The 56,636-nt window shown below is 32.6% G+C and overlaps 3 protein-coding genes across 3 annotated transcripts; 2 read left to right on the top strand and 1 right to left on the bottom strand.

Annotated features, from left to right (window-relative positions):
* The first annotated feature begins 8,054 nt into the window (after positions 1-8,054).
* LOC132723905 (mucin-5AC-like) lies at positions 8,055-30,576 on the top strand. The gene is made up of 12 exons (XM_060708718.1): positions 8,055-8,060; positions 8,753-9,515; positions 10,139-10,293; positions 10,914-10,955; positions 14,674-14,770; positions 15,140-16,102; positions 16,433-16,570; positions 16,750-16,821; positions 17,258-17,352; positions 21,722-21,751; positions 23,982-24,038; positions 28,195-30,576. The coding sequence occupies exons 1-12, from the start codon at positions 8,055-8,057 to the stop codon at positions 28,315-28,317; spliced, it is 2,541 nt and encodes an 846-aa protein (XP_060564701.1). The 3' UTR covers positions 28,318-30,576.
* A 2,794-nt stretch (positions 30,577-33,370) lies between these two features.
* LOC132723916 (large ribosomal subunit protein eL24-like) lies at positions 33,371-36,703 on the bottom strand. The gene is made up of 5 exons (XM_060708727.1): positions 36,650-36,703; positions 36,443-36,518; positions 34,890-35,137; positions 34,080-34,131; positions 33,371-33,499 (listed from the first exon to the last, which is right to left on the bottom strand). Exons 1-5 carry the CDS (start codon positions 36,652-36,654, stop codon positions 33,416-33,418), a joined length of 465 nt encoding a protein of 154 aa, XP_060564710.1. The 5' UTR covers positions 36,655-36,703; the 3' UTR covers positions 33,371-33,415.
* A 3,416-nt stretch (positions 36,704-40,119) lies between these two features.
* Positions 40,120-56,059, top strand: LOC132723895 (centrosomal protein of 97 kDa-like; the record flags this gene model as incomplete). Its single annotated transcript, XM_060708708.1, is given in 4 exon segments — positions 40,120-40,168; positions 47,557-47,702; positions 51,843-51,945; positions 56,004-56,059. Coding segments are annotated over 4 exon segments (318 nt in total), but the record flags the coding sequence as incomplete, so codon positions are not given.
* Between the last annotated feature and the right edge of the window lie 577 nt (positions 56,060-56,636).

Genomic DNA, 56,636 nt, shown 5'->3' with positions numbered 1-56,636 from the left:
AAAATCGGGACAGAAAAATTGGGCCCCAAACTAGCTTTTTTAAAAACAGAAAAAATTTAAATTGTTTTAGCTTTTACAGATATCGTTTTTGCTCGTTGAAAAGGGAAACAATCAGTTTTTTTTTAAAAAATATCCCTTTCGGTTTTTTACATTTTTCATATAGGATGTAAAAATTTGGGTTTTTTTAGAAACCAAAAACGCCCCTCCCCAAAAACTTATCCTACAATTCACCCCCAAAAAGGGTGAAAAATTTGCCCCACCAACATTAACATTTTTTAATTTTTATTTGGAATAAAAAAATATTTTTTTAATTTTGATATATTTTTTCCCAATTTATTTGGTATATTTTTTTAGATAACATTTGTTTTAGAGGTAGAAAAAAATTAAAATTTTGATTTTAGCAAAAATTTCCCAATTTCAAAATATGGGGTTTTTTTTTTAATTTTTTTTTGTTAAAACTTTTTAAACAATTGAAATATTTAGTTCTATGAAATGTTAACATATATTTTTTGTTTTTTTTTTAAAACTAGAAATTTATAGTTAAAAAGTAACTAATTTTTTACTAAAGGGCCTAAAACTAAAAAAAAAGATACAATATTTAAATGGGGCCCCAAACCAACTTAAAGAACCTATTTTTTTTAAAGCAAATAAAATAACTTTTTATTTTTGGGTATAACTTAAACTTTTTTAAAGGGGGGCCCAATTTGATTTATCATTAAGAACATGAGGGCCATGATGATAATTTGGAATTGGGGGGGAATTGTCACAAAACTAGGGCGAATATTATAAGTAATAAAATTGATTTTAACAGTTAAAATGAAAAATTTTTCTTTTAAAGTCAAAAACAGAGAACATTTTTTCACAAATCTATATACTAAAAACAAACATTTAATTTAAATTTCTTCTTTTTGATAAAAATAAAAAAACCCTTTTTAAATGATTTTTTTTAAAGTAAAGACAAATCATCATTAATCGGGGAGGAATCATCACTAAATTGTGGTAATATCGTGGGGCAAATCGTTATTTAATTCCCCCCGGGTAACATTTTAGGAAAGGAGGAAAAGCAGGGGGAAGGGTGAACAAACTTTCCCACCCTTTTGCCTTTCACCCGTCTGCACTGAAAAATACCCTAAACTGAGTTCTCACTCTCAGGACAGGGGGCCTTTTTTGCTGGGCTTTTAAAAACCTAGTTCCCAAAAAAAACCCACCTTTTTTCCCTTTGGGGGTTTTTGGGCTGTGGTTTTGAATTTAAAAAGTGCCCAAAAAAGTGAAACCCGTAAATTTAAGTTTAGAATAAGTAAAAAAAATTTTTTTAAATTGCCAAAAATACAAATGTTACTTTTGTCTGTCTTTCCCTTTTTAAAAAACCCGGGTTTTTAAAAAAATTTTTGTATCTCAAATTTTTTGCTTATCATTGTTATAAATAGAATTTGTTTAAATTTCCCTTTAACCCCGATGTAGGGTTTTCAGTTTAAAAAATTGAACGACAAAATGTAGACACAATTAAAAAAAACCCCTGGCATCCCAAAGAAAAGTCAGATTTCCCTTTCAAAAAAGCCCAAAAAAACTTTCTGTAGAAACCAATAGACCCCTAGAAAGGGTTTTTTAGTTTTACCCGGTTTCATTGATTTCAATTTAAAATGTTTTTAAATTTTATAAAAAATCTGGAAGTTCATTAAAATTTTTTTGTTGAACCCTTTATGAAATAGGTATTTTGAATAAAATTTACTGGGAATTTTAAAAAATTTTTTGGGGGTTTTCCAGCAATTTTCCGGGGGGACAAAAAAACTTTTTAAACATTTAAGTTTTCCCAAAAAATAAGGGGAAATTTGGGAAAACAAAATCTATTGGGGAACCCTTTGTAATTTGCCCCCGGAAGTTTAAAAAGGGTTTAAAAATTTTGTTTGAAGGGAAAAATTTTGGCCTAAAAAAAACCCAGGGTTTTGTTAAATTTCCCGGGATAGTTTATTGGATTTAGTTTTCAAAAATGGGAGTTTTTTTTGAAAAAAAAAATTTTACACTTGTTTTTGTCCTAAGTAATAATTTAAAATTTCGCCTTCCCTAGTGGGAATTTTTACAATAATTTTATTCTCCAAATTTTCCAAGTAAATAATATATGCATCAATGTTATAAAGTAAGAACCCAAAAAAACCTTGTTTGTTACACTTGTTCCCAAATTTTTGCAAATTTATGTCTCTGTAAGAGAAAACAATTGGGAGTTAAAACCCTTTCCTAATATAAGGCCCCAGTTTTGAAAGGCCTTTTCCCAACTCCCCCCCCCCTTTTTTTTTGAAAGGCCTCAAAACATGAAAAAAATGTCCTATTTTGGCCCTAAACACTGTTTTTTTGCTTTCCCTGTTTTGGGGTTTGAAGGGGGGAGGCCGGGCCCCTCTTAATCGCCAAGAAATTTTTGGGACCACCATTTACATTTAAAAAATGGCCCTCATATAGTTATTCTTAAGGGGTTAACGTGTTAACCAACGCTGAAAAACCCCCTTTTTACCCTATCTTCCCCAAATCCATTGAAAAAAATTTGAAAGCACTTTAAAATTTCAGTTTTTAAAGGGGGGAAAAAACCCAAAAATAGTAAAATTTTTTGGGCCAATTTTCGGGGACTCCCCCCCCATTTCCAATTTTAATTTTAAAATTTTAAAAGATTGGGGCCATTTGTTTTTAAACAGGGGCCTTTTTCCCCATTTTCCAACATTTTTTCCCAATTTTTCCATCATTTAAAATTAAAAGTTTTTTTCCCCATTTTTCAAAGAATTTTTGAATTTTGTTAAAAAAAGGGGTTTTCCCAAATTGAAAAGGGCCCCCCATTTTTTTCCCAAAATTTAGGGCCCTTTTTTTCCCTTCATGAAAAGGGTTTTTTAATTTTCAAAAATTAAAATTTACCAGTCTAAATCCCTTTAAAGATGTGAAAATTTTTCCAGGAAAAATTATGGTATGGCATAACCCCCGTTTTGGAACTGTTCCCAAATGAGTTGTCCCATCCCAAGTTTTTGCCCCAAAAAAGTAGGGAGAAGGGCCAGGGAAACTGTTAACAGAAACAAAAGAAACATTATTCCGAACTTCCCAATTCTTTAAAGAAACCCTTTGGGGCCCTTTCTTACACAAAAGAGTTACAACAAATAATTGGCTTTTCCTTGTTTCCATTTCTTTGGCATTTCAGTCCCAAAAAAAAAATTCTGTTTGTTAACTTTAAGTAATCAACCCATTGTTGTTTTTTTGACATGTTCCTTAAATGAAAGTTTAATGAGCCCGGGCTAACCCAAAAGCATAAAAAAATACGATTTTTAAAAATTTATTTCCCTTTAACTATTTTTTGCAATATATTTCTGTTTAAATTGCCCCAGCTCAATTTTATTTAAGAAATTCAAATGTTAATGTGTTTTGGCCCTTTAAAACCTCAGTGGCGTCCCTTAAACCCCTTATTTTGAATTGAAAGGGCATTGCCATTGCTTTACAGTTTTGAAGTCAAATTTTGCAAAAAAAAATTTTTCCAATTTAAAGGAAAAAAACTGGGAGAGGGAATGATCTTGACAAAACTGGCCTCTTATTGTCCCTACATTAACCAGGTGCAGTTGCATTGGGATTGACCCTAAAAAAATGTTTTGACTTGTAAATTTATTTCCAAATAAAATAAATATATTTAAAAAAAAAAAAAAAAATTTAAAAAAAAAAATTTCAACTTTGTTATATTATTATTGTCCAAAATTAATAATATAACAGTGAAAAAAATTTTTTTTTTTTAATTTTTTTTTTTTTAAAAATTTTATTGATATTTTTTATTGAATAAATACCCAAAGTCCCAAAACATTTTTAGGTCAAAATCCCCAAATGCCAACTAGCCACCTGTTTGACATTAACCCTGGTAAAAAAAATCCCAGAAAGATATGTCCAGTTCTTTTCATGTCAAAAAATCCTCAAGTGGGAGTCCCTTAAAACCCAGATGGAGCCCATTAGCCCTGGTTGTTATATTGTAATGGATCCCAATTATCTTTCTATATCATATACATGTACATTAAATTTTGTTTAACTCGTTCAAAATTTTTTCACATTAAAACAGAAATTGTTAAAATCATTCTGTGTCTGATTAATTTACACGAGAAATTTTTTGCTACTGATTCTTTAAAATATATTTTATTTCCCCTTTGATATCCTCACATATATTTTCCATTTTTGGACAATATAATTTATGCCCCAATCTCAGCTGAAAAGCTATGATGGTCCAATTTTGGAACAAATTATTAAATATATCATGTTTTATTCCCTTGGCATGGAAAGGCTTGGCCATAAAAAAAAATTTATCTCCAAAAAAATTTTTGTGGAAAGTTTAGTTTTATAACATAATTCTTAAATTAAATAAATTATACACTACTACTAACTTTACTAATTAATTACATATAAATTTATTTTTCCCAAGGGAAAAATACAAAAAAAGGAATCCCCCATATAGAAAAAGGAATTTTTGGGTTAATTTATTTGGGGGTTTTATTTTTAAAATGTAGATTTTTACCCCTGTATTCATCCGGTTTTCCAAACCCCGTACAAAAATTTAAATATTTGGGGGGTTAAATTTTTAATTGAAACGGAATTTGGGCCCACGTTTATTTTTTTTAAAAAATTTGAATTTAAATTTTGATATAAAAATTAAGCTTTTTAAAAAGGGTTTTTAAATCAAACCAAAAAATTTCTCTATAAAAAAGGGGGTTTTAAATTTCGGGGTTATCTTTGATGCCCCTTTAAAAAATCTGAATTTTGTTTTTCATAAACCCCATTTAAAAAGTTTGTTTACAGTTTGTTTTTAAAAATACTAAAAATTTTAAAAATTGTTGAAATTTGTTTTTTTTTTCTACATTTTAATTGAAAATTGCCCTGATAAAATTTTTTACTTTTTTACGGGTTAAAATTTTACAATAAACCCTTTTCTTTGGGTTTAAATTCCCCCAATTTTTTTTAACTTTAGTTTAATGTTTTTTAAAAACCCTTTTAAAAAAATAAAAAACCCCATTTTTTAAATTTTCCCCTGAAAAGCAGAAACAAAGCAGAGCCCAAAATGGGGGCCCAAAAGGTGCCCTTTTGTACTTAAAAACATAAACATTTCCCCTAAAAGGCCCCAAAAAAAAAATTAGACATGTATTTTTTTAAAAAATTCCCTTTTTACAGTTTACCCCAAATTTGATACAATTATTTGTTTTTTAAAATTTCCCCAAAGAAGTTTAAAAATTTAAAAATTTATAGATTAAAAACATGAAATTTAAAACAGTTGAGTAATGTTTTTTTTTTTCAATAGAAATGCCCAAATTTATAAAAAATTTTCTTGACAAAAAAAAGTAAACAGGGTACTTTTTCCCCATGGCAACGGGCCCATTAAAAAAACATTAAAATTCAATTTTTTAAAACCCAAAAAAATGATATATTAAATTATTTTTTGCCCCAAATTTAAATTTTTGATTATTGCCCCAATTTTAGAAAATTTCAAAAAATTTAAATAAACCCAAACCCCTTTTAGAAATATTTTAAAAAATTTCCTTTTAAAAAAATTTTAAAACCAGTAAAAACCCCTGCATGTTTTATTTTTTTTATTTTTTAATTAGTTTCCCACCCCCTTTTTCTTTAATTTGTTACCCAATCAATTTTTTCCTTTTTTCAACCCCTTTTTTTCATTTCAAATGGGCCCAAGCAAATACCCTTTTTAAAAATTTAAAAATTTTCAAACCCCCAATAATCTTTTTGAATACCCTTCCCAAAATTAAAACTTGATAATAAATAGATTTTTCAAAAGTTAAAAATTCAAGTTTAAATGTTTCCCAACAGTTTAAAGCATGAAAATTTACCCATCCTATTAAAAAATTATCAAAGGTACATAATGATTAATTTAATCTCTTTGACATTAAAAGGGATTTTTATATTTTGCCCATGGAAAGATATGCAATTGCTGTTGTTTTTTTGTGTCCCACATTTTTTCATTAAAATATTTTTGCCAATGATAAGTTGGTCATTAAGCTTTAAAGGCTTGCCCAGTTGAAAGGACTAAGGGGTTATGGATTTGTAACAAATTGCTGAAGTTTTTAAATAAGGTTATATTAATTTTAATCCACCAACAGACACAAATCTTTGATTAACCTAACACAAAATGAAAGGTAAAAAACTATGACTTATAACGATGAAAACATAAAAAAGTGATTTGATTTCTTTTGCAAAAAAAGAATGTTTAAGTCAAGAGATGATAGCATACCATTTTATTTTTAAAAACATGGATTTTAATACTATACATTGCAAATTGTAACCAAGTTGTTCTATATGGGACTCATTAGGTCTTAAGTCCTGGATGTGGCATGTGTGTAAAGAATTAATTTTATGTGGCCAATTTGGTGAAATTCATCTTAAATACTTTGAAAATTAGATGTTAGTTATAATATATTGTTGTTTTTTTTATGTCATCTATGAAAACCTTGAAATATGAAAATGAAGTTATAAAAACTGGGATAAGTATTGAAAGCTGTAATTCTTACTTATCAGGTTCATGTAAGTTTCTGAACAGAATAATCTTTCCTTGGTGGTTGGTCCTTTACACTGTAAGCTGGTTGCAACTTTGGAATATTTATTTTTACAAGGATTATTTCCCCTTTAAATACTGAACCCACTAAACCCCAAATTTAATACTGGAAATTTTTTTAAACAAAATATTTTCCCGGGGGGAAAAACAAATTTCAAATCCCCAATGTACTTTTCCCAAATGTATTAATTTAGTTTTAATTTAAACCCGACAAATGAAAATTTAAGGGAAAATTCAATTACTAAAAAATCTTTTTAAATTGTTTACCTAATTATATACATTTTACATTTTTTTTCAGAGCCCCTTTGCTGTAAAGAAAAAAACCCGGAGGCTGAACGGGGAGGAGAAAAGACACAAAAATATTTTTGGGCCAAAAACCCCGAAAAGAAAAAAAAAAAGAGCTACAAAAAAATTTTCCAGAAAAGGTCACAAAAAACCAAAGTAAAAACCTTTCCCAAAGGGGAAAACAATTTAGTACAAGAAATGTATTTTTTTATACGGAAATTTTTTTTTAAAAACTAAAAATTTTAAGTATTTAAATTTTTAAAGTTGAGATTTTTGCTTTTTTTTGTCTTTTTGATAGTTTTACTTTATATTTTTCCTTTCATATATTAATAAAAACTTAATTTGAAGAGTTTTTTAAAAATACATAAAAATTTGGCAGTTACTTTTTTAAAGATTTTTTGCAGAATTCAAGATATTAAATTTTAAAAAGGAAACCCTTTTGGTTTGGGAAACCCAAAAAGGAAATTTAAATTAAAGGGTTTTAAAAAATTAAAAGGGTAAACTTAAAAATTTTCCCAAAATTAAATCAAAAAAATTTTTACACATATTTTAACCATTTTTTGAAAAAATTAAACAAAAAACCTTTTTGAAAAATTTCAATTAAAAAACCAGAAAAAAATAACATTAAAAATTCCCCAGTTTCCCTTTTTTAAACCAAATTATTTTAAGGTTTTTTTCCCTTTAATTAAGTAAACTTTTTTTAAGTTTTTTGGGAAATTTTTTTGGAATGAGAAAACTTTTTTTTTGTCATTTTATGTTTTTTTATATATTTTCCCAGGTGGAAGATGGTCCCCCAAAGGACGAACCAATATCACACAAAACTTGCCCATCCCCAAAAATTGTTCGATTTACCCCCGGGCCCATTTAAAAAGGCCCAAGGCTCGGCTGGGAACCCTCGAAACCCAATTTCCCACCCCTCCCTTCCCCCTTTTCCTACAGACCAGAACTAAAAGACCCCCTGAGAAAAACCAAAAATTTCAAAAATATCCCCATCCTAGTATCAATAATGGAAATGGTTACCAACAAACAGAAAACTGCATAAAAAGTTTTACGTAACTTAAACAAACAGTCGTAACTTATTCGAGGCAACAGTTAGAATCGTACCAACAGTCATTGCTTGAACAACAACAAAAAACATTACGAGAATTCAATAAACAGATAATGAAAGAAATAGAAGTGGATAAAAATGTAATAAATTACGAACAAAATGAAGGTAATGGATTAGATAGGAGTGAAAAGTCTTTCAACAGTTGACAGCCTAGAGGACGGAGACACAAGTGACACTCTTCGTCAAAGTTGTGATCTTAATGCATTTATGACGCAAAAAAAATGAAAGTAGTAATGTTGTAAATGGTGCCAAAAATGTGACGTTTGCTGATAAAAGTAAAGATGAGATAAAAATATATGGAAACAACTCACATATTTTTAAATGGTGAAAAGAAAGTTTTGGGACCCCAAAAAAACCCATTGACCCCCCTTATAAATCCCTTCAAATGCCAAGCCCCCCACAAAAAAACCCCAACCCAAAAGATCAAAAAAATTTAAAGAACAAAAAAGTTTTTATCCGGGAGCCCAGAAAGAAATAAAATTTACAGTTTTCCAAGAACAACAAAAATTAAACAAATTTTGCCAGCAACAAAAAAAACAAAAACCCGGGAAAAAGATCAAGGGGCTTTAGAACAGAACCCAAAGGCAACAAAAACTTTTTAAAAGCAACAAATTATAAAACCGCCAAAAAAAGGACAAAATTTAAGAGACAACAAAAAAGGGGAAAACCGTTTAACGGGGCAGAAACCCAACCCTCCCCTTTTTTTATTTTGGGCCCAACAAAAAACGGGTTGGCCCCGGGGTATTTTAGATAGTGAAAAAAAAAAGAAAAAACCTAAAAGGAAAAAACCCCTTCAGTTGAAAGCCTGGGGAACACCTTCACCCCACCCACCTACTCCTGCTAGCACTGTAACCACTACAACATCAACCTTTGTTACACATACAAGTCCATATACTGGTAAAAATACACAAACAAACACAACTGTTCCAATGATGAACTCTAATGTTCAAAGTTCAAAGTCAACTACATCAGTAAGTGATAATCGCCAGTCTAGTGTACCTCAGACAAACATTGTTAGTGCAACACAATTAATTGACACAAATTCTACAATAAACAGAACAGAATACACAAATCCACCTAGAAATATGCAAGAGAAAAGTCTGTCTTTCTTAGAAACAGTAACATCAGGATTATCTGTAACACCACAATCCAACAGTAAAACTTCCTCGCCAGTTTCCAGGAACCCGACTGATACCAGTGTGTCAGATGTTAAGTCCACACAAGTTTCGAAAACAAATTCTGCTGGTTCAAGGCCATCTTCAACGTCCGTTACCAATTCTAAACCTCCAATACATGCTGCTTATTATAATTCATACGGTGCAGCATATAGTGCCAGACAACAACTGACCAACGGCACAAATACCAAACAAGATACACCTAGTACTGTAACAACTAATGGTGATACTGGTAAAACAAATGGAAATGTGACATGGGGTTTACCGGAGGAGCTAGCGACCCATTTAAAGATGGCGACAACAGAACCGATGGTGAATGGAGATGATCCGGGAGATACAGATTCTGTCAGTACGATCTGCGAGGAACGGGAACCAGAACCTAAAGGTACCAGTAACTACTTTAATATTACATATGAGCTGCGTCACAACAAAACCAACGAAATGCATTTGTGACCAGCATGGATCCAGACCAGCCTGCGCAGTAGCGCAGTCTGATCAGGATCCATGCTGTTCGCTTACAAACCCTATTACAAGTAGAGAAACTGATAGCGAACAGCATGGATCCTGATCAGACTACGCGGATGCGCAGGCTGGTCTGGATCCATGCTGGTCGCAAACGCATAACGTTGGTTTTGTCGTGACGCGGCTCATATAGACTGTACAATCAATAGTTTCATGCAGTGTCTGTTGAAATAAGTGGTTAAAGAATTTGAGAAAATATGATTCTTTGAACTTAGTCTTTATACTTGTTGAATATCTTCAGTATGGTCAATATGAAAAAAGCATTTTTGATTCAGATAATGTTTTATACTCTTATATATTTTATACTCTAATATATACTTTATATTTTTGAACATTGATGAAATTTCTCATGCCCTTGCATTAATTGTATTTTCTTTAATATGTAATAAATGTTTAATATAATATTTTCCGCATATCAAAAAAAAAAAGTTATTGAGATTTTATTGAAAATTTAACTATTCTAATGTTTGTTTTATAATATTATAGAAGTAAGGAGTATCTTAAAGCGTACAGGAAGTGGCAAGAAGACTGGTGGTATATTAAAGAAGTCTTGTTCTGCGGGCAATATGAAGGAAATACGTGACAGCTTGGAGATTACTCGTGTTCATCTGCAGACCAGTGCTGAAGAGAAGGAACAAAGGGTAGGTTGTCCATGTCATTGTTGTATAATACATTTGATTTTATCAGTCAGCACTGTGTAGAGTGAGATATGGAAATATTTGAGCATAGAGTACTGTAAATACATGTTTACAGATTTTGCACTGTTGTCTTGATTTAAAGGAAAGGTTTGGCACTATGACTTTATTTTGTCACATAGATGTGAAGGATGAGTCACTTTTTTATCGATGTTTGTTTGATTAGCATGATGTTGTAGTGTTGTATTTTCATATCAGGACATGATGAATATACCAAATTATAATAATTGTTTTCCTTTAAATGTTTGTGAATTATTTATGGTATCAACAAAATGTAAGTTTTTCATTTTGGAAATTTACAGTTATTGAAAATTTATAATGAAAATTATGTTTATTTTTCTCTCAATATTTCAATTTATTCATAGGAGTGAAATGAAAAAAAGATTAAAGGGATGTGTGAAAATATGTAGATTCTGTTGACAAAACTACTTCTAGAAGAATGTATGTTGTTGTATTTGATTGTATATTAATCAAGCTTTACTATCATTGTTCTGGTATATTATATATCTGTAGATGTGTGTGGTAGTTTATGTATATATAAATATTGTAAATGTTACTATAAATAGATGCTAAGAGAGAGGGAGAGACTTAAGAATCCTGCAGGGACGGTATGTGACACCATGCATGCTTCAATATACAATCATTGTTTACTAGATGTGGATTCATTATTATGCTTTAATTATTAACAGACATTATATAATGTGGAGAATCATGTGATCTGAAATGGATATTCACAGAAATAAATGTAGCTGCAGATCAAAGCTTACAGATTATTTAATTGAGGTTTAATTTGACACCTCTACAGTTTTTAATGCAATATTCACAGCATTATTTTCTGCTTCAGCAGTTATATTTTCTATCTCTTCTCCGTATGTAGATATTACTTATTGTATGCTTTCAGTAACATGTAGTTCTGGCCGTCCAGAATTTGATGTTCTTCAGTTGTTGTTTTAAAACAAGTTACAACTCATTTTCGACTGCTTGATAAATGAAAATGTCTCTCTGGGCTGCTTTCATGCAGGCAGATCTCAAATCTTAACTGGTTGTTTTAAAATGTATGTAGAGCAATGTAAAGATAATGCAGCATCAAAGTAAACTGTTTAGTGTAAAATAATGCTGGATAGACTGAGCTAAATATAAAATATTTACAACATGAATATGATAGGTTGTATGTTTTTTTTTCTACAAAAAGTATTTAGTTGTCTGGAATCAGCTGTTTCTGTTTAACTCATCATTTTAGATTATATGATTCTCAACAATAGTTACATTGTGTGGAAATATATTGATATTCCCGTTTTTATTCCTCGATTTTGCTTTAAGATTTTCTTTGCAGCTTCATTTCAAATAGACAATAATGAATCCATTGTTAATATATTACAGTTATAAACTATAGTTATATCCCATTGTTGTGTTTGTGAGTGAACTATATAAGTATCAATGACACTATATATATGTCTGTGAAATATACACTAGTATCCCATAATTATCATCATAAAATGATTGTCAATAATGATAAATTAATAAAATCATATATACATTTAGAAATATTGACATGTGTGTATTAACTGCATGTTTTACAATATAAACATGAAGACAGGTGCTAATTTTAACAATGCCAAGTGTCTCATTGATATACTACATTTATTTCATATGTCATGATTATCAACTTGAATAATAATACATGGGTAAAGGTTTTCAGGTATTTTCCTAAATTTCAAGGTTTTCATACATAAAGCTTATGAACTTATGAAAATGTATGAAAGTAATGCTCCTTTGAAGGTTTTTTTTGTTGAACAGTTATTTTCTTTACATATAAACAGATTTTATTAGCTCACCTGTCACAAAGTGACAGGTTGAGCTTTTGTGATCGCTTTTCGTCCGGCGTCCGTCCGTAAACTTTTACTTTAAATGACATCTCCTCATAAACCACTGAGCCAATTTCATCCAAACTTCACAGGAATGTTCCTTTGGTGGTCACCTTTAAAAATTGTTCAAAGAATTTAACTCCATGCAGAGCTCTGGTTGCCATGGCAACCGAAAGAAAAAACTTTAAATATCTTCTTTTAAAAAACCCTAAGAGCTAGAGCTTAGATATTTGGCATGAAACATCTTCTAGTGAGTGTCTACCAAGTTTGTTCAAATAAAACCCTGGGGTCAAATTTGGCCCCGCCCCAGGGGGTCATTGAATTTCCCTATATGCAAATAGTAAAAACTTAAAAAATCTTCTTTTAAAGAACTCAAAGAGCTACAGCTAAGATATATAGCATGAAACATGTTCTAAAGGGTGTCTACCAAGTTTGTTCAAATAAAAGCCCTGGGGTCAAAATTGGCCCCGCCCCGGGGGTCATTGATTTTCCCAATATGCTTGTAGTAAAAACTTAAAAAATCTTCTTTTACAGAACCCAAAGAGCTAGAGCTAAGATATTTAGCATGAAACATCTTCTAGTGAGTGTCTACCAAGTTGTTCAAATAAAAGCCCTGGGGTCAAATTTGGCCCCGCCCCAGGGGGTCATTGAATTTCCCTATATGCAAATAGTAAAAACTTAAAAAATCTTCTTTTAAAGAACTCAAAGAGCTAGAGCTAAGATATTTAGCATGAAACATGTTCTAATGGGTGTCTACCAAGTTTGTTCAAATAAAAGCCCTGGGGTCAAAATTGGCCCCGCCCGGGGGGTCATTGATTTTCCTTATATGTGTATAGCAAAAACTTAAAAATCTTCTTTGAAAAAACCAAAATAGCTAGTTTAGATATTAAGCATGAAACATCTTCTAGTAAGTGTCTACAAAGTTTGTTCAAATAAAAGCCCTGGGGTCAATACTGGCCCCACCCCAGGCTGTCATTGTTTTTAACTATATGTGTATAGTAAACACTTAAAAAATCTTCTTTTAAAAAACCCGATGAGCTAGATCTTAGATGTTTAGCATGAAACATCTTCTTATGGGTGTCCACCAAGTTTGTTCAAATAAAAGCCCTTGGGTTAAAATTGGTCCTGCCGGGGGGGGGGGGAGTGAAGGGAAGGGGGAGGGAAGGGGGGGGGCGGAGAGATCATTGTTTTTCATTTTATGTGTGTAGTAAAAACTAAACATCATGAAACATCTTCTAAATGGGTGTTCTTCCAAGTTTGTTCAAATAAAAGCCCTGGGTTTAAACTGGCCCCACTCCAGGGGCCTATATACAGCTGAGCGACCTCAGGGCCATCATGGCCCTCTTGTTATAATATACATATTAGTATAATGGTGTTATGTTTATCCAAGAATGACTATAGAAACCAATCTTCTATCATTACATGTTTTAGATACATTAATTTATTCTCATTCAAAACATTGTTACAATTTTTTGATGGGTAGATACTAATATAGTATTGGTAGAGTATATTTTTCTTTGTATTGTTTTGCAAACTTGATTTGTTCAGATGGAAGGATATAAATTTGACTCTTTAGTGTTATATAAATACTTGCGGCAGAAATAATTGCATTTAGTTACTGTGAACAGACAAGAACAAATATATTCCTGAAACATTAGTAAACTTAAAGGTATTATTGAAATAGCGTGAAACAGTTTCTGGCCTGTAACCCAAACAGACCTATTTTATTTTGTTTCATTTGTTTCATACTGGTACATGCATATATCATTGTTAAGTTATAAAAAGTAGAGACTTATTGAAAATTTGTAGTATATTAAATGTTTTCTGATTTTTCCAACATTTTGCTTATCTTTGGTTGGATCAGAAAATCAGAATTTCACCTTTCTTTGCTTTGTTATACACTTCACTGCTTTGTTGAACAATAGGAGCATTTCTTATCATAGTTTTACCTTTTATACAGACAGAAGGGTTAAAATGTGTTTGTCTTGGGAAGAGTACAGCCTTAAATGATATATTTCTTGTGGGGAGAGTACAGCCTAGTGGGGAAAATACCGAGTAAAGCTATATCACATGGGATGATTAACAATATATTTCTTGTGAGGAGAGTAAAGATATACTTTATATCAGGGGAGCATTTATATGGGGAGCATGTGATTTCAACAAATTTTCTACTGAAATAAATGTTTGTTTTGTTTGTTCTTTAAAAAAGTATATTTTACAGAAAAAATATCCTTTGATATGCACATGTTATAAATGTTAACATGCATTTGTAATTATGCAATGTTTATATAAACATACAAATAGTAAAACTTATTATTGGTCTTTGTTCCAATCTACTAGGCTAGTTTAATAACTTATGTTTCTTTTTCAGGGTGATAATTATTTTATTTAATCAGTCACTATGTATTGAACATATTGAGTTATATATGATCTGTAATTAAGAGTTTATATGTAATTTCAGCCTACAAAGAAGAATGTAAGATTTGCTGATTTAACATATGATGAACCCGAGCCTAGTGGATACAGTGACAGTAAACTGTTCCACAAGAGAAATGATGGTATGTTATTACAACAATAAAGTATGTTCAAACTGTTCTAATATTTTAAAATAACTGTTGTCACAATCTTGTAAAGTCCATCTAGTAAATATATTTTGTTTGTTTGTTACTGACTGTTAATTAATGTTGCATAATTTTCCCGCAGAGATCACTTGGTAAATGTTTTGGGCAATTTAATACCAACATTTGCAAGAACATTCAAAGTAGATCTAAAGATTAAATCTAAAATAAGTTAATAACAATAACTACAGTTTTAAATGACAAATTAATTCTTAGAGAAAAAAAGTCACAGTAATTTTAAAACATGAATCAATATTTTATCACATGAAAATTTACTATAATGTTTGACATAAGGAATTCTATGTTTAGATTCAGTTCATCACAAGCCACCTCGCCCAGTATCTGCTGTTACAACAAAGAATTTATCACCTAAGATAGACAGTAAACCTCCTCGTGCTACAAGTGCCACAAATGTACGTACAAGCACGATTCCTCGAGCTAAAACACAGGTTGTTAGACCCCAGGCTGCTGCACATATCATTACACAAAGTACACAGCTTCTAGATAATCCAAACGAGAAAGTTACAGTTGTCAATAGTAACTTTATGGAGAAAGTTCCTGCGATGGCAAGAGCCAATCAGACTGCTTTAACTGTAGCCCCAGCGTCGGTGTATGCCGTCAATTCTGTCAGTTATACCCAGCCACAACAAAAAGGAAACTACGCTGTATCAAGTATAGTAATGCCCAAGAATGAAAGTGTTCCTTTCATTTATCCTGGTTATAATAAGACTGGTCCTGTCCCAGCAGGCAGTGTGAGTGGTCCGTCACAAGGTGGAAATAATTCTAAATATGAAGGTGCTGTATATGATGAGAATGGTGTACGAATAGATAGAACGCCAACTGATGAAGAAATTAACTTTCTGTGGGATAAATTACGCACTTGTTTAAGTAGAAACTCCCAGGCCACACCTGACGCCCCTCAGGCAGAGAGTCAAAGTGCAAGTGCACGTCAGGCTGCTCCAGTCGCCCATACATATATAGACGGCAATGCATTAGGTCAGTTTAACAGTTTAAACAGAGTTGCCCAGCAACCAGGATACAATAACAACAATAACCCTGCAATACGCAGACAAAATTCACTTGAAAATACACCTAATACATACACAAGACGTTACGGTCTGCTACAACAAAGAAAACAACAACCTAACCCAAACAGTTTGAAGTCAAGACAACAACAACAACAACAGCAGCAAGGATATACAGTTTATCAGGCTCCTATTCAGAGTAATTCAGAACCTCAGCCAACAGGGCCTCTTATAAATGGTGCTGATGGTAGGTTATCAATTTCTCATATATTTACATATATAAGTCTTATTACATTAACAAGCTTTTCATGGTTTAACCCATCAGTCAATATATTTAACAACTTTTATGGCATCAATTCGCTGAGCAGACATCTCATGGAAGCTTGAATACATACAGCTTCTGTTCTTCATTTTGTCGGTTTTCATACACTAACCTAAACCCTAACTGTACCATGTTTTAATGACGAGAAAAACAATTCAGAGCTATAGGATATTCTTTTCATTTTTTAAGAAAGAGACTTTAAAAAAAAAACAAACGTCAGGTGATTACGTCAAAGTATAATATGCTTATTTTCAGTATCAGAGAGTATGGCAGGATTTCTGGCAGCGGAACAGTTAGCGGAACAGTCTGTATCAGAGAGTAGAATACACGAGGCGATGGAGGAGGCTCAAGCTAGACAACTTGCCTATAACTCTGCTAGACCTCAACCTAAAGGTAATCCTTTCACATACATGTATATCAGCTTAATATTCTTGTAGTAAAAACGCATGTTGAATATTACAAGTTACATGTACATTATTACAGGAAACATAACAGAATGCTGAAATTAGTGTAGGTAATAACATGTCCATATAGGTATGTGACATATAAGTATATAACATTGTTTATTGCAGTGAGGTCTGCATTGTCAGTAGAAGAACAGAGATTGATGGAATCCCTGGACAGACTAAATGATAAACTGAAAAGTAAGTTACTGTTGTTCAACATCAGAAAATCTTACTTCCAAAAAGTGTATGAAATCAAAAAATACACATATATATATTGTAGCTGGATAGATAAATAAATAATTTTAATAATAAAATTAAAAGTAGTTTTTAAGGCATTACATAATTTGAATTGTCCTGATATGTTTTCCATTTAGTGAAATTCTGAACTCTGACCCTGCTAGAATTGAAGGTGATCAGCCTTTGTCACCAGTATAGAGCCACACCAACCTGAATACACATGCAGTCTTATCAGGCTCTACTTCAAATTTTCAATTTGACGTCCCAAAAATTGATGCTGGTCAGTCCAAAAAAAAAAGAAACTGGACAAGTCCATTTAAGAAATTCAGCAGTTTAAGGGTTAATCTATTCTCTTGCTGTGTTTATACATATGGAACTCGAACTTTAAATGTTTCAGCTGCAGATGGTATTGTGCCAAATACTACCCCACCCAGTCAACCTGTACAACAACAACAACCAGCAGCAGCACCAAGACAACAGTTGTCTGTACATGTAAGTTAACTCACAGTGTTTCTGTTTTACATCAACAAGAGATTGTCACATGTCAATTATAGTATCACTTACCTGTCTGCAATATTTTATGATAGTTTGTTGATCTTCATAACTCGGAAATTTGGATGAAATTCTGATTGGAAAAAAAAAGCTATAAAGCCTTTCATCTGATTAATTTTGATGCCCCCACTCTGGAGGGAGGGGGAGTTTTTAGATTTGCCCTTGTTAGCTCACCTGAGCATATGCTCAGGGTGAGCTGTTAGGATCACTCTTCGTCTGTGGTCCATCATACGTCGTCCGTTGTCCGTTCACACTTTTAAAACGACATCTCCTCTGAAACCATAAGGCAGATCATAATGAAACTTCACAGGGTTGTTCCTTGTGTGAAGCCTTAACAAAGTTGTTCAAAGAATTCCATTCTATGCAGAACTCTGGTTGCCATGGCAACGAAAAGAAAAAACTTTAAATATCTTCTTCCAAAAAACCCAAAGAGCTAGAGCTTAGATATTTGGCATGAAACATCTTATAGTGAGTGTCTACCAAGTTTGTTCAAATAAAATCCCTGGGGTCAAAATTGGCCCCGCCCCAGGGGTTCATTGATTTTCCCTATATGTATATAGTAAAAACTTAAAAAATCTTCTTTTAAAGAACCCAAAGAGCTAGAGCTAAGATATTTAGCATAAAACATCTTCTAATGGGTGTCTACAAAGTTTGTTTAAACAAGAATTTGTAACAGAATTACCAACGTCCCCTGCCTCGGGGAAGTTTTATATGAAGCATAAAATTGCGCTATTTCAAAAGATTGAGGTATGGCTGTCAGGACTTTCATTCCAAAATTATGATCAATGCTAGATCTACAAATGCAACAATGAATTTATTAAAGAAATACTAGTAAAATGAAACATGGAATGTAAAATTCTATCATGTTAACCTTTGACCTCTAAGTGTGACCTTGACCTTAAAGGTAGGGGTGAAGAACTGGTGTTGTGTATGACATATCATCTAATTAATATTACTATTTGTGCTAAGTAATTTCAAAATCCCTTGAACTATGTAGAAGTTATAGATCGGACACAAAATATACCCTATAACAGACTATGTCAATCTTTGATCTCTAAGTGTGACCTTGGAGGTAGGGGGCCCATGTTTTGCACCTGACATATCATCTTATTATTGTGATTATTTGTGCAAGGTATTTTTAAAATCCCAGGTTATGGACTGGACACAAAATATACCCTATTACAGAGTATGTAAATGTTTGACCTCTATGTGTGACCTTGACCTTGGAGGTAAGGACACATGTGTTATGCATGACATATTATCTTATCATTGTGACTATTTTAGCCAAGTATTTTCAAAATCCCTTGATCTATGAAGAAGTTATAGACGGGACACAAAATAAACCATATAACAGACTCTGTTAATCTTTGACCTCTAAGTGTGACCTTGACCTAGGAGGTAGGGGTGCAGGTATTGTATCTGACATATTGTCTTATTATTGTGACTATTTGTGCCTAGTTATTTCAAAATCCTGAAGAAGTACAAAATATACCCTAAAACAGAATACGTAAACTTTTGACCTCTAAGTGTGACCTTGAACTTGGGAGGTAGGGATGCAGATGTTGCGCATGACACATTGTCTTACTATAGTGACTATTTGTGGCAAGTATTTACAAAATCCTTTGATCTATAAAAAAGTTATGGAAGGACACAAAATATACCCTGTAATAGACTATGTTAATCTTTGACCTCCAAGTGTGACCTTGACCTTGGAGGTAGGTGACCAGTTGTTGCACATGACACATTGTCTCATTATTGTGAACAATTGTGGCAAGTATTTACAAAATCCCTTCAAAGATAAGAAAGTTATGGACCGGACACAACATATATCCTCAAATAGACAATGTTGACCTTGAATGAGCAAGTGCGACCTTGAACTTGGAGGTAGGGGTCTGGTTGTTGGGCATGACACATCGACTTATTATAACAAACATTTGTGCCAAGTTATTTCAGATTCCTTTGATAAATGACAAAGTTATGGACCGGACACAAAATATACCCTGTAATAGACTATGTTAATCTTTGACCTCCAAGTGTGACCTTGACCTTGGAGGTAGGTGACCGGTTGTTGCGCATGACACATCGTCTCATTATTGTGAACAATTGTGGCAAGTATTTACAAAATCCCTTCAAAGATAAGAAAGTTATGGACCGGACACAACATATATCCTCAAATAGACAATATTGACCTTGAATGAGCAAGTGCGACCTTGACCCTGGAGGTAGGGGTCTGGTTGTTGGGCATGACACATCGACTTATTATAACAAACATTTGTGCCAAGTTATTTCAGATTCCTTTGATAAATGACAATGTTATGGACCGGACACAAAAGTGTGACGGACGGACAGACGGACGGAGCCTATTACTATATCCCCCTTTTTTCTTCGAAAAGGCGGGGGACAATAAAAGCCCTGAGGTCAAAATTGGCCCCGCCCCAGGGGGTCATTGATTTTTCCTATATGCATATAGTAAAAACTTAAAAATCTTCATTTAAAGAACCCAAAGAGCTAGAGCTAAGATATTTAGCATGAAACATGTTCTAATGGATGTCTACCAAGTTTGTTAAAATAAGAGCCCTGGGGTCAAAATTGGCCCCGCCCCAGGGGTGTCATTGTTTTTAAATATATGTGTAAAGAAAAAACTTAAAAAACATCTTTTTAAAAAATTCCAACGAGCTAGACGTTTGATGTCTAACATGAAACATCTTCTAATGGGTGTCTTCCAAGTTTGTTCAAATGAAAGCAATGGGGTTTAAACTGGCCCCGCTGCGGGGGGCCTATATACAGGTGAGCGACTTCAGGGCCATCATGGCCCTCTTGTTTGTCTGTTCCTAAATGTTGTGTCACATGTAGCACTAAAAGTGCTTGAGCTAGTACAGGAATGTTGATCAGTTTTCAGTTTTGTCAGAGTATTATTGCCCTGGATTTGTGTGCATAGTTCAAAAAGTATTTGTCCTAAAAAGGTGAAATTTTACATGAATGTTGGTCAGCATGTGCAGTTGTGCATCTGGGGTTTTGCTTGTATATATGTGAAAATTGGTAAATTTCAACTATTATAGATTATAGAATTTGCTTGGGCAAACTTATGCTTAAATCATCATCTGATCTGAGAACAGGTTTGTCAGTCTTATAAATGATTCAATGTGTTAGTACTTTTAAAGTATATGACTGTTGTGGCCATATAGCCATAGATGAGTGGGGGCATCTGTGTCCAAAGGACACATTTCTAATAACATTTAATTTTTACATTAAAAATTCTCAATTTATATTTCTTTTACAAATTAATACCTTGACGTTGTCTAATGCTGCTTAAATATAAATAGATTTTCATTGACAATTTCAACTTCAAGGACTAATTGTTTCTTAAATCTTAAATAAAACTTATTTCTTGACATAATGAGAGTTTTACAAAATCACATTCGGATTAGTTTGGCTGAACTTAAACTACTGATGTATGAAGTTAAACTTGAGGCAAAACTGAATGATTATTTTATTTTGAAAGCTTTTTAGATAATAAATAGTTGAAATAGTCTAGCACTCAAATGATGTGCACATATCCAAATGATGTGCACATAGCACTCAAATGATGTGCACATTTGAGGAAACATTATCAAACTGTAGGAAACGTCATTTATTATATACCTATACATTTTCCCCCTAAAATACACGCAAATATTGAAGCGCAAATACGCTTCAACGGATAGAAATTTCCGTATTATGTTAGTGACAAATACGGTACCATATATGGAAATGTCGGACTATTTTTGACGTTGGTTCCGATCTTAGCTTTGTATAACGTTGCATTTGGAAACGGGAACCAAAATTATTTAAGGCGTGGCCAGTTTGCAAGAATTACGTATTCATCTGTCAGTCATGATTTTATTTCTTGACAACTACATTTCATTTTCTAAATAAAACAAAAAGGTATATAATAAAAGGAATATTATGTTGTAGTAGTTTTCTGAGACTATGTATTTTTCTACTCGCAACGTTGGAAAATTGATATCTCGCTCTACCTCCGGTCTCGCGAGATATCAATTTTCCACCGCTGCTCGTAGCAAAATACAGAGCCTCAGAAAGCTACTACAACATAATATTTCATATATATAACAAAGGATGTATATACTTGCATACTTTATTTTAAGATGGTCATAATGAATGTAATACTTTTAAAATTTCTAAAAATGAAAGTTTTCTTAAATTAGATAGTATTTTCTCTAAGTAAAAGAAAGTGTTTCAAAATAAATAGAAAGAAACACTTGTAAGAAATGCTGTAAGTTAAAGGAACATATATGCTAACTCATTCTAGAGATCCTCATTTCTTACTGAAGACGGAAAGGTAAATCTCTCATCTGTTATACCTTAACTTTTATTTTTAACCAGGTTTTCAACGAAAACCGGGTTATTGTAATGCCGAAGTCGGCGGGCGGGCGGGCGGGCGGGCAGGCGGGCGGGCGGGCAGGCGTCAACTTTTGGTTTCCGCTCAATAACTTGAGTTTGCTTTTGACCTATTGACACCAAACTTGGTGTGTAGGTAGCTTATATCAAGAGGCAGCTTGGGATTGCTATCCAGGTGTCTGTGATCAAGGTCAAGGTCACTGTTACTAAAAATAGAAATTCAGTTTCCGCTCAATAACTTGAGTTTGCTTTGGCCTATTGACACCAAACTTGGTGTATGGATAGCTTATATCAAGAGGCAGCTTGGGATTGCTACCCAGGTGTCTGTGATCAAGGTCAAGGTCACTGTTACTAAAAATAGAAATTCAGTTTCCGCTCAATAACTTGAGTTTGCTTTGACCTATTGACACCAAACTTGGTGTGTAGGTAGCTTATATCAAGAGGCAGCTTGGGATCGCTATCCAGGTGTCTGTGATCAAGGTCAAGGTCACTGTTACTAAAAATAGAAATTCAGTTTCCGCTCAATAACTTGAGTTTGCTTTGGCCTATTGACACCAAACTTGGTGTATGGATAGCTTATATCAAGAGGCAGCTTGGGATTGCTACCCAGGTGTCTGTGATCAAGGTCAAGGTCACTGTTACTAAAAATAGAAATTCAGTTTCCGCTCAATAACTTGAGTTTGCTTTGACCTATTGACACCAAACTTGGTGTATGGATAGCCTATATCAAGACGCAGCTTGGGATTGCTACCCAGATGTCTGTGATCAAGGTCAAGGTCACTGTTACTAAAAATAGAAATTCAGTTTCCGCTCCATAACTTGAGTTTGCTTTGGCCTATTGACACCAAACTTGATGTATGGATAGCTTATATCAAGAGGCAGCTTAGGATTGCTACCCAGGTGTCTGTGACCAAGGTCAAGGTCACTGTTACTAAAAATAGAAATTCAGTTTCCGCTCAATAACTTGAGTTTGCTTTGACCTATTGACACCAAACTTGGTGTATAGATAGCTTATATCAAGAGGCAGCTTGGGATTGCTACCCAGGTGTCTGTGATCAAGGTCAAGGTCACTGTTACTAAAAATAGAAATTCAGTTTCCGCTCAATAACTTGAGTTTGCTTTGGCCTATTGACACCAAACTTGATGAATGGGTAGCTTATATCAAGAGGCAGCTTGGGATTGCTACCCAGGTGTCTGTGATCAAGGTCAAGGTCACTGTTACTAAAAATAGAAATTCAGTTTCCGCTCAATAACTTGAGTTTGCTTTGGCCTATTGACACCAAACTTGATGAATGGGTAGCTTATATCAAGAGGCAGCTTGGGATTGCTACCCAGGTGTCTGTGATCAAGGTTAATGTATTTAGTTTTCATGTTATAACTTGAGTTTGCTTTGACCTTTTGACACCAAACTTGCTGAGTGGCAGCTTTGGATTGCCACTTAGATATCTGGGAGCAAGTTCAAGGTCATTTGCTTACAATAGAATTTTCAGCTTCTACTCAATAACTTCAGTGCACTTTGACCTATTGATTTCTGTCACATCAAAACTTGGTCGTTGAAAACCTGGTTTTCGTCGCATTGCGGCGCTTCTTGTTTTTTGTTCATTTCCATAAAGTTTATGTTAACTAAACATCTATGTTCCTTTACAATATCTAACAATGTTTCTATATGTCCTAACTTTACACACACCTGTCTGTTCAGTACACCAAAACTTACCACATAACTTGTTACTGCTACCTCGAATAATGCACCTGTCTCTAAAGCTACCTGAAGTTCTTGCTAAATAATTGTGCAATTATCTTTTCTCAACTCTTTAATTCAAATATGTTAAAGATTTATTCTTGTATATGTTTAAGCTACATTGTTATCTTCATCAAAGTTCAATTTCTGTCCGGATGATTGGAATAATCTTGCCATTTCACTGCTTATCTATCTTAAATATTAATTGGTTTTAGCAGCTAATTTTGACAGAAAATTCAATATCCTGAATAAATTGAAATATTGAGTGAACAAATAAACTTTTGGATATAAAAGTCTTAATGTGGATTGTCAATACAATACAATACAGCTACAATATTTCTTCTCATGTTTGAAAAAGAAAAAGAAAAAACTATAACATTTTTAAGAATTGTCTAAATTCACATTTTCTTTTATTCAAAATTGATGCTAACAGGAAGATATTGAATGTGAGGAAATTATACAACAAGAAAATAAACCTTCACAAGATTGTGTAAGATTTCTGATATTTGTTGTTAATATAAAGCTAGTAGATGTTGTCTTTGGGGGCGGGTCTAGGATATGTCTGGGTGGTATTTGAAGGCATGTTTACGCCTATTTAATGTCAGGGGTAAAGTTATGAAATGTCAGGGGCAGACCTTTAGTATGTCGGGGCAGACCTATAACATGTCAGGGGCAAACGTATGACAAACGTATAAGCACCGCCTAGTTAACTTGATATGAAGAGCATTGAACTGTGACCAGGGTTCCATTCACGGACGGTGCAAGTCACTTTCATTGTGATTGATTATGAAATCCTTTCTATGGTCATTTGCACTGTACTACTGCTGTGCTGGCATGTACAGAAGAACTAGCAGTTCCTTGTAAAGGCATCTAGTACTGGTAAACTGCTTGACAGCTTGCCCAGGAAAAGTGTGGTGGCTCTGTTAAATTTAAAATGGCTTAGTGCCGTGATCCAAAGGGTAAGCTACAAAAACCACCACTAGAGCGTATCCAAAACATTTCTAGGGCAGATCCAGATCCTGTAGATAATGTGGGAACTTTTTTTTATCAAGTAGAGATGGCATTGTCTGGTTGATAATTTATATCATTAATAACCTCTTGTTTTGATATTGGTGAGAAGGTTCATCAAAGGGACATAATACATGTAACATAATATTGCCTGTAACTGTCTTCTTTATTCTAGTTACTTTTAACTTATCTGGATCTGTCTTGGACTGCTTTCTATATTTTATGCGTTACACAAGCTGTTTATATTTGCTCATTGTTTGGTCTCTGCTTTTCTATATGTGTATACTTCGTGGTTTATCTAGACTAAGACATATATTTGTATAAACTATTGTGCAGCTTAACATTTATTGTTTATTTGTAATTTTTTTTTTTTTTGTGAAAATGTCGGAACAATAAGTAAACTTTATTTATACAGTGGTTAAAAGTTTTTACTCCTTTGTTTATATTTTCTCTAAAACTAGTAAAAAGGGTAATGTTTTTTTCTCCCCCTATTCCTAGGTCCTACAGGTTAATTTTTTACCCTCCCTGTAACTGTTATATAACCAAATGTCCTGTCATTTCTCAGTATGTAACCATTGTGTAAGTATAACACATTGTTATTTTTGTTAGTAATATTGCATGTTTTACAGATTTAATGTTAACATTGTTTGAATGTTATCAATTCTAACCAGCTGTTTTAGAAACATAGTTATTGAAATAAGATGTTGCATGTTTTCAGAGATATTGAGTGGCAAAATCTCATCTTTAACAAGGGTAAAATAATTTGATATCTTGACATTTCCTGCACAATATTCTTTTGCTTTCAACAAAAACTTTCTGTGCATTCATATAGCAATTCTGCTTTGCTGCCCTAGGAAATATATTTCCTTGTAATTGAAGACTTGAACATAAATTGCTATCACTTTAAAGACATTTCTGTATGACTTTGTGTTAAGCAAAAAAAAGTTGTACTGTTCTAATTTTAGTTTAAAGAAGCACATCTCCAGATTTGTGTTAAGTTTTTATTAAAGAAGCATGCTTCCAGATTCATGCTAATTTTCATGAAAATTTTGAAAAATGTATTTTAAAGTGAAAAATTGTGAAGTGAACAAAGAAAGTAATTTAAACATTGCAAACAGCACCTGCAATCCACGTAAACAACCAAAAACAGGTCAAAATAAGAAAAAATAGCCCTTAGTGCAGTACTCATGCAGTACAAATATGGTGAGTTGAATCTTGAATCTTTTTACTTTTCTTAAAAAATTAAGTACATTTTACTTAAGTTTGATCTTCTTGAACAAATTTGGCTCATCTGGAGACAACTTAAAAATTGTTTTAATGGTAAAGATGTTGTCAAAGTGATGTAACCTAGCATAATACACATTACAAAGTAATGACCTGTAACTTTTCAAAATATGCTAACACGTATTTTCTCAGTCCATTAATAATGAGGAGTAAATTATTCCATATTTTGCATAAAACATTAAACAATTTACTTGGATTGTGGTCATTTAAACTGTAGATATATTTTCCATAAGTTTAAAGTCTTTAAAATTGTATTAACTCTTCTGGAGGTGTGCTGCTTTAAGTGCAAAAGGTAACATGATAGTTGGGGTATAAATATAATTAACATGTACAATATTCAGAAGATGGTATATATTTGTAAGTGCAATATCCATTAGGTCATATAAGTCTTGAAAGTGGTAATGGGGTATCATGCACCTGTGATGAGGGGGAAATGGTAAAGGGTAGTGTGTATAAAATATATGTTAATTATGGAGGATATTTGTACACATTATGAATGTCAAGAGATGCAAGTCAGTGGGTTATATACCTGCTTTTGTTGTAAAATAATTCTAAAAATAGGTTGTATGTATATTTCAGTTGCCAAGGGTAACATATATTACATGAGTTGGTAAGCTGTGAATGATACTCCGCCTTCAAACAAATAAACCAGATCAATTTACTAATGTCACACTGTATTCATTGTGAGCTATCATATTTGGTTTTTATTCCACATTATCACAATAATCATAATTATAATCTTGTTGTAACAGAGCCATGACTAGATAACTGTCTTACCATTAATTACCAAGATTTTAAATGTCTAGATAATGTTTGAAACAGTATCATATACAGGTAGTTAACAAACACTGATATTAGGGATTAGCCAAAATGTTGTCATACATGTCCCTGTAGGTGTGAAATACCATTAAGGCTTGCTTTTGAGTACTTTCTTTTTCCTTCTCTGGAATAACCCTTTGTAACTCCTTGAAATAAAACTAAAGTTTTGTTTGACATCCATCCATTTAATTATCTGCTTCAGCAACTTGTTCATATATGATTTAATACTTTTTTGCCAGCATGTAATCAGTTTTGTTACTGTTGGAAGCCATTATGTTTCATACAAATTAAAGGCAAACCCCAACAGCTATCCCTCTATGAAGTTTCCCTGTTCCTCTATAAGTAACTTGTTTCACATCTTTCTCTGACAAGCTTATCTCTCCTTGTTTGAAGTGTGCAAATTTAGGGATATCTGAAGTGTGTACTTTATCTATCTATACTCTGGGACATTTTGAAGTGTGAATCTGTACTCCGGGACAATGTGAAGTGTGTATTCTGTAGTCCGGGACGATGTGAAATGTGTATTCTGTAGTCCGGGACGATGTGAAGTGTGTATTCTGTAATCCAGGACAATGTGAAGTGTGAATTCTGTAGTCGGGGGCAATGTGAAGCGTGTATTCTGTAGTCGGGGGCAATGTGAAGTGTGTATTCTGTAGTCCGGGACGATGTGAAGCGTGTATTATGTAGTCCGGGACAATGTGTAGTGTGTATTCTGTAGTCTGGTACAATTTGAAGCGTGTATTCTGTAGTCCGGGACAATCTGAAGTGTGTATCTGTACTCTGGGACAATATGAAGTGTGTATTCTGTAGAACGGGACAATCTGAAGTGTGTATCTATACTCTTCGACAGCTGTCATATGATCAGTGTGTTAGATGTACCGGGGGGGGGGGGGTATAGAGTAGAAGCATTGCAAAATTGTTTAAGCGAAATAATTGTCTCTTATTTATACTGATTTTCACTCCTAATTAACATGTACATGGAGCCACTCATGATAAATTCTTTTCTGTAAATAGATTTTAAATATTGTTTAGATATAAATGAAACATTACTGTAGCTAAATGCACTGCATATTATATGCAAAGTAAGGGTGCTTATTAAAGTAATATAATTATAGTTTATGCGAATGGAATACATGTGCTGTAATTGATTATGAATAATATAGAGTTACATGGACCAGAACATATTTACTGGTTTATATCTTCAAACAACTTTCAAGCTTCTTCTAAAATGTAATTTAACCTCTAAAAATTTAATTTGCAAAATATTGAAAGAACTTTTTGTATTTAATTGATAAAATAATAATTGCTAGTGTTTGAATATCGTTGATCAATAATACCTTTAAATGATGGACATCACTCCTCTTTGATCTAATGTGAATAGTACATTTTAATTCTTTATGCATATTATATTGAAAATGTACCATGCATGACTATATCAAGGTATAAAGAATTTAACTACATGTACTGTTTTTTAGTCAAACTATTATTTTATGTCAATTTGTTGAATATTGACCTGATTGTATCATGTATTTCAGGTGAGTGGGTTCAAAGGTCATGCACCAATTACACAGAGGAGGGTTATAGAGGCCGGGAACCACAGGGCCCGTTTGAGAATCACGTCTGCTCATCTGAAACGTAATATACACAGACACCAATAGAAACGCATTAAATGTCACATATCTACTGTAACATAAATCAGAATGTCACATCTCTCTTATTACACAAGTCAGAATGTCACAAATTGATTCTGTGACATTGATATTCACCGGAATGTAAAAAATTTCAACAACTAGAATGTTGAATTCCGCAGACATTATCATCAATTGTATTAAATAGTGTAAATTACAGTAACAGTAATAGATCTGGGATTGCATGAATTCATACCAGTACAGTCTTTATAAATGTACTGAAAAACTATTAATGAACATCATTTGCTTTGATTGGTAAGGAAGGCCGTACATTACTATTGTTTTCCATCAACTCTACCAGAGGAGACATATCATTGTACATGTATATGTTCTTACAGTTTTCGATTTTCAGTAAGAACATTTCCATGTGATATAATGTCTCTACATATGTAAGATAGGGTCAAACGTTATAGTTTGATGACCTTGTTAATGCAGAGTCTGCTAGCAGCAACACAATCTTCTCGTGCGACCAGTGTAGACCAAGATCTGCCAGTACTACTGTACCACCTTGTCATGGCCTACATTGTTGGCTATTTAAGAAGTACATACATGTATTTTGATATTCCCTAAGAATGATGACTGGCCTTGTCCAGATTGAATTATGGACAAGTCCATTTAAGTTATTTAGGGTGGTAAGTGTTAACTTGATTAGAAATAAATCAAAACATTGTAGCGTCTTTCATATAAGTTGTAACGTTTCTTTCAGTGTATAAAAACGACTTTGTTACCTTTCATGTTGTTGTTACTGTAAATTTACCTTTTATTTAACAAACTCAATTAGTTATAAATCAAAGGGTCATTCTTTCCATGAACAGACCTATGTATACTGTACGTATCTAAATTAGGAACGAAATTACTGCAACGCTTGCTGAATTACTGGTAATTAATATATCAATGTTTGTTACATGTAAACATGTAAGAGTGCAATCTTCTGTCACTTGTAACCATGGTAACATTTACTTCTACCTCAACGTTCTTCTTCTTACACCTATCTTGTCTTATTGTGTTAGGACATTATTCGTCTTCTTTCAAAGGAGTATATTCTTTTTGATAGGACCATATTGTTGGAAAAGATAACTTATATATTGAGATAGCGATTACGATTTTTTTCTTTATTGTGCAGTAAAGTTGTTTGTATTAGTGTTTATTTTAATATCTATAACTAGCAAAAACTTCAATGTCTCATTATTAAAATGTTATAAGATGTTAATATAGTGTAACAGCAATTAATATTTTTTCTTTACTCTGTATTTACATGAATGGAATACTGTAAGTATTTCAAAAACTGCTTACCATATATTATAGATCTTAGATAGGTAAATTTATTTTAATGTGTGTAATATGCTTGGATTATTATGATGGTCATATGTTGATATGGAAGCTTGATGTAACTTCAAACTTAACTTAGAACATTGTAATGGTTGCAATGATGAACTTTTTGTCAGTCATTTTTCTAGGTATAAATTTACAGTTATTATTATTACATTCCGTCCCAACAAACTGTTGTGATAATGTTTGGTTTACATGAAAGATTTCGTTTTTGTTCTAATTTATGAGAGATCATGTTTATCATTTCTAATTTTATCATTGTATTAAAGTTATATTAGAATACATTCCGTCCAATATTATATGTGTTCACAAAAAAATATATCTTAGATTTTTATTCAATATTTCACAAATATCCATATACATTTTAAACATTTGCTATTACATTTATCCAGTTTTTGCTGTACATGAATGAACTGAGAACCAACATTTTTCACCTTAGTCAAATTAATGCAAGATTTTTTATAAGAATGACATCATAAATTATAGCCAATATTGTCAATAGAAATAGTTCATAACGAAGGTAGCTGTAAATATGCACTATCTATGCATCATACAAAATAATCTTTTATCAACAGTTTTAAGATTTTCTTACAAATATATTTCCAAGACAATTAAGTATGCAGAAACGACTTTCTATTTTTATTTCGGATTTTATTTCCATTCTGATCTTAAAGAACTTGAATATTTCATTATTTTAAATGAACAATAATTAAAGATTTTATTGCAGCTGATTATGTTTATTGTATATTTTTGTTATATGTTAATTTATTGCCACTGCATTATTGTTATACAATGTAGTTTTGGAATGACTTGTGATCCATTCCAGGAGTTATTTTCTCAAAATCTGTGATAAAATGTTTGTGTTTACATGCCGAGAAACAATATAAATTTAGGAATCAATTTATTTTGTGTTGTTTTAATATCATTTACTATCAACAATGAGTTGTATAGATTCATTGAACAATGTTGTTTTTAGCTCGACTATTGTTAGATTTTTTTTTGGGCGAGACCGAGGTTACATCGCACAAACACTTTAGAGGTCATACGACTTTCCAGCTTAACTTGTGGAGGAAGACCTCTGATGCCCTACTGTGCATTATTTCAAACAAGAGCAAGGCCTAAGTAGAACCACTGAGTAAGTCGGGCTACCCTACGCACCTGGACATTTTCATCTATGTAAGCCTTTAGGTAGGTGTTAGCTGCAACATCTTGAACGGGAATGAAATGAAGCCTTCCTCTGCCAATTCTTACCTCATCTGGGCTCTTGTTTTGCTATCAAGAACTGGTTAGTTTTACTGTATAATGCATATAGATAGAGCTTTTCTACTTGCCTTTAAATAAGCTATTTTTTTTAAACTTCAGAGTAATATTTAACTTGAAATATTTGTTTTCAATTGCACCACAAGTACACGGCATCATGACTAGGGTCACAACTTTCAAGATTTATATTGTACAAGTTATAGCTCGACAATTGAGCTGTAGCATGCAAGCCCAGGGCCCGTAAAAAATACACTAAGCAAGTAGCACAGACTGGCATTATTAGCAGGCATTCACATTATTTTCCGAAAATTCAAACTGAATGGAACAAGCAAATTCGTTGCATTTATTTCCCCCGCCGAGTACTGGTTATTATTAACACAACAACTGAAGACATAAGGCTTTATTTATATATTAATCATGGCATAAACAGTAATATTCTTTGAACTTGATAATTATTCAGGGCAATAACAGAGCCATAACTTTGTGTTAAATAGTAAAATCTGGAAATGCCAATGAGATGTATGCATACTACATAACTAATCAAGGGCCATAAATCTGAGTTATAAGTATCTGACCGGAACAAGGCAACTATATGCAAATCTCCTCTTAGTATCCCATAAAGTTTCATTGAATTCCAGCCAGTAGTAGCAGAGAAGTAGCGAGGAAACAAATATTTTTCTATATGGATACTGCATAACTAATCAAGGGCCATAATTCTGAGTTCAAAGTGTCTGACCGGAACAAGCCAACGATATGCCCATCTCCTCTTGGTATTGAAGGTTCCCATAAAGTTTCGTTGAATTCCAGCCAGTAGTTGCAGAAAAGTAGCGCGGAAACGATTTTTACTCCATATGCATACTGCATAACTAATCAAGGGCCATAACTCTGAATTTAAGTGTCTGACCGGAACAAGCCGACGATATGCCCATCTCCTCTTGGTATTGAAGGTTCCCATAAAGTTTTGTTGAATTCCAGCCAGTAGTTGCAGAGAAGTAGTGCAGAAACGATTTTTACTCTTATATGCATACTACATAACTAATCAAGGGCCATAACTCTGAGTTAAAGGGTCGGATCGGAACAAGCCGACGATATGCGCATCTCCTCTTGGTATTGAAGGTTCCCATAAAGTTTTGTTGAATTCCAGCCAGAAGTTGCAGAGAAGTATTGCGGAAACAATTTTTACTCCATATGCATATCGCATAACTAATCAAGGGCCATAACTCTAAGTTAAAGTGTCTGACCGGAACAAGCCGACGATATGCACATCTCCTCTTGGTATTGAAGGTTCCCATAAAGTTTTGTTGAATTCCAGCCAGTAGTTGCAGAGAAGTAGCGCGGAAACGATTTTTACTCCATATGCATACTGCATAACTAATCAAGGGCCATAACTCTCGAGTTAAAGAGTCTGACCGGAACAAGCCGATGATATGCGTATCTCCTCTTAATATTGATGATTCCCATAAAGTTTCATTGAATTCCAGCCAGTAGTTGCAGAGAACTACTCCGGAAACGATTTTTACTCTATATGCATACCACATAACTAATCAAGGGCCATAACTCTGAGTTAAAGGGTCGGACCGGAACAAGCAGATGATATGCACATCTCCTCTTGATATTGATGATTCCCATAGTTTCGTTGGAAGTCCAGAGAACTACTCCGGAAATGAAATTCGGACGGACGGACAGACAACGCCAAAACTATATCCCCCTCCCGATTCCATCGGTGGGGGATAATGAGTAAATTTACAAAACTCATTAAATTTTCTTCACAACTTTTAGGTATTTGCCAAGTGTTAACAGAACTATTTTCAACTTGCCAAGCAACAAAGTTTTGGACATGTTAAATTTAAAATGATAAATTTCAATAAGTTGTTAACTTTTACAATGCAGATCTATTATGACTAACTAGATGTATATTAAGAGTAGCTTTTGAATGAGTTTTTTTTACTCTTTGTTCATTTTCAAGAGCCTTTTTAGTTTTAGGCACTGAACTTTAAATTTATCCATTTGTAGTTTCAATTTGATACCTTTAATACATTTGAGTTCCCCTCGTCACAAAAATATGTATGAACAGTAATGAAGGGGAAAAAAACCCAAATTATACAAGTTCTGGTTGTCTGACATGGCACTTCTCATTAGAATTCATTTATGAAGTATTTAATTGATACTCCTAATACTTTTTGAAGTTGTGCTCCAAAGTATGAACAGTTTCAAAGGGCAATAACTTGAAAATTATGTACAAGAGTAATTGGTCACATCATTTCATTTCTATGAAGCTTTAAGTTGATTATAATAGTTTTAAAGTTATTCCTTTAGAAGCACATTCCTGCAATACTGAAAAATTATATCACTGTTGTGAACAAGAACCTTTCCAATGTAACACCACACCCAAAGTTTTTCCAAGAATTACAATAAGGCTATTTTAACAAAACACTTTTTGGGTTTTCCAGATTTATTTTCCTTATTAATGTACAATAAATTATCGTTTTCCGCCAACTCTTGGAGCCTTGGGTTGTACCTGTTTAGCAGCTTTCTGTTTAGGCTGGCTCTTTGCTGCGGTGGCCTGAAATAGACACAAGATTGTGATTAAACAATGAATGCAAATAGTTATTGTCATATCTTAAAATGTGCTTTAACTTTAGTATTATTCTTACCCTTTAATAAATATCAGTAACTGATATGATTCCAAATAATAAAAGCATCAAAGCTCATCATTTGTTAGACACTGCAGCATTTTCATATTTTCACAAAGTGTAACTCCTTTTCATATTATACTCAAATATTTGTTATTAAATGTATCCAAAAATGATAAAACTGACAAACCAACATTACTACAATGTCAAAAACATTGAGCATAACTTAAACATATCATTTCCGGCCAGAGAGGGCACCTCATTATAACAGTAAGCTTCCTCACACAAAATGATAGGATTGAAATTTAAAGAACAATTTTTGGTCTTGATTTGAAGCAAGTGGCGCCTTCTAAGTTGAACTGTTAATGCCATACGAAAACTTTCAAGCATAAACGATAAAGACTGCAAAAAAAATCTCTGTTTTGTTCACATAATGTTTTAGCATGATTTTTTTGCCATCAGTATAAAATAAGTGCAGTATTAAGTTGTGACACAGTAGAAAGATCTTACCCTCTGTGATTTCTTCTGGGCGTCCTTGGCTTTCTGTTTCTCTTTAGCAGCTCTGTAAATAGTAGTAACAATATTTCAGTATTACTACCTAATTACTTTAAAGCATTTAAATCTTTCCAAAACATAACATATATTACACCTAATAAAGACATTTAATTATATAATTGTTTAGTGATAATAATAATCATAATTTTAAAACATTTTCAAGAAAATACTTTTACAGCAGACAACAGGTTACTCTGCTAAAAATTTATTTAAATAGCTTCATTTTTACATTACTGAGAACTGAAAATTAAAACAATTTTGTGATCAAGAGACAAATTCAAATTTCGAGAATGGTTGGGGAAAATAATACAGCCTAGAAAAATGTTATCTAAATACACTTGATTGGTTATTTTGGTGTAAGAATAAAACTGATCTCTTTATGGTATAAAATTTTCTCTCTTGGGTATATTTGCATGCCATTTGAAGCATTCAATTTCTTATAATTTTGTTTTGCAGTTTCAAAGGTCCAGAACAAAAGCTTATTTAGACTTTTACATGTAAGTGTAGTGAATTCAGCTGGCTATTTTAAGCTGGTCAAGATTAGAGTTAATAAGGTAAACAAAAACAGTTAAAAATTGACTCTTGTAAATTAACTATACAACATGAAAAAATTTAGGCTGATCTTGTCTTCTTTAAATAAACAAGGTTTTGTTTTGGTCTCATGTATTTATTTCTACAGATAACATGTTTCAGGCAGGTTCTACTAGACAATCTGGCGGAATATCATTACTACATCTATAGATGTAGATATATTTTGAATGGTACCTGATAGCCTGTTCTCTCTGAGCTTTCCTCACTTCTGGCTTCTGGTTGCGCTTTGCGAGGATATCATTAAGAGTGGCACCAGTAATTGCTCTCTGGAACTTTGTTGTTCTACGTGTCCTCTTCTTTGAGATCTCCTCTGACTGACCTTTCTTGTACTTCCTTCTGTACAACACTGTCCAGTTAATTTTACGAGGATTCCTCTTCATCAAATGAGAACTCTCAGATTTTGAGTTGATAAACTGGAAAACCTGGAATAACCAATATAACTAGACTGTTTATATCTGGTATATGCAGAAGTTTTATATTTAATTAGTAACATTAAGATCTGATTTAAGAAGATGTCACAGGATCAGAAAATGTGCAGCCTGACAGGGACTCAAACCTTGAACCCCCGGCAAAATGTTTCGCGGCACTACTAACTGACAACTTTGACCAATGTAAACATTGCACCGTGTGGAATGTGTTCAAGGTTACCTGGTGTATGACTGTAATTTTACAAACTATATAAACAGGTCTAGTATATTATCAGATTAGTGTATGATACAACAATGTGTGTATGATGCATCAACTGGTGTATTTGATGACAGGGTCAAAACACCAATTTTGGGGAAGGGGTCTTGGCCTTTTTCTTCGGGAAAATAGGCATACTTTGGGAAAAGGGATCTCAAATTCAACACAAAAATTTAACAAGTTCTTCAAAATAGAAAAGCAAAAAGCACTGGGAAATACTAATAAGGCAGTAAAAGACCTTAATTCAACACCATCATTTAATTTTGTTCATATCATATTATCATTATTATAGATTTACTATACCGATTTAAAATTATTTCAAATACACTATGCTCATCTTTTGGTAAAATACTTTTAGTGAACTTTATTGAAATTTTTTTTTTGTTTGTTTGATTGGGTTTATATCTTTCTTATTTACTGATCAACCAATTTAATGTATTTAAGTTTTGTTTGTTTTGGGTTTTACATCACATCGACACAGTATAGGTCATATGGCCATGTTCCAGCTTTACATGTGGAGGAAGACCTCAGGTGCCCTTCTGTGCATTATTTCAGGCACAAACAGGCACCTGAGTAGAACCACCGACGCTCAGTAAGCTTGCTGGATAGCTTCTCCACATGAAAGAATCTAAATTCCCTGTTGGGATTCGACCCAACAGGATTAAAGGACAAGTGGCTTGATCATTAGCGAATATTGCGATATGATGTTTCTTCGCCATCAACTTAACAAGACTTAAGCAATTTATGTCATATGTTCCTTGTTTGGAATTAAAAACGTAGACAATAATAGACAATGATTTATTTGACAAATGCACAATTTGCATGAAAACCACAATTAGTTGTGTATCGTATAATATATAAATATTGATAAATGAATTGGTCTTGTCTATATAAAATAATGTGTAAATTTGCTCGAGACAGTTGTCTTCGGCCGTTTATAATTAAATGCAGGTTACATGGAAAACATTTTAGGTTTCTTGTAATACTTAAAGCTTTATATTTATTCCAATATGTAACGAGGGGTAAGAATGTAAAATATTTACCCTTCCATCGGTCTTGACAACTTTTTTGCCGTGACCAGGGTAGATTTTGAACCCACTGAACGAACACAGTTCGATCCTGAAAAGAAATAAGGTATAGAATATAAAGGGTGTATAATAAACTATCACTATTCATTGTTTCTGCTAAATTCATTTAAAACTAAATCAGATGAGAGGAGATTTTATTGAAATTTCACAACAATAACATACTTCATCTTGAAACCGGAAATGGAAAAGAACTGGATAAGTTAATATAAGATGGAAATGAAAATTACATCGTTATCGGATAATTCATCCATCCATAATTTTCAGAAAGTCCTGAATATTTTTACCTATTTTGTATATCTATTGAAATAATTTTCATAAACAATACTACCAAATACCATTTTGTTCGTTGAAGGAAAATTTCAATACAGCTGAGTTCCTAATAGGACTAAAAATAGCGTAGACTAGTTGATGAGTTTTTTTTTCAAGAAGACTTTTATCGCCTAGACAATGGACTAGAAGCGGACGTCATAATGGTGGACATTAATTACAAAGACCCTTGGCAAAGTAGACCATCACAAGTTAACAAACTAAAAAATGTGGGCGTCACAATCAAGTTTTACTCTGGGCCAGATCTGGCCCATTAAAAGTACGAAACATAAACTGTCAATCAGCCATTGGAAAGAAAACCTCGTTGGGAGTTATTTGCGAAAATATTGGAGCAAACATCGTCATCGGAACTGAATCATGGTTTACAGGTAATCACCAAAGTAGTGAGTTTTTCCCCGACAGGTATAACGTTTTCAGACACGACAGACATAAAGGGAAGGGAGGCGGGGTCTTTATATTCGTTGACAAGATGCTCCAGTGTTTGGTTCCGGAAGAAATCAACACCGGTGACTGTGAGATGTTGTGGGTACAAATATCTGTTACCGGCGTGAACAACCTCTATGTGGGAGCATTCTACCGACCACCTAACATGGACCAACCAGAATATCTCTCTCACCTTGATACAAGTCTGTCTAGAAGCCCAGATGGGCCCACATCTGGATGGGAGGTGAATTTAACCTCGGAGATATTGACTGGGAGAACAACATTGTGATTCCACCTGCTACAAGGTGTTCTCTCTGCCGACAATAACTTGACATTGCTAATGACAGATTCATAGAACAACAAGTGTGTGATCAAACTCATATCACAGAGCACTCCAGTAGCATCCTTGACTTATTCTTTACCAACAATAGTTCGCTAATAAACACAACAGAAGTTATGCCAGGAATTTCCGACCACGAAGCAGTTTATGTAAAAGCCAGCTTACGTCCACATAGATCACAACCACTGAAGCGCAGGTTTTCACCTACCAGAAGGCAAATTATGATGACCTTAACAAAGGGCTGCGTGATCTCTACGCAGAAATGAAAACGCTCCATAAAACACCCTTTGGTCGTTATTTAAAAACTCTCTCTTATCTCTAGCGGAAAACATATTTCCACAAAACTCATTAAAGAAGATCATAAGAAGAAACCATGGACAACTAGTAAAAAGGCTATGAGAAAAAGGTTAAAACTGTACACCTGGATGAAGGAGACCGGGAAAGCATCAGATATAAATAAATATAAAAAATTGAAATCACAATTCCAAAAATTAGAAAGACAATCCTACAATTCATATGTCAACAATATTATGGAAGTTGAGGACACAGAGAAAGACAAACAACCGAAGCAGAAAAAGTTTTGGAGCTTCATCAAGTCACTTCGGAAAGACTGCATAAGGAAAAATATCTAACTCACCAACTCTGGCATTTCATCACTTAAAGATAATGGTCGACTCTTCAACGCTGCGCACGACAAGGCCAACATGTTATACAAGCAATACGTGTCGGTATTTACTCATGAAGCAGATAGTAATATCCCAACACCAGTAGGTACACCTTTCCGGATATGGACACCATAAAGATCAATGAAGAGGGCATCTTGAAGTTGTTACTCAACATCAACCCAAGGAAGGCTTCAGGTCCTGATAACACCCCGGCACGCATACTAAGAGACTGTGCTTCTGATCTGGCCCCAATCCTCACTATGATCTTCAAACCGTAATGGAGGAAAGTAAGGTACCGGACGACTGGAGCCAAGCCATCTACAAGAAAGGCTCAAGGCAGGATCCCGCAATCTTCCGGCCGGTCTCCCTCACAAGCCTATTCTGCAAGCTGCTCGAGCATGTCATTGTCAGCCAGACCATGAAACATCTGGAATGACATAACATCCTACACAATTGCCAACATGGTTTCAGAACAAGGAGGAGCTGCAAAACTGAACTCCTCACCCTTGCGCATGAGTTGGCAGAATCACTTGACAAGAGGATCCAGATAGACATGATTGTATATGCTTCGCTACAAACAGGTACCATAACACAAGCAGCGTCTCAGATATGCTACATCACCTTATTTGGGAAACACTCGAAATACGCCGTCAAAAGCTCCAACTCATTATGCTTTACAAAATAATCCACCAACTTGTGGAGATAGATCCAGGCCACTTCTTAACACCAACTTAACCCAGACCAAAGTCGCCACACAGTACCCGATTCCTGCAGTATACAACATCCACTGACGTTATGAAGTTCAGCTTCTTTCCTCGTTGTATTTTTCTGTGGAAAACCCTGCCCACATCTAGTGCTGAGGCTCATTCTTTGGCATCCTTCAAGAACGAGCTGTCTAAACTAACCTTCTATAGGGGACTTACATGCACAGTTACGGAGTACCGCCAATTGAAGGGCTTGAGCTATGCCAGCAGGGTCTCGGACCTGGGCATCGCCACGGAAGCTGGATTGGTCTTGCCTAGATGGCTGAAAAGTAACTGTGTACAACTATTTTCTGCTACTTCATTTCTTTTTTACAACCCAGCCACACGAGAAGGGCACACAGAAGGAACCAAACCGTTAGTTCGACGTGGAAGGGGCTACTACAAACAACACTATATAGAAAACCATAAAAAGACCTAAAAGAAATAAGGGTGTATTGGAAGAAACTAAACAACCTTCGTCGCAGATACTGGTGTGATTTTGTAGAGCGAACGCCAGAAGAAGAAGAAGATGAATTACTATTATTTAGCTTCTGTGTATGATTTTGCATTAAATGTGATTTTTGCTTTCCTTCTCTTGCTTATTCAATATTATCATTTAGTTTTTAGGTAGGAACTTAATTGCATTATTTGTGATTTTGTTTCGCTTCTCTTCCCAGCATGATTCAAGTTATTTTTTAGGATTTTTTACTGTTGACTTCTGAACCCCTCTGTATTACTTCATGTAGTCTTTTTATTATTTTTTTTTCTGAAAATGTAAGAATGAAAATTGATATAAATTTTTCTTGTGTTGTTTTATAAAAATGCATGATTTATCGTCCAAATGCTTTGTAATTGATCACTCAGGCCTACCGTTTTTTTGATTGACCAACTTTGGGTCGTGTTGACTGTTTCAAGGATCAGGATAGGATAGGCTGGTACAGTATAAGCTTTTTTGTTTGAAATATTGATAATGTAGACAGGGATGTGTCTTAGAAGAAATTCTTGATAATTATTTCCGGTAATTTTTGCTATAGTTTATCATTCTGGTAATATTTTGATTATTTACGGACTTTGGCTATGTACAATTCTGTTCTTCGTCAACCTTTTAGTCAGTGTTGATCACAGCCAATCAAATTTGTCGTTACATATTGTCAATTCCCAAGCGGGAACATGGCGGACAGAGGTTTGTTTTGAACAAGCTTGAACATGTTTTTCTTTGTTTACAAGCAGTTTGTGTACAAATGACCTCATTAAATCGCAAAAAGTATTTAATCCATAAACCTTCTTTAGTATAGACTTGCATGATGTGTTGTTACATTTTATCAAAACCTTTAAAACATAGATAATTTCCAGGTTGCTAATGTAAACTTGTTCACAAAAAAAATATAGTAAACTTTACTTGATGAACAACTTATTGATGCTGACAACATTGAGTAAAGTGTGCAATTGTTTATTTTACAGACACTTTCTTGTAATGTATACACAACTGTCAAACTTAGTTATGAAGCTGTGCAAAATTTCATCCACTAATGTAGCAAATATGAAATTTATTTGGTGAGTTGGATATTTTTCCCTGTCCATTAATCAGTTGTAACTTAATAATTGCAGAAATTTGATATCTAGTAAATCAAACAGGATGATGATGATACATTAGCCTTGTGCAAGACTATTTAAAAACTTTGTTTTTTACCGTAAAAATAATCTTAATTCCATGAGTATTACCATACATGTGACATCCCGGCGGGATTTAAAAAAATCCTGATATTTCAACACTGATCCCGATTCCCGATATTACAGCTTGAATTCCCGATATTTAAAAAAAATCAACATAAAAAAAATCAAACACAGCACCTGTATCTAAAATGTAAACCGTGCCTCCGGGCATTGATTGTTATCTGTCCATATCCTAAATTATAGCGGATTAAATGTTGAGTCGCTAATTGACAGCAAGGTGACGTAATAAACAGTTCCAATACCCAAAGTTATTCTCACATGTTTAACTTATCACGTGTCGTGTGTCAGTCAATTGACCTCTTTTGTAATTTGGCAGTAGGTATTACACGCTACGTCATCAAAACTACCCTGTAAATTTACATGTATGAATTCGGCTCAACCTTTGATTTTCTTTGATTAGTGCCGCACTGATAAAGATAAAAGGGGAGCAGAATCATTTAAAGTGGATCATTCAAAACCTGTTTGAGATGTCTAATTAACCTATTTTTAGTGAGTGGGTAATTTTTTGTTTTGTTTAGGAATTACGCAATCATCGAGGCAAAAATGTGGATTTAATAACAGAACGATTCTTGCATTTATTTTGAGTCTTTTACTTATGTTACGTTATTTAACTGTCATAGTCTTATGTTTATGAATAGTTGTTGCACGTTTTCAAATAGCTTGTGTTTAATTATTGAATGACTGAAAAGACATTATAATTCTTCAAACTGAAAATAATGAAATGTGAAAGTGTGACTGTTTTAGAAATAGCCAGTATGACTACACTTATTTATTTATCTATTTATTTATGTTTTGGTGAAATAAATTAATATTGATCCACAAAAAAATCATAAAAGTATAATCATTTAATTATTATATGAATTTTGAGGGTAATGTAGATTCTTTGAACCAAATGTGCCAAACACCCACTGAAATTCGAGTCGATAAAAAATCCAGTTTTGAGCCTCAAAATCCAGCTGAAAATCCAGATTTGGCCCATTTCATTTGTCACATGTATGTATTAGTTAAGATAAAACCTTATGCTAAAGTTAAGAAGAGCTTGACTTCAGGACACTATTGTTGTATGGAATTACCCAAAAAATACCATAAGATACCAAAGTATACGCTAAATCCCTCATAATAAAAATAAGACGAAATTATTAGACATTCTGTTAATATGAATAAGGCAAAGCCTTAAAGCGAGCTCTTATACAGAAATTATAGGACATTATAATTAAGACCCGATGGCGGCTACACATTTTATGTTTACAATACATTTTGAACTGCATACATTGGCAGAACTATTCAATTAACACAACCACACATAATATACGGCCATTTCATGTTTTATATGATCATTTTCCATTTTAAAAGTACCATTTGGTTTTTCATACACTGCTTCCATTGATTCTGGTTTCCTATCCTACTATGGTTCCATTATAAGTTCGCAGGATAGTCTACATGTACGCACCCATTTTTCAATTAGAATTCCTTTCTTTTTGTTTTTATCTTGTAATTTGAAAAGTTGTGATTAATCAATTAGCAATAATTTATCAGTACTTCCATTGAAAGTTTTCAAAACCATTTATAACTATCTAGCAGGTACTCGTGTTACCATAAAGCTAACTTTGCTAGCAGACCATTTGGGTCTGCTTTTCGAGCTCGCTATAAATGTATATTAATTCCTTCCTTTCTTATGTTTTTTAAAGAGAATCCAGTTATGTTTTGGTATCTTTTAATAAGTCCTTACAATCAAAGATTATTAAATTAAAAAAAAAACCCAACTTTTCAGACATAAACCTATATCTGTTTGTTTTTGGCTACTATTCAAATTCTGGAAGACTTGAGACTTGTCTCAGAAATATTTAATTTATAATTTTATTGTTATTATAAATGAATTACAAACTTTGTTTGTAATGAACTTTTGCACACTTATTCATAGAACACTGTAAAATAGTTTATTAAACAAGTTACTCCACAATATTTTAGACAAGCTTTCCTTTACAACAATATATAAACTTTTTTAGACCTACAATAAAACAAAAAGTATTTGTTTGAAAAGGTAAACAAGGTCATTAATAATACAATAATTGTTATAGAGTTTATGTAGTTACATTCAAGAACTTAATGTACAGTAAGCCAAACTTGTAACTGAAATAAAATGATGTTTTGAATAGTGTCTTGTTCGAAACATATGATATTTGGTGCAAATTATTAACATTTTTTTATGTTACTTTTTTTTATGTTATTCCTTGTATAAAGTGAAGATTGACAGACTTTTGTTAAAGAAACAGTGAAAATGTTATATATGAAACAAATATATAAGAGACAATAATGTTCATCAGAATTTATACATTTATTATAAAATATTGGATTTAATTGCAATGGACTTGGACAAAACTCTTAACAGTAAGTATAATACTGTCATGTTATTTGTCTCCCTTGATAATTACATATTGTATAAAAGATGATAATGTCTAATTTTGAGAGTATTCAGTAAAACAATGTTCATTCAATTTTGTTACATTCATAACTTTTAATTGTAATTTTCTATTTTATAGAGAATTTTCCTCTCAGAACTGTGAAGCTATCTATAAAAGAATCAAGAAAGAGCGCGAAAATCTAAATGCGTTGGTATATAAACTACTGAGACCAATACAATCAGAGTTTAATGACCAATGAGAATAAGTTAACCAAAAGGAACAGTCAAGATAATACTGACAGAATGATGACAAGCTATCGTCATTAATTAAATATAAATAGTCCATCATTTTATGTTAATTTAGTTTATTTTATAACAAAAATTTACTCTACATTAACTGTAGTCGCAACTTCTTAGCCCTTTCTGTCAAACTATGGATAAGGACTTTGAACACAATAGTAAGAATACACAGAACTAATGCATTATTTTAGTCCAACCTAAGCTAAAAAAAGCAAACATGTAAACAAGTAGCAAGTAGAGCTGACATAGATTCAGTTCAAAGCATATGTAGGATGATGAATATAGATAATACATTGATATATTGGGTATTTTTCTGTATTTCACTTTCATACCTGTTTTCATGTTTCAGTAAAAACATGTTCTGTGCATACAATTTAATATGATCCATATTGTATATAAATACGCACTGCATGTTTTTTACGGACCATTTTTTTGTCATCACTGCTATGAAATATGTGTTATTACATAAAACAGATAAACAGATAAATCAAGCATAGGAAGTGACCCTCATTCCCCCCCCCCCAAATTGTTTCAATTATGCAGTCATCGAATTTAGCACTGGCCCAGTGGCCCATGGCTTGTGTAAATTACTTCGGGCCAGTGTAAATTTTAAGAAAATTTAGTTAAATATATAGTAGAATAAATTCAAAACTGGGATTCGGACCAGTAAATTCAAAATCTTTAATTCAGTGACTTGATTATGATTCACTTTAATCATATAGTATTTAAGAAATTTTTGTTCTCTGGTAACTTTTCCTTCTTTGTCAGAAAGGAAATATCTTTAAATAGTGCATATTCTAGTTTCATTGATCCCTCCCTGTCTTACATACAGTTCACAAAATACTGCTGAGTTTTTTGTTTGATTTAGTTTTGAATATCATGTCCATGTAAAACATAGCATTACACTGACAAAATAAGAAATCTGTCATTGTTTGGTGATTATCTGGTTGATCCCTGATCTATACAAAAGACCAGATTTTGAACAAATGTATAAGAAAGAAAATATATTATTTTTAACACTAATTTGCTATATGCTGAACAAAGGATAGAATTTATTTTTGTTGCCGATCCTTATTAAAATAAGAAAAACATAGATTGAAATGTTTTGGTAGCATTGATCAGTTACTTGTTTGGCACATTGCCAGAAAGTTTGTAAATAAAGACTTGGTGCAATGCCAGGTATACTGTCCATTTGATGAACGCATTTGTCAACCTTGTTACATTTAAAGATATTTTGATATTGTCTACCATAGCTCCATAGTTTATACTAGTATACTTGTCTATACAGACATCTTGTATTGGTTATATTTATATACAGGAATTCTCTAGTTAATGTGTATAGTTGACATAATGTTAGAATGGAGATACGATGAAATCATTGATTACTGAAATAATTTCCAGCTCTAAATGAATAATTAATGCTTAATGGAATGTGCCAGTGATTTGGATTTACAGCTTCCATGAGTCTTACTGCCAGGGATATTAAAATGAAATTGAAACGTAGAAACTCTCGTAAGTTTTTTTTCGTGGTATATATTTTCATGCTTAAAATCAACAAATTGAAATTTACAGGTGAAAAAAAACTCAACATAGTTGTATATAAATTTATATTGAAAACTTTTGTTTGAAATATCAGCATTGATTTACTCATGAGAACAAACAAATTGCAAATAAATACTTGTTTTATCATGAAAATGAATCATACCTTCTTGAAGATACTTAAGGTACATATTTAAATGAAGTTTTGGCATATAAATGTTCTGTATGGATTTTTTTTTCATTGCTTCATGGATTATCAGCAGTGATTTTTTTCCCAATTTTCAAAACAACCTGTGGCTTTCTGAAGGGGAAAATCAAATTCTAACAACTTAGAATGGAATTTACACACACATTTAATAAAATTTTCAATTTCAATTCAATTTAACATGCATAATACATAGTGGAGGCAATAGGGACAGCTTTCTGTCTTCTAACTGATATAATAAGTCAGATGCTGTTGAGTCATGTTTCTGGTGAAGAAGTGCACAGGGCATTTTAGGAGTAAATATTAGCTTTTTTAGGGGAAAATATACCTATTTTGAGCTAGGGGAAACAGCCTTTATTCGGCTGTAAAATACAGGGAAAAAAATCACTGATCAGTATAATTATCTATTTAGTCATTTACCAATATATAATTACTTGGGACTTTTCAAACTTTAATATTGTAAGCTTATTGTAAACATAAAGGAGAAACACTGCTGTTTATATATTTTAAAATCAAGCAAGAGGATAACCCTTATAGCAGACTGGTTTCTGTATAAAGAAATTTGATACCATCTTTAGAGTGGCTTGGTCCAGTAATCTTTAGACATACACAGTTGATGTGAAAATTTCCAACCAGCTCAGTTTTACTTGGTTACCTTTATTTCTGACAAAAAGCATTATGATGTTTTGTTGCCTTTGTGTTGCCATGAATCAGGACATCTGTTGCAACAAACTTTTATTTATCTTTATCATAACTATAAAAGAATAGAGAGAGTTATCCTACTAAAATATGCCTTACTTTTAGAATCCATATCAGAGTCAGGCTTCGCCAATCTATTTACCACTGAAAGTTATATGTATCAAGCTAGCTTACAGATCATCAGTGGTTCTACTCAAGGGCCTGTTTGTGCCATAAATAATGTACAGAGCGGCACCTGAGGTCTTCCTCCACCAGAAAAGCTGGAAAGTCCCCATATGACATATCCTGTATTGGTGTGATGTAAAACCCAACCCACACCCTCAAAAAAATCTATTTGTTAAACAATGGGCATCATTTTGAAAGCTATATTTTCAGAGTTATGCCCCTTTCTAACTTAGTATTTTTGTTAAAATTGGTTATTGATGGTCCATGCCCTTTACAGATAAGCACTGATATTGCATGCAATGCTTTTGTTATATATTGCTTTGAAATGAACAACCTGTAATCTGGAATTATTTTATTAATGACCTTCACCAAGAATATATAACTCTGTTATGGATTTGGGCATATTATGCCCCCTTTTCCACCAGTTTATTTTATGGACTTAATCTCTTTTTTTTTATTCCAGTATCAACTATTTAGAATATACTATACAGCTGTAAGATTGAAAGAGAATCATTACCAAATGTATTGATACAAATGCATATAAAATTAATGTATCCTCTATTAAAATAATTTTACTCAAATTTATGTGATGCTATTGAAACATGATAAAACTTTCCCAGTCATTATATCATATATGTTCTAACTTGCTCATAATTTTCTGGGACAGTCATTCTTTCATAACTAAACTACATTGTCGTGAAAATTCCTTTGACTATATTTCATCAATACAATGTCTTTCATCTGTTGCCAAAAAATGTGTATAATTAAGCTGAATTATTTACCTTATTATAGACAAAGATTTTCCTATATAACCCATTCATGTCTCACTCCCCCATAACTAAAGTGCCATATCATACATTATAGAGGGCATGACTGCTGGTTTTATTCCAAATTTTAAATTATTCTAATTCTTTAGTACATACCTTGTTTGAACAAGTAATTAATTGAAAAATTTAAAAGATGACTATGTTAAAATTGTGTTTTGGGCTTTTAGCTGACATCAGTTATTTAAACTTTCCTGTGTGTTGCTATTTTTATTTTTTATTCCCATAAGATATTATTACAAGATAATTCTGTAATAAATGTATCACCCCCAAAGTCTCACCAGTACTGAGTTCATCAAAACATTAAATATTTTCTTGCTAAATCCTGAATTTTATTGTCTGAAATGGAACATAATACTATACTATAAATCTCAGTTTGAATATTTACAGAACTAAAACATAAAACAAATACATTGTAATGATAAATTACTATGCATGTATAACTATGTAAAAATTTACATGGACTGGTATTACTATGTAACTATATAAAAATTCACATCAACTGGTACATTTAAGTTCACATGACTTTGTTACAATGGACCTAGTTTAAACTACGGTTTGTATAAAAACAACATTTTTGTCTAAAAAAAAACAAAAAACAAAAAACATTTTTGTCTAGTTGACAGTGATCTATTTTGATACATTAATAGCTTTGCTAACATATAATTGAGTTGTTATTAAATATTTGTATAATTTGTTGACAGAGATGGAGGGCACTTTATTAGACCTGTCTGACCGAGGTCTGACTAAACTAGAGATCCCCCTGGGTGAGAGCCCTACAGCACTTATAGCAGACAGAAACAGTATCACTCGTATAGAGAACCTAGATCAGTGCCCACAGCTTAAACAGGTGAGTCAATACTTGATACTTATACCTGTAAACATAAATCTGATAGAAATAAAGGGAACTGAAGTTACTTGTGACCCTCTGCATTACCATTACATGATAAGTTACATGATAATTTGCAGCTTAATACGCTTTTGGAGTTTGCTGAATAGGAATGCAAGAAGTTTCTGTTAAGATTGATGTTGACAAGAAACCATGTTGGTTTTAGATTTATATATATATTACTGAAGTAGTTAGAATGAAATGTTTCAATTTTAACTGTATAAAGTATGGTAATTGTCTGAAAAAGTAAATTGTATATCATTTTCATTTACATTATTTAATTCTTATTTTAATGGGAATCCTTTTGTTCTTGCACACATTAAGTAACTGTTGTACAGCATGATTTAAGGACAGTTGTATTTATTGATTATTGCAGGTCTTATTGTTCTGTATAATGTCTAGGCAGGTGTTTGAAGTTGTTTAATTACCTTCTGTAATTATCAAAACAATTACATTTATAGACCTGGTTCTTGTATGTAGGTCACAAGATCATGTACATTTTATAGACAATTTAGGAGAGCCATTGATTCCTATTGTTAACATTTCTTACAGCATCTTTTTCTAGACAGGAAAAAATACATGACATACACCATTGTCTGTATGTCCTGTTTGTCATACATTATATTAAAAGAGAGTTTTGGTTATCTTGGTCAGGAGATCCCTAGTGTTAGGCTGCTTGTCACCAGCTACTGTTTAATTATCTTATTTGTGACAACTTTTACAGTCAAATGTAGTAATCTTTATTTACATCTCATCATTGTACAGACATATACACAATGTTAAAAAAAATTACAGCATAAAAGTACAATGCCACTCCAGCATGGAGTTATAAGAGATGAAAAAATATCACAATATTAGAATATAAATATATATATATACATATATAAATACATAAATCATTAGAACAACACGTTTAAGTGATAAAACTCCATCATACTAATAAAAGGAAACATCGTGACTACCTAAAAGAAGCAATTTAAGATGTCATGTAGGCAAAGGAGTCTTTCTCTTTAAATTGGGGAAAATAACACAGTATTTTATGCAAAGGGGGAAGATTAAAACTTGATGTAATTTGATTTTTTTGTAAAACTGCATGACTTGAAATGATTTTGCTGGGTGTAAGCCAGCCTTAAATTGCCCCTTGGAGAAAAGCCCTGACAGATAATATTGGTCATATATCATGAATGTAATTACATTGACACTTTGTTTTCTTGAACATCAACACTGGTGTATGAAAGTGTCACATTATAGGTTGAGCTTATATGCCCAGTATTGTATTTATTCATAGATTCACTTTGGCCAAAATTGCCGCATTATGCATATAATTATCAAATACACAAGACAAAAAGGAGACATTTTTTCCCAGTATCAAACCAAAATTTTCAAAAATCAATAAGCTTGAGGTATCAAAGTGAGAAATGAATACCTGAAAAATATTCAATTAAAATTTAGAATGAACCAATGGAAGATATTAATAAGCATAAAGGAACAATAAAAAGAGACATTGATCTGTAATAAAAAGACAGATAAAACAAAAAAATAATTGTGTTTACTTTAAAGAAAAAAATCCCAGTTTTGGCATCATTTCCCCAATTTGACCAGAACCAAACTTACCAAAATTTAAAAAAATAAGAAGAAAAAAGGCTGTGACAGAAAAAAAGTTAATCAATTTAATTGAATTGTTTGAAGGTTGATTATTTTCAAATGCAATTACGATTGAATTTCAATTAAATGTAAAACGTAAAAACACAAGACTAAATTAAAAGCACAATGTTTTTCTCAATGAAATAGTTAAAAATGATTATTTAAGTAGAGAATGTAATTTTCCCTGTTTGTTATCTCACGATATAATCTAGATACAAGGACAAACTTGAAACAATTTCTAGTTGAGAGAGAGGCAGGTATCTTACAGCAGACGGATGTTTGATTACAATTACTGACAGTTATAGCTTGTCACGTTAAAACTGGCACCTGCAATTTTCCATGAATAATGCTTGTATATGTAATTGAATAGAAATCTCAATTATGCACGCTTGGCACTAATTTCCTGTCCTTTGGGCTTTTTTATATGGATGTATTGGTTTTTGAGAAATGTTAGTTTTTGAAATATGAACCAAATTGTACTTCTACAAAAGTACAATACATGAAAAGGAGACATTGTGTTTTCTGTAAGGGTTACTACAAGAAGTTCAAATCGATAAAACAAAGTTGTTTTATTCAAATTAATCCAACATTTCTGTATTTTAAAGTATCCTAAAACAGAAGGTTCAGGGTGAGCAATTAGTATCAAAGGGGAGATGCTCCGGTGTCCGTTGTCATGCGTCAACATTAATCTTCTTCTCTGAAACTGCTGGGCAGATTTACTTCAAATTTGGTCTGTAGCATCCTTGTGACAGTCACACTTAAATTTGCTCATACAATTTCAATTGGCGTCTTTAACAGGTCAACAGAGCTAAACTGAACTAATTAATGGATGATCAACAAACTTTGTCTGTAGCATTCTTAGGTAGTCTTTATTAATTTGATTGGTCACTTTTAGGGGCCGCTTAAAGCTAAAAATAGAAACACCTTTAAATGTCTTCTTCTCCTGAACTAATTCATTAATGCTTTGTAGCATTCTTAGGTAGTCTTTTATGAAAAGGCTCCAGTATGGAAAGGAAATTGAAAAGCGTTAGTTGACATGCTGTACTTGCCTGTAACAGTAACAATGATCATTTGTGGAAGGTTCCTTTTTTATTATCAGGAAAACAAAACAAAACAATCAGTGTTGTGAAACTATATAACTAGAGGGGCAAGTTGTAGTTGAGCTGGACGCTTGCCTTTGGGCAAGTTCATTTGAAAAATTATTTCTAACACTGAAAAAAAGTTGTTTCTGGTGAGCGATTGAAGGCCATAATAGCCCTCTTGTTTAATATTATGCCAAATAACTTCATATTGAATATTTCATTTATCTTCTCATATTGAATATTTCAGTTATCATTGAAGTATAATCTCATATTGAATATTTCAGTTATCATTGAAGAGTTATATTGAATATTTCAGTTATCAATGAAGTGTAATCTCGTATTGAATATTTCAGTTATCATTGAAGACTTATATTGAATATTTCAGTTAACAATGAAGTGTAATCTCGTATTGAATATTTCAGTTATCATTGAAGAGTTACATTGAATATTTCAGTTATCATTGAAGAGTTATATAGAATAATCCAGTTATCATTGAAGAGTTTATTGAATATTTCAGTTGTCATTGAAGAGTTATATTGAATATTTCAGTTATCATTGAAGTATAATCTCATATTGAATACTTCAGTTATCATTGAAGAGTTATATTGAATATTTCAGTTATCATTGAAGAGTTATATTGAATATTTCAGTTATCATTGAAGAGTTATATTGAATATTTCAGTTATCTTTGAAGTATAATCTCATATTGGATATTTCAGTTATCAGTGAAGAGTAATGTTGAATATTTCAGTTATCATTGAAGAGTTATATTGAATATTTCAGTTATCTTTGAAGTATAATCTCATATTGAATATTTCAGTTATCATTGAAGAGTTATATTGAATACTTCAGTTATCATTGAAGTATAATCTCATATTGAATATTTCAGTTATCATTGAAGAGTTATATTGAATATTTCAGTTATCATTGAAGAGTTATATTGAATATTTCAGTTATCTTTGAAGTATAATCTCATATTGAATATTTCAGTTATCATTGAAGAGTTATATTGAATATTTCAGTTATCATTGAAGAGTTCTCATATTGAATATTTCAGTTATCATTGAAGAGTAATCTCATATTAAATATTTCAGTTATCATTGAAGAGTAATCTCATATTGAATATTTCAGTTATCATTGAAGAGTTATATTGAATATTTCAGTTATCATTGAAGAGTTATCTCATATTGAATATTTCAGTTATCATTGAAGAGTTATATTGAATATTTCAGTTATCATTGAAGAGTAATCTCATATTGAATATTTCAGTTATCAGTGAAATGTAATCTCATATTAAATATTTCAGTTATCAATGAAGAGTTATATTGAATATTTCAGTTATCATTGAAGAGTTATCTCTTATTGAATATTTCAGTTATCATTGAAGAGTAATCGTCTTGTACATTTGAATGGTGTGAATAGATTGAGACATCTTACAGTGCTGAACTTACCACAGAACAGTATCATCGCAATAGAAGGTATGTCACATGTCTTATTCGTAAAAGTGGAGAAGTCTTACCCATTTTGTTAGATCATATTTCAATTTGATAATTGAAGAATGAAAGTCTGACTCTTGAACTTCATTCATGAAAACTATATTATATTAAAAGTTAAAGATATATGGTAAGTTTACATGCACTGAAAATTGAGAAGCAAGGACTTATTGATTCTTCTTTGAAGTTATACATACAGACTGATATAGGTTTTTATTGTTTTATACTATTACCAGTGCATTGTCTTATTAGTTGTATAACTTTATCACCATATGTTGTTACTGTACAGAATGTATGTAATATGATGACATACTGGCTTCATCAATATTTGAAATGTTTTGTCATGAAATATAAGGAGAAATATGTATTCTCTTTGAACTTCATATCAACAATAAAAAAATCTGTGTGATCTGTTCCACAAAAATATACCTGTACATATTACAGTCTAGTGGAAACATAACCTGACCTTGATTTCATATAGCATAGTAAATGTTTTTAGTGTTTTTGAAAGACAATATGGTTGATATAATATTATGATAACTGGTTGATTCTGTCTGTTAACCTATAGCAATTCTGAGAAGACGAGATGGCTTCCAAGATGGCAGATTATCATGAAAACTACATGTATTAAAATAAGTTGTCAAAGATTGTGTATTGTATGAATTAAATGGTCTGAAATATTGGTCAAGAATGCAAATCAGGGCAAGGACCTATATTCCAATGTAGACGTGCTGTTGTAATTCAGATCTATATGTTTTGAAACGGCTTGTTCTGAACATTATAATAGTCCATCAGAAGAAGCTATGGTTTAAGGCCTCAACAGATGGTAGGATTTAGAAAAACAAAACCTATAAAATAAGTAAAACCTATGTGTACAAGCAAATATTAAAGTGTGAAGGCTACTATTTCTTAATTTGTTAACCTTAATACTAGATTTACAGGATAGAATATGATGGTAAGTAGCAGATTTCAAAATTTAAACATTGGGTAAGAGTTATGAATGAAACTTCAGAAGAATAAGTGCTGAATGTAAACATAGTAGTAAGGTGCAGTAAAGAAGATTAAAACATTTTTTTTTTTATAGCAATAATCTGTTGGATGTTTATATTCCAAAATATTCAACAAAAGAAAATAGGCTAAGACCGTTTTAAAAAGGAGAAATTTCCTTGCTCATGGTAACCTAAACACAGAACAGCCTTTGGATGCTTAGTTATTTCCATTATTTCAGGAGTACATGGTAATTTTCATAATGCTCCTTGACCTTGTTATCCACAGCTGAATCTTTTGTCTGCCGCGTAAACTATCTCCTTATTTGGTCAATAACAACAATTATAACAATTACAGATATTGCAAAAACACTAAAGACATTTTATATGCTATTCAAATATAGGTTGAAGTTATAATATGCCAAAATTTTCAGTTTAATCCTGAAACAGGTAAAAGTTGTAAAAGGCTGTACTTTTTATTGGCAAATATTTATTATCTATATAGGGAAGTTGATTGAATACATTGTACATTGTATTTAATTTCTTTATTATACCCCCCAAAACGAAGTTTGGGGGGGGGGGGGGTATATAGGAGTCACCCGGTGGTCGGTCGGTCGGTCCAGACGTCCGTTGCATTTTCCTTGTCCGGAGCATAACTTGAAGACTAATGGTTGGAATTCAATATAACTACATACAATGGTCAAGCACATTGAGAGGAAGTTCAGTGCATAAGAACCATAACTGTATCTTGACTAATTACAGAGTTATTGTCCTTTGTTACTTTTCCTTGTCCGGGGCATAACTTGAAAACTACTGGTTGGAATTCAAAACAACTTCATACAATTGTCAAACACAATAAGGGGAAGTGCAGTGCACAAGAACCATAACTCTATCTAAAGAAATTACAGAGTTATTGCCCTTTGTTACTTTTCCATTGCTTTCTTTTGTCCAGACCATAACTTGAAGACTAATTGTTGGAATTCATTATAACTTCATACAATGGTCAAGCACATTGAGAGGAAGTGCAGTGCACAAGAACCATAACTCTATCTTGACTAATTACAGAGTTATTGCCCTTTGTTACTTTTCCTTGTCCGGGGCATAACTTGAAAACTACTGGTTGGAATTCAAAACAACTTATACAATGGTCAAACACAATAAGGGGAAGTGCAGTGCACAAGAACCATAACTCTATCTAAAGTAATAACAGAGTTATTGCCCTTTGTTGCTTTTCCATTGCTTTTTTTTTGTCTGGACCATAACTTGAAGACTAATGGTTGGAATTCAATATAACTACATACAATGGTCAAGCACATTAAGAGGAAGTGCAGTGCATAAGAACCATAACTCTATCTTGACTAATTACAGAGTTATTGCCCTTTGTTACTTTTCCTTGTCTGGGGCATAACTTGAAAACTACTGGTTGGAATTTAAAACAACTTCATACAATTGTCAAACACAATAAGGGGAAGTGCAGTGCACAAGAACCATAACTCTATCTAAAGTAATTACAGAGTTATTGCCCTTTGTTACTTTTCCATTGCTTTCTTTTGTCCGGACCATAACTTGAAGACTAATTGTTGGAATTCATTATAACTTCATACAATGGTCAAGCACATTGAGAGGAAGTGCAGTGCACAAGAACCATAACTCCATCTTGACTTATTACAGAGTTACTGCCCTTTGTTACTTTTCCTTGTCCAGAGCATGACATGAAAACTACTGGTTGGAATTCAATATAACTTCATACAATGGTCAAGCACATTGAGAGAAAGTGCAGTGCACAAGAACCATAACTCCATCTTGACTAATTACAGAGTTATTGCCCTTTGTTACTTTTCCTTGTCCAGAGCATAACTTGAAAACTACTGTTTGGAATTCAATACAACTTCATACAGTTGTCAAGGACATTAAAAGGAAGTGCAGTGCACAAGAGCCATAACTCCATTTTGACAAAATACAGAGTTACTGCCCTTTGATACTTTTCCTTGTCCGGAGCATAACTTAAAACGTACTGGTTGGAATTCAAAACAACTTCATACAATGGTCAAGCACAATAAGAGGAAGTGCAGTGCACAAGAACTATAACTCTATCTTCAGTTTTTATAGAGGTATTGCCCTTTGATTCTTTTCTTTGTCATTCTGGACTTATTACAGAGTAATTCAATTAAACTTCATCAATGGCCAACCACATTGAAAGGAAATGCAACATACAAGAACCACAACTATCTTTAATTGCCCACAACCATAACTCTATATTTCAATTCTTTTACAAGGTATTCTGTTACTAGTAACATCCTCATTTCCGAAGCAGTCTTGTGGGGGTATTAATCACATTTAGTGATAGTTCTATTTTAACAGAAAGTAGTAGTTCAGTAGACAATGTGCATTACACATATGGTATAAAAAGACAATGCACATGTAGGATTACATATATATGAATGTTAAAGCTGATTAAATAACTTATCTAGAGAGTTGTGTAGGGATATATTTGTCTCATTTATCGATGTCTATCTATGTCTACCTGTTGAATTAATTACATCACAGTGTTTGTAAACCAGACGTTAATTAAAACCTGCCTTTAAGTACATCAGTCTTATACAGCTGAAAATTTCAGCTTTAATAACACCTGAATTATTTCTCACAGTGGAAACACTAACTAATAGGAAATAATGCTACAGAAACAATAATAACAGTGCCCATTGATTAACATGAACTATTTTAACATCAGAAATGTTATAAAAACAGCAAAATGATGCATATTCAATTTACTTCTACTGAACTGTGTTATCAAATATTCAAATATAAACCCACAGTTGATACCAGATGTAGTCTGTAAACTAGACATTTATTTTCTGTATGCATGCATTATGTAATAATTACACTCTGATAAAGGAACAAACCTAAATATATTGCATTACATATTTTTGTTTGTGAAGTAACTTGATTATCGTTTGTTACATTATCATGTTTATATTTATTTATTTATTGACTATATTAAGTTTTTGTGTATGAAATCAGAATTCTTGTCATAAGTTTATTTTCTTTTATCTGTAGGTGTAAGAGAATTGGCAGAATTGGCATGGCTGAATTTGTCCGGCAACAGTATAAAGGTATTATAACCTTGCCTTGATTTTGAGCAGGCTACTAATAACTTTTAGTTATTCACAAAAGGTCAAGATATAAAAACTGTTAACCATTAAAATAGAGTCTGGCAAGACTATTGGCATAGGAAGCTTACTGTATCCTCAAAGACATGCTATCAAATAGAACTATCTTACGCATCAGCCTTATAGGTAAAAAATTCATCAACGATTTTATAAAATGGTGAAAATAATACATGTATATATTAACATATTGATTTATCCGTCTGTCTGAACTTGTTGAGGTAACCAATTGTGCAAGCGCTTAGAGTTAAGTCATTTTCTCCTACATTAAAATGTAAGATAATATTGCTTCAAAGATGTTTTACGTCCTTGAAGGTGAGTCATATCAGAGAGTATTACCAGCAGTCAATATTACACTGTATGACAGAACTTTCATTTATATATCATACACCTGATTCTCTGTAATGAAAACACCAGATTAAACTGAACAATTCAAACTTGAAAAAAAAATATACATTTCTTTGCTCCCCATTATATATTTTTTACATATCTAGTTGTTGTTTTAATTTCAGGCTATGGAAAA

This window comes from Ruditapes philippinarum, unplaced genomic scaffold, assembly GCF_026571515.1.
Source record: "Ruditapes philippinarum isolate M1 unplaced genomic scaffold, ASM2657151v2 ctg5852_1_1_1_1, whole genome shotgun sequence".
NCBI classification, from domain to species: domain Eukaryota; kingdom Metazoa; phylum Mollusca; class Bivalvia; order Venerida; family Veneridae; genus Ruditapes; species Ruditapes philippinarum.
Note: the sequence above shows the minus strand (reverse complement) of the source record. Positions and strands in the feature narration are given on the sequence as shown.

Coding starts and splice junctions, on each gene's coding strand:
- LOC132723916 (XM_060708727.1), bottom strand. Junction 35,138..36,442: donor TTGTCAAGACCGATGGAAGG/GTAAATATTTTA, acceptor TGGTTATTCCAG/GTTTTCCAGTTTATCAACTC. Junction 34,132..34,889: donor CAGAGAGAACAGGCTATCAG/GTACCATTCAAA, acceptor TACTATTTACAG/AGCTGCTAAAGAGAAACAGA.
- LOC132723905 (XM_060708718.1), top strand. Junction 10,956..14,673: donor TTAAGAATCCTGCAGGGACG/GTATGTGACACC, acceptor ATGTAATTTCAG/CCTACAAAGAAGAATGTAAG. Junction 16,103..16,432: donor TCTTATAAATGGTGCTGATG/GTAGGTTATCAA, acceptor GCTTATTTTCAG/TATCAGAGAGTATGGCAGGA.